The following is a 72,089-nucleotide window of genomic DNA, read 5'->3' as shown; positions in this document are numbered from 1 at the left end:
AAAGAGATGGCAGAAAGATGTGCACGTGAGAGGTAGAAGGAATATGTGCAAACTCTCGAAATGATCTAAATGGACAACTAACCTTCCACTCTTCCCCAAAAGGAATCCACAAAGCTCATTGGGACAGGAACCTGGAAAGCAAACTGCTTGCAACTGCCACAATTATACAAATTCTACTGAGGCCAGAATGGAGTCTACGCCGTGAAAGGAAAACAGCTCAATGTAAGTTAAATCCACCTTAGCTCAGTCCCCAGCCTCCATCCGTTTCTCTGGTGAACAGGACTTGGTCTCTCTAGCTCTGCTTCTTTACTGGAAAGGCAATGAGTGTTTTTAATATCCAAGTTTTATTCATGATTCAGTTATTTAAGCCACTGGTTAAGCGCTTTGGAATTTGTTATTCTGAATTCCATGTTCACTGTTGTATTAAAACTAATCTTTCTGAAATTTGCTCACTGGGTCCGCCAGTGAGACGGAAACTGAAATATTCTGCCACCAACACTACCCTACTTTGAAAGGTTTAGACAGCCCTGTGATGATGATATAATTACACTACAAAGGCTTCTATTGAGTCTCCTGAATACTGAGATCACAGATTAAATCTCATCTGTTTTGACACAAAATATTATTTGGAGATAAAGTACATGTTGAATGCTTCAATCAAGACTATAGTGTAATTTGTCTTGCCAGGCCAACATCAGGTATTGAATTTACAGCTTCTGAAAATACACTGAGATAAGGTCTTGTGGCAGAGTGGTTATATCTCTGTCTCTGGTTCAGAAACCTGGGTTCAAGTCCCACCTGTCCTGGGGGTATGTCATACTATGTCAGAAAAGATCTACTAACTATAAAAATGTGCAGAGTTGATGCTACTCCTGTATATAGAAGCCTGAGGCAATTCTGTGTTGAAACTACCATCCCCAGAGCTCCCACTTCTGTTTTGTTGCTGCTCTCCTATAACCTCTTCCGTGGGGCAGAGGATGCAGAAGCTTGAACACACACACCAACAGGTTCAAACCAGCTTCTTCCCTGCCATTATTAGACTGATGAAAGGAGTCTTTAACTTCAAATAATGTTGATCTTGCTTTGCACACCTCCTGTACAATGTAATCTGTATGCCTCACTCTAGCTAAGCACCCTATGCTCTGTATGTCCTTACTTACTATGGGCTGCCCGTACTGTTTGCAAACAATGCTTTTCACTGCACTTCAGTACATGTGACCACATAAATCAAATCAAATCAATACATAGTGGGCTTTCTGTCAGACACTGCAGATGTCAGATAGGTCGTCCAGAGAGTCAACAGAAGGAAAGGTATGGGATCAGACAGAATCCCCAGATGCACTTAGATCCTGTGCAGAGGTGCACAGCTAGCAGAGGTGCTCTCTGACAGTTTTAAGCTGTCCCTCCTACAAGCCGAAGTCCCTACCTGCTTCAAGAAGTCCACTGTCATCGCTGTACCAAAGAAAGCACACCCAACATGCGTTAGTGACAACTGCCCAGTGCCCCTGACCTCCATACTGAAGTGCTTTGGGAGGCTGGTAATGGCCCATATAAACGTGAGCTTCCCAACCGTCCTTGATCCCTTGCAATTTGCCTACCAATGTAATAGGTCTACTGCAGACACTATTTCCCTAGCCCTGCACTCATCCCTGGAACATCTGGACAACAAGGACACCTACGCCAGGCTCCTATTCATCGACTACAACTCTGCTTTCAACACCATAATCCCCTCCAGGTTGATCTCAAAACTCCGAGACCTTGGTGTCAGCTCGACCCTCTACAACTATATCCATAAGACCAGAAGACATAGGAGTGGAAGTAAGGCCATTCGGCTCATCAAGTCCACTCCACCATTTAAATCATGGCTGATGGGCATTTCAACACCACTTCCCTGCACTCTCCCTGTAGCCCTTGATTCCTTTTGAGATCAAGAATTTGTCGATCTCTGCCTTGAAAACATCCAACATCCCGGCCTCCACTGCACTCTGCGGCAATGAATTCCACAAGCCCACCACTCTCTGGCTGAAGAAATGTCGTCTCATTTCAGTTTTAAATTTACCCCCTCTAATTTTAAGGCTGTGCCCACGGGTCCTAGTCTCCCCGCCTAACGGAAACAACTTCCTAGCATTCACCCCTTCGAAACCACACATTATCTTGTAAGTTTCTATTAGATCTCCCCTCAACCTTCTAAACTCTAATGAGTACAATCCCAGGATCCTTAGCCGTTCATCGTACGCTAAACCTACCATTCCAGGGATCATCCGTGTGAATCTCTGCTGGACACGCTCCAGGGCTAGTATGTCCTTCCTGAGGTGTGGGGCCCAAAATTGGAAACAGTATTCTAAATGGGGCCTAACTAGAGTCTTATAAAGCCTCAGAAGCACATCGCTGCTTTTATATTCCAACCCTCTTGAGATAAACGACAACATTACATTCGCTTTCTTAATTAAGGATCTACCTGCATGCAAGTTAACATAGAACATAGAACATAGAACATAGAACATAGAACATGGAACATGGAACATGGAACATGGAACACAGAACAGTACAGCACAGAACAGGCCCTTCAGCCCACGATGTTGTGCCGACCATTGATCCTCATGTATGCACCCTCAAATTTCTGTGACCATATGCATGTCCAGCAGTCTCTTAAATGTCCCCAGTGACCTTGCTTCCACAACTGCTGCTGGCAACGCACTCCATGCTCTCACAACTCTCTGTGTAAAGAAACCACCTCTGACATCCCCTCTATACTTTCCTCCAACCAGCTTAAAACTATGACCCCTCGTGTTAGCCATTTCTGCCCTGGGAAATAGTCTCTGGCTATCAACTCTATCTATGCCTCTCATTATCTTGTATACCTCAATTAGGTCCCCTCTCCTCCTCCTTTTCTCCATTGAAAAGAGTCCGAGCTCAGTCAACCTCTCTTCATAAGATAAGCCCTCCAGTCCAGGCTGCATCCTGGTAAACCTCCTCTGAACACTCTTCAAAACATCCACATCTTTCCTATAATAGGGCGACCAGAACTGGACACAGTATTCCAAGTGCGGTCTAACCAAAGTTTTATAGAGCTGCAACAAGATCTCACGACTCTTAAACTCAATCCCCCTGTTAACGAAAGCCAAAACACCATATGCTTTCTTAACAACCTTGTCTACTTGGGTGGCCATTTTCAGGGATCTATGTTTCTGCACACCAAGATCCCTCTGTTCCTCCACACTGCCAAGAATCTTATCCTTAATCCTGTACTCAACTTTCAAATTCGACCTTCCAAAATGCATCACTTCGCATTTATTCAGGTTGAACTCCATCTGCCACCTCTCAGCCCATCTCTGCACCCTGTCAATGTCCCGCTGCAGCCTACAACAGCCCTCTATACTGTCAACGACACCTCCAACCTTTGTGTCATCTGCAAACTTGCTGACCCATCCTTCAATCCCCTCATCCAAGTCATTAATAAAAATTACAAACAGTAGAGGCCCAAGGACAGAGCCCTGTGGAACACCACTCACCACTGACTTCCAGGCAGAATATTTTCCTTCTACTACCACTCGCTGTCTTCTGTTGGCCAGCCAATTCTGTATCCAGACAGCTAAGTTCTCCTGTAACCCATTCCTCCTGACCTTCTGAATGAGCCTACCATGGGGAACCTTATCAAATGTCTTGCTGAAGTCCAAATACACCACATCCACAGCTCGACCCTCATCAACTTTTCTAGTCACATCCTCAAAGAACTCGATAAGGTTTGTGAGGCATGACCTGCACCTCACAAAGCCGTGTTGACTGTATTTAATCAAGCCATGCTTTTCCAGATGGTCAAAAAATCCTATCCCTCAGAATCCTTTCTAACACCTTGCAGACGACAGACATGAGACTTACTGGTCTGTAATTGCCGGGGATTTCCCTATTTCCTTTCTTAAAGAGAGGAATTACATTTGCCTCTCTCCAGTCCTCAGGTACGACTCCAGTGGAGAGCGAGGATGCAAAGATCTTCGCAAGTGGCGAAGCAATTGCATTTCTCATTTCCCAAAGCAGCCGAGGACAAATCTGGTCTGGGCCTGGCGACTTGTCAATCTTAATGTTTGACAAAATTTTCAGCACATCAGCTTCCTCTATCTCTATCCATTCCAGCATGCACACCTGCTCTTCAAAGGTTTCATTCACTACAAAGTTCATTTCTTTCGTCAAGACAGAAGCAAAAAACTCATTTAGGGCTTCCCCTACCTCCTCAGACTCCACACACAAGTTCCCTATGCTATTCCTGATCGACACTACTCTTTCTTTAACCATTCTCTTATTCCTCACATAAGTGTAAAATGCCTTTGTGTTCTCCCTAATCCGTTCTGCCAAGCCTTTCTTGTGCTCCCTCTTGGCTCTCCTCAGACCATTTTTGAGCTCTTTCCTCGCCTGCCTGTAATCCTCTAGAGCTGAGCTTGACCCTAGCTTCCTCCACCTTATGTAAGCTACCTTCTTTCTTTTGAAGAGAAGCTCCACTGGTCTTGTCATTCAAAGTTCCTTTATCTTACCCCTTCTTGCCTGTCTCAGAGGGACATATTTATTCATCACTTGCAACAACTGTTCCTTAAACAGTCTCCACATGTCTATAGTGCCTTTACCATGGAACAATTGCTCCCAGTCCATGCTTCCTAATTCATGTCTAATCGCATCATAGTTTCCTCTTCCCCAATTAAATATCCTCCCATTTTGCCTAATCCTCTCCTTCTCCATAGCTATGTAGAATGTGAGGCAGTTATGGTCACTATCACCAAAATGCTCTCCCACCACAAGATCTGATACCTGCCCCGGCTCGTTTCCGAGCACCAAGTCTAGAATGGCCTCTCCCCTTGTCGGCCTGTCAACGTACTGCGTTAGGAAACCCTCCTGAACACACCTTACAAAAACAGCTCCATTCAAATCTTCTGCTCGAAGGAGGCTCCAATCAATATTGGGAAAGTTAAAGTCACCCATTACAACAACCCTACTACGTCCACACTTTTCCAAAATCTGTCGACCTGTGCTTTCTTCAATCTCCCTGCTGCTATTGGGGGGCCTGTAGTAAACCCCTAACGAGGTGACTACTCCCTTGCTGTTCCTAATTTCCACCCACACTGACTCAGTAGGCAGATCTTCCTCGACAATGGAAGCTTCTGTAGCTGTGATACCCTCTCTGATTAGTAGTGCTACACCCCCTCCTCTTTTTCCCCACTCCCTATTCTTTTTAAATGCTCTAAACCCTGGAATATCCAGCAACCATTCCTGCCCCTGAGAAACCCATGTCTCTGTTATGGCCACAACATCATAGCACCAGGTACTGATCCATGCTCTAAGTTCATCACTTTTATTCCTGATACTCCTTGCATTAAAGCAAACACACTTTAACCGATCCCTTGGTTCCTTCCCAGGAAAATCCTTCCCACTAGCTGGTCTACCTCTTGCTACTGCCTCACCTGCATCAACGCTCACCTCTGGTATACAGCTCAGGTTCCCACCCCCCTGCCATACTAGTTTAAACCCTCTCAAACTACTCGAGCAAACCTTCCACCCAGGACATTGGTCCCCTTCCAGTTCAGATGCAACCCGTCCTTCTTGTACAGGTCCCACCTTCCCCAGAAGGCATCCCAATTATCTACATATCTGAAGCCCTCCCTCCTACACCAGCTGCGCAGCCACGTGTTAAGCTGCGCCCGCTCCCTGTTCCTCACCTCGCTATCTCGTGGCACCGGTAGTAAACCAGAGAACACTACTCTGTTCGTCCTGCTTTGCAGCTTCCATCCTAACTCCCTGAAATCACTTTTTATATCCTCAATCCTATTTCTGGCTATATCATTAGTGCCAATATGTAACATGATTTCTGGCTGTTCGCCCTCCCCTTTAGAACCTTATACACCCGAACGGAGACGTCCCGGACCCTGGCATCAGGGAGGCAACATACCTTCCGGGAATCCCGATCCTGACCACAAAATCTCCTGTCAATTCCCCTAACTATCGAGTCCCCTACCACGAGTACTTTTCTATTCTGCCCCCTTCCCTTCTTTGCCACAGTGCCAGGCTCAGTGCCAGAGAACTGACTACTATGGCTTTCCTCTGGTCGCTCATCCCCCCAGCAGTATCCAAAACAGCATACTTATTGCTGAGGGGAATGCCCACAGGGGATCTCTGCACTGTCTGCCTGTCCGCTTTCCTCCCCCTAACTGTAACCCATCTATCCTTGTCCTGAGCCTTAGAGAATCCTGGGCCAACACTCCCAGATCCCTTTGCACTTCTGATTTGCGAATTTTCTCACCGTTTAGAAAATAGTCCATGCCTGTATTCTTTTTTCCAAAGTGCAAAACCTCTCATTTACTCACATTGAATTTCATCAGCCATTTCCTGGACCACTCTCCTAAACTGTCTAAATCTTTCTGCAGCTTCCCCACCTCCTCAGTACTACCTGCCTGCCCACCTATCTTTGTATCATTGGCAAACTTCGCCAGAATGCCCCCAGTCCCTTCATCCAGATCATTAATATATAAGGTGAACAGCTGTGGCCCCAACACTGAACCCTGCGGGGCACTGCTCGTCACCGGTTGCCATTCCAAAAATGAGCCTTTTATCCCAACTTTCTGCCTTCTGTCAGACAGCCAATCCTCAATCCAAGCCAGTAGCTCACCTTGAACATCATGGGCCCTCAACTTTCTATCTCTTTTCTGTATTCTGACTCATCATTATTTGATATCTGTCCTACCACATTGGTCATCAGTAAACTTGTAGATGGCATTCACCCAGTCTCTCACGACTTGCCCCCTCCATCCTGACGCGCTCACAGCGACTTGCCACTGCAGTCCTGACCCGCTCACAGTGACTTGCCCCTGCAGTCCTGACCCACTGCAAAATCACCCATGTCTTCAGCTTCTTGACCCATAGGCCGAAATCAGTGAAAATAGACGACGGCACCTCCTCCACAATTATACTCAACACTGGAGCCACTGTACTCCCTGTACATTCACGACTGTGCAGCAAAATTCTGGATGAATGCCATCTACAAGTTTACTGATGACCAACGTGGTAGGACAGATATCAAATAATGATGAGTCAGAATACAGAAAAGAGATAGAAAGTTTGGAGTCATGGTGCAATGATAGCAACCTCTCTCTCAATTTCAGCAAAACTAAAGAACTGATCATTGACTTCAGAAAGAAAGGGGGAGAACACACCCCCCCATCTACATCAACCAAGCAGAGGTGGAGAGGGTTGAGGGCATCAAGTTCCTTGGAGTGACGATAACCAACAAACTGTCCTGGACTTCACACTTCGGTGCGACAGTCAAGAAGGCACAAAATGCCTCTCCTTCCTCAGTCTGCTTAGGAAATTCAGCATGTCACCAAGGACCCTCACCAACTTTTACAGAGGTACCATTGAACACATACTTTCCAGGTATGGAATGGCCTGGTACAGCAACTGCTCTGTCCAGGACCATGAAAAACTACAGTAGGTTATATACACAACCTGGACCATCTCAGAAGCTGACCTCCCATCCATAGACCCCATTTACTTTTCTCATTACTGCAGAGAGGGCGCCAACATCAAAAACTCCTCCCATTCTGGGAATGCTTTCCTACAACCTCTTCCGTCAGGCAGAAGATACAGAAGATTGAACACATGCACCAACAGGTTGAAGAACAGTTTTTTTTTCCCTTGATGTTATTAGACTGATGAATGGACTCTCTAACTTCAAATAATATTGATTTTGTTAATGTCAATCTTGCTTTGCGCAACTCCTATGTGATATAATCTATCTGCCACATTCTGGCTAAGCACCCGATGCTCTATATGTTCTTGCTTACTATGATATATCTGTACTGCTCACAAACAAAGCTTTTCACTTTACTTAGCTACAAAGGACCAAAGTAAATCAAATCAAATCAAGCACTGCCAAGATCTCTACTGGAGCAGCCATCTCTTTGAACTATCATGCGTGCCAGACCTGGGCGTGTTCCTTCTTACTATAAAAGTGGACCCATCCTAGGCTTTTACTCCTTAGAGTTTTGTTGGGTTGTGGTGGACCTTCAAAGCTTTCTAATGTTCTTCTTCCTATTCCTTGAATTTTTCCCATACCATTTCCCTGTAATCAAAATGTCCCAATGTCTTCTCCCTGCTTTTGGAAGGTTCTGCTTTCCTATTTTACTTTCTTGAAGTTTTCCAAAGTTCTGACTTGTCTTAATATCAGGAATTTTCTCAATTCAATTTTCTTAATGGGCCTCTCTTTTATCTTCACTTTCTCGGTTGGAATTTCCTTTCTCTAGCTGTAAGCCTAATTTATCTTCTTCTGAAGTCAACCTGCTACATTGAGGTTACAGTCTTTGAGCTGTGAGTGTCTTCACAGGCACTGCCCCAATGGATAATTGATCATTACTTCTTTGCAAGACTCTTCGTCCCCTTATGTTCTGTGACATCCCATTGTTTACATCTGTACATCATCGGAGGCAGTCCATCAGAAGCAAGGATAATAATTGTCAGCTAAATGAGCCTTCAGTTAACTGAGAAGCTTAATTCTTGAGCCACAACTTTTCTTTAAAGTCAGCATATTTCAAAATAAAAACATCGATTCAATTACTCAACAGGTAAGATGAAAGGAGGAGGTCATAAAAGAGTTAGGTCACAAGAGGGGCCAATATTTAATTTCAATGCTATAGAGATCTTTGTTCCTTGTAGATTAATTGGAGTTAGCATCCTTATGCAATGTGGCTCCAACACTTCACAATTGTTATCTATTTAAGACAAGAAATGTTTAAAATTATTTTATGTTGCTACAAACACATAACCCACAAGAGGGTCAAGTTCACAAGTTAAATGAAGTATCGATTAGGCTCAATAGCTAGAGTGGCAGATAAAGCAATTAATAAAATTAGGAATGCAGTACTCTATCAGTTCAAGTTTAACAAGGGCACATCGAAGAATATCCCACTGAGGGATTATTTTCATTTAGCGGGCACAGCAAGAGACATAGCTGGTGAGATAATTTAGCTACCATGACATTCATACTCAGGGCAATCAGTGGCAGATCTACAGACCAGTTCCTGACACAGAAAGGTGTGAACAGAAGAGCGTGTGTGTGCATCTTTCTTTCTTTTCTCTTGTACTCTCTCTGAACACAAAAGGATCAGCCTGCAGACATTCTGAGTTTGAAGGGAAGTAGATAGATTTTGCTTTCTCTCTGGCAAGAGAATGACTGTGATTGATTCTATGTCAAATTATGAACACTAGAGGCCGATAACAAGAGAGGTTAATGCCAGCTACCTTTAAGGATGGTTAGTTGCAAAGTGCTTTTAATCTAATGGCAAAGTTAAAGTGGTGTACTTTATTGTTTTCTTTCCAACAAAGACATGAAGCAGATTCTGCTTCATTCATGTAACTTATGAAAAACAGACAAGTTTGTGGTTTACAGTTGGCCTTCGAAAGAATAAGAGGCTCTTGCATGGACTCACCAGTATGAAATAAATGGTTAATTACGTCTTTACTCTAGGAATAGCCACTGAGCAGAAGATAAAGGAACTGTTATATTGACACCACTTTCCATGGAAATGCAGCCTGAGTCTGTCAGGTTGTAGCAGTGCCACGCTTTGTAAATAATTAAAGTTAATAAAGCCTATAACCATTCACGTGTAGAGTTTGAATCCCATATTAAATGTTAACTCACAGAAGGGTGGCGTAGTGGCTCAGTGGTTAGCACTGTCGCTTCACAGTGCCAGAGACCTGGGTTCAATTTCAGCCTTGGGCGACTATCTGTGTGGAGTTTGCACATTCTTCCTGTGGCTACATAGGTTTCCTCTCAGTGCTCCAGTTTCCTCCCAGAATCCAAAGATGTGCAGATTAGTTGGATTGGAAATGTTAAATTGTGCATAGTGCTCAGGAATGTGTTGGTTAGCTGCATCAACAATGGGGAATATAGGGTTAGGAGATGGGCCTTGGTCAGATGGTCTGTGTGGACTTATTGGGCCAAATGGCTTGTTTCCACACTGTAGGAATTCTTTAAGCTTGAGCTTGTCTTCAGCTCTCATTGCTTATGAAAGCCCACAGCTGTGTCTTTGCTATTTTCATGCTGTGCATTATTTAGATTGTCCTGCAAAAATTTCTCATACTCTTTATCCGAATCTATTTTGTCATCTCCACAATGCTGAAATGCTGCAATATTAGCCATGCCCTCTAACTCACGCACAAAACAACCAGAATCTGCATATCTTATGCCTTTATGTTCTCAATCTTAGAAATAATAAGTCATCATTCAGCAATTAAGACCAACTCAAAACTAAGTATAATTGTGTATAATTTCTATATGACTTTTACACATTGATATCAAGATTAGATTTTAAGCTATCTAAAATACTATTTATACTTTTAGTAATATTTACCATTGCACCAAAAAAGAAGATTTTTCACTTGTTGCTATGGACACAGCAAAGAGTAATTCTGAGTTCTACATCCACCAACTCTTTTTTTCCTAGGCTTTTAAAGGTGGAAAAGCACAGTTTTCCTTAAGATATATCCAACAAAAAAAGAAAACAAATACTTCCAGTGTGTCTGAGATCTCCCAGAACACTGATTTAATCAGAGTAGCTTGACTGACAAATGTTGCATTGAAAACATTGTCCAGGGCCAGCCATAATACGCAGAACAGGCCTCACCATTGAAGCTGATTGAATAATTCAAAACCAATGTTTCATTCATCAATAATTAGTATTCATGATACATTTCACACATGGCATTGCTGCAGGGTGTCAAGCTGTGATGGACAAGGGAAGGGCTTAAATCTATGGTCGGCTTGTTTTTCACCTGGGTGGTTTATTTAAATTTCTCAGACTGATAGCATGGGATTTACTATCAGCTTTTCCTTGAAGTTTTCTTTGTAATTAGTGCCTCAAATCTCCCTTCAGTAAAGTAAATTCCAAATTAAAAGCTGCAGTGGAATCTGACAACACCGAAAATGTACCAGTCATCCATGTTGTAATCTGACCACCAAACTATCAAATAGATTTCTAAAAAATAAGTTGCACTTATAGAAACAATCTGACTGCTCTCCCAGAGCTGCCACTTTCAATAGACTTGAACTAAAGGCATTGCAGCATTGCCACTCATCTCCTGCTAGTTTGCGTGTGGGACACTGATGAGAAAATGCAATGGTGAGCTGTGTTGCTCTCACGGACTTAATGAAATGACCGAGACAGATGGGATCAGATGAGCAAGGGGTTTGTTAGCTCAATTATACACGTCAATTAATTTTGTAATTATATTAAGAAAACTAATTAAGAAGCACAGAATGATCACTTTATTAATGCAAGCTGAATGATTCAAAATTGGTGGGGACCTTGACTATCTAACGTCCATTAAAAAAAGTAGGTCAACTGAAGCACATCATAAAAATAAATAATCTATTAAATGGAATAGGAAGAGTAGAGCCATTGTTGTAATGTCAAGAAATGAGGCAATCAGAGATGACAATTTTGAAATCAACTGTACAGAGCATATTTTTGTATCAAAAGATGTTAAAAACAAGTCTGTCAGAAACGATTAACATCCTGCCATTTGGAGGTAAAACCAGACAGATGTAATATTACACTTACATTCACATTTCAATCTGACAAACGCTACCCATAATACCCCTATCATTACATCTCTGGTGATTCTCCTCCCTGCCTTTTTTCCTTAAAATGTTTGCGTTAAAAGTGACAAGAGAATTGCACTGAAGGCCTTTGCATTTTTCATCTGCAAACTCATGTTGTTTTAAAAGCCGTGAAAATGCTGTTTAGATGGCTTTGTAGCACAGCATCTGTTAGCAGAGTCTATGCCAATGGATTTCAATATTTGCAGCCTAAGAAAGGGGGGCTGTGTGACCAAGTGACAAAGTTATGAATTGGTTCTGGAGTTTGATTTCACAGGTGGCATAAATATTGTGAAGCCCTGGGAGGAATTGTGCGCACTATTTCTATTACGTGTGAATTTAATTTTTTCTCGATGAAAATGGTAAAATACACTGGGATTAGCGGGAACTCACTAGCGTCAGCACAGCGTGTAGTTCCTGTTGTTTTATTATATAAATAGCACTTGCTGTGAAATTAGATCACTAGGGTGCAATACATCACAATGTCTATGGTTGTGTGTAATATATTGTAGATTCACGTCACTCCGCAGTACCTTGGCCAAATGACGACTTTTCATGATCTTGAGAGATAATGTATATGTTAGAGGTGGGGGCTGTTCCCAAAAAGTGATACGTATATAAGATTTTCACTAACAAGCACAATGAAGAATTCAGAAAAAAATTCTTCTTTACTTAGAAAGTAATGTGGATGTGGTGTGATGTCAACACAACATGGAGTTATTGAGGTGACTAGAGTAAAATGCATTTAAGTGAAAGCCATGTGTACAAGGGAGAAACGAGTAGAAGGCTATTTTAGGAGATGAGACAAAATATAGATGGGAAAAAATTATTTTCTCAGCATAACATCCCACTTAACCTAGTAAGGTAAGAGGCTGATTTCTATACAGCAGAATTTCCTCTACTTCTACATGCGCTGCCTACGTCGCATAGAATCGGAGCATCCCTGTGATGTGAAAGCAGGCTATTCAGCCCATTGAGTCCACATTGTGCTGCTGAAGAACATCCCACCTAGAACCACACCCCTACAACCCTGCATTTCCCATGGCTGATCAACTGTACATCCTTGGACACTATGGACAATTTATCATGGTCAATCCACCTAACCTGAATATCTTTCGGCTGTGGGAGGAAATCAGAGCAAACGAGTGCAGAATGTGCAAACTCTACATAAACAGTCACCCAAGTTTGGAATTGAACCTGGGTCCAGGGCACTGTGAGGCAGCAGTGCTAACCACTGGGCCACAGTGAGACCGAGTAAGGCCAAGACTAACATAGATCTGGAAAAAGTTGGTGGTTGCCTGGACTATATGGCTTATTATTACAAGAGACAGCACAAATTGTCACTGACACAGAGACAAGGTTATTCTATCTTATATCAGATGCTGTGCAGGATCTAACTCAAGGCAAATAATCGCTCTTTTAAAATGACACAGAAACTCAAGCATTAATAACTGTATTGTCATGTTTCTTAATACAGGCCAAATTTGGAACTAGTTCCTGGTCGCATCACTATGTATAAAAATGGACAACTGTTTGTCTTCTGTAAACTGTTCTTCATAATCATATTTTTCCATGATTCAAGTCCTGCAGTGAAATTGCACAGTGCAATTTGATAAACACCAGTCGCTGGGTTCAGTCAAAAATCCTTCCTTCGTGGCTTAACTAGGACGATAACCAGTATGTAAAACGTGAATTAACCTCTTCATAAAGGGCAAAGGAAATGACTTCAAACAGTCATGATCTATCATTGTAGAATCAAACCTTATTTTAAAGCAAAACAAATGAAATAATTCCTTTAATGGGAGGATTCAAATTTGTATTGACTGTTGGTGATTCACTTGATCATGACTTTTTTAAAAAAATAGTCTTTCTAAAATAACGAAAATTGATTTGTCATCAGCGATAGGAAGATAAGGGATTTAATAAAGCTGTGGACAGCTTTAATCCATGCAGTTGTCCAATTCCCAACTCTTAGATTTACGGTATGTAACAACTTTTCATCCCCACTTCTTGAAGAAAATGCTTTTTTCAGTAATTGAGTAGATGCACACAAAGCATTCTTTTTTAAAAAGTAACGTAACCTAGCCAGCTAAATTAGTAGTCTTTATAAACCTCAAGGTATTTACCCTGGGCTTGACAAAATCCAAAAGCACTTTCTATTATTGGGCTGAGATGGTTTTGTTCAGATGAAATAAGCTGGCAGCTTGTATGATGGATTATCAAAGTATAAAGACAACTCCCTAGGCAAAATATTCTATTTCAAGAATGCACTGTTGCTGAGTACATCTTAATAGAGTTTTTGACACCCTCTGTGCTCTATGCCTAATGGACGTTTTAGTAAAACATGCGTGTAAATTTTTAGCAAGATAATGAATCAAAGACTGCTGAAAATTAACTCTTAGAGAACTATAAATTTTGGTAGCTATAGCTAACGTGACAACAGTTGGACAATTTAAGTGGTTCGGATTTATTTTATTTCTCATTTGGGAAAAATAATTCTTAAAGTTACAGACATTTTGCATTATAGTCTTATTTCAAATTATTCATTCTTCTTAGTGAGAGCTTTGGGTCGAAACACTTGCCACTGGTTCCATTTCATGTCATTACTTTAATGAAATTAAAATTTTCAAAAACAATAGGCTTTTTTTCAGTGATGATTGATAAATGGCCATTTAAACATAATCATTGTGGGATTAATAGTGATCAGCCTGGCCAAACCTAAATTAAACTTCAGTCAGTTCAGCATTTTTGTATTTAGTTGAAGCAAAAAATATTTTGGGTAAGGACACAGCTAGTATTTCCTGCAAGTCAAAAATTCACGATTATATTTTAGTCTTATCTAGTGCAGATTTCTTAACGTGGATGTGTGGCCAGGTCTTCTGATGATTTGGGACCAGAGTGAGGTGGTTAGAACCAAAGGATGTCACAATGCCCATAAATAGTGCTGTTAGTCCAAATGTAACCTCAAAATTTTACACCTCCAGACCAATTTGTCAAAATTTGATTGTCTCTTCTCAACTGCAGAACTAAAATTTTATTGCTATCCCAGCCTATAAATGAATGCTTGTGGTTCTTTTCTGCTTTTGAGAAGCAAAAACTTATTCTGTATGATGGAAATGCTCAGATTTTTAAATCTCTCATCTCTGTCATTGTGTCAAAGGAGAGAGGGATGAGAATTCCTGAGGAATGAAGCAATATGATTTTAAGTTTTGCTTTTTTACCCAAGCCTTTGTCCAAATTTAACTGTTTGACAGAGACTCTAGGCAGAATCTTCAAGCTATTAGAAGGACACAGGGGGGATCTTAGTCCAGCAGATCACTAATACAGTTTGTGGATAACGGATGAAAGTTTGGCTACTAAATTCTCAAAGCTTCACAGGGAATCTACATCTTGTCCTCTTGACTGGATATCTGTTTGTCATTTGTTCACGTGTCATGAATACACATTAATGCCACAGCTCACTGGAATTGCTTTTACAGGCAACTCTTAGTCTCCAAAAATAAGAAATATCTGTAATTGTCAAACCTATGCATATGAGGGATGAACTGTGGTCTTGCGTCTCTACCTCAAAGCTGCGAGACCTGGGTTCAATTCCCACCCACTTCAGAAGTGTGAATAATATCTCTAAACAGGTAAAATTGAAAGGATGAGGCATTTAGCTGGCAGAGTAGGCAGCTCACTCCCGAATCTGGCGAATACAAACTTCTTCGGTTACATGGCTCCTTCAGAAGTAATCATCTCATGGAGATCAACAGCATCTTTGCACATTTTCTTACAGTGTAAGTGGTGAAGCCTCTCTGTGTCATCTAGCTTGTGAAAGTATCAGTCATACATAAACACTGTGATTCCTAAACACTGACAGTGTAAGGGCTGAAGGCTGACTGAGCTCACTGCCGAAGCTGGACAGCCACAGTGACAAATGCAAGCAAACCTGACAGGCATAGTTGACTGTTAGAAAAGTGTTCTGAATTGAAACAGGATCAAATCAGAAAAGGAAACTCAATAAAAAAATCTATAGAAAACAAGGTGTAGAGCTAGATGAACACAGCAAGCCAAGCAGCATCAGACGAGCAGAAAGGCTGATGTTTCGGACCTAGACCCTTCTTCTGAAGAAGGGCCTAGACCCGAAATGTCAGCCTCCCTGCTCCTCTGATGCTGCTTGGCCTGCTGTGTTCATCCAGCTCTACACCATGTTATCTCAGATTCTCTAGCATCCACAGTTCCTGCTATCTCAGGTGTATAGATAGGTGGGTTTAGTGGAAAGGAACAGGAGGAGAATGGAACTTAAAGGGTATGATTTGCAGGGGTATTGGATGGATCATATGGAATGCAGGCAGGAAACTGAGATGTAGAAGTGAGAATGACAATGATAGGGACAAGAGAGAAGCTTAACGCTGGAGAGAATAAAGGAGCCGTGAGGTGTTCTAGGGAGTGAAAACAAGCAGGTGAACTGAGTATGGGAAGTGTAAAGATAATGCCAGGCGTTAGGATCTGGATAGGAGTGGGATCAAAGGGAAGATCAGGGAGGCATTGCAAGGAAGGCAATGTAAGGTCATGGAAGGGGTGTTGAAGCAGGACAAGGGGAACAACAGAAGAAAGAATAAGGACAAAGACAATTTTAAGTGTTCGAGTAGTGGAGACCAGATGGTGAATGAGTTCAAGGAAATGTTTATACAAAAACCTTTCTGTAAATCAGTTTTCAAAATAAAGCTTTTCAGAGGGGACCCCAAGCTGTTTACATGTTGTCCTACACAATGCAAACACACCTAACTGAGGGAAGTGAAAATAGAAATTGAAAAAATAGAGCATGTAATTAAGGGCTCTGGATTGAAGGGAACTACTCACTGCAGAGTATAGATAAATAAAGTCTATCAGCCTCTCAACAATGTCCTGTCATTCGTTGACCTTCGGCAAGAAGGGCAGCTGAGAATCACCACCAGTGCCGATGGTGCTGGACAGCAGGAATCTTTTTTTGCTTAGTCGTGGGATGTGGGTGACTGGCTGGCCAGCATTTCTTGTCCATCCCTTGTTGCCTCTGAGAAGGTGGTAGTGCGCTGCCTTCTGGAACCAATGCAGTCCATTTTGCTGAAAGATGACCCACAATGCCCATTTGAAGAGAATTCCAGGACTTTGACCCAGTGACACTGAAGGGCCAATGATATATCTCCGAGTCCGTAGGGTGAGTGGCTTGGAGGGGAACTTGCAAATATGAGCCTATCCATTGTCGAAAGCAAAAGAAAGGAGGCAGAATGGATTGACTTTGGGAGCCTTGACTGAGTTTGAGGAAGCTTGTTGGTTGCTTCTGTGCCTTGTTTCAGATGCCTTTGGCAGGTGTCCTCCAGTGCTCTGTGGCCAAAGGAACCACAAGCAGCTGTACTCCTTCAGGTAGGAGTAACCACCATGAGTGATCTCATGAAAGCATTTGGACCCCTGGCAGCGAGGAGTAATTCAGGAGGGCACACCTGGAGTCACCTGGCACAACCAGCACTGGGAGCCTGGCAGTTACTATTTCTCCCTAATGGGGCCTCCTTCAGCCCATTCAGAATGAAATGCAGCTGGATGGAAGTCAAAGCTCTACTATCCCTCTCACTGAGCCAGTGAATGAATGTGCCCTTGCTTTGATAATTGGATTGAAGTTTGCCTGCATATCAGCAGACATTAACTATTCTACTAGACTAACAAATCCATAGAGGCAGCTGTCCATGCATATGCTGTCGACATGACATCAGCTAAAACTTGGGCAGAGTCCTCTGCCCAACTCGCCAACCTGTACATTCTGACTGGCACTTCTGCTAAACATTCCCAGTTTTGTTATATATCTCTGTCAGCTCATTAATTGTCAGGTCCACAGGCTCATTATCTGTCCTGGGCTCAGCTCTTCAGTAGCTCTCACTCCCCAAGCCACTGACTGATATTTCCTCCTGTGGCTTTAGGCTGGGGTCATAGCTCTGCTTACTAGAATGTGACTAAACCTACCCATAACAAGTTGTATGTCTCTGATCTGGAGTGAGGACGGAGGCTTTGCAAGTGCATTTCTGTGGCTTGTAACAGACACCCCCTGTGAGGTGTGGCTCAAAGAATTGGTAGAGAGGGGCTTGAAGGCTATATCTGTTCTTCCTTCGATCCTTGCTCAGGAGGGGTATCCTCACGGTGCACAGAAAAGCATAAACATTAGTATTGGGAGCCATCACCTTTATACAAGGCTTTATTAAGATGCGGTTGCTTGATGTGCTGTTGGGAGTAGCTGCTTGTAGGATTTCTCAGCAGATGGCTTCAGACTTCTCATCTCTCCTTCTGCACAGCATGTTCTCCTTGCTCTCCTGCCAGCTCAGCAGCTTGCTCCTTGAATGGGAGCCAAATGTCAGGCATTCCCTCTTGTCTGTGTACCTTCTCACTTACTCTGCTCATTTCTCTCCTGTAAAATGTTACATTCTGACAATAGGTGAGGTTCCTCCATTCACTACAATGCCAGATGATATATCTTAATTTGTTAAATTCCCAGCTGTGCAAGAATGACTCCCTTTCTTTATTCACTCACCCGGCTTGGTAGGTTGTGAAAAGATTCATTTAAGAAGGATCCCTCCCCTTCCAGATTTTTATCTCCCAGGCTCAAATGAACTGATGCTTTAAAAAGAGGCATTTTAAACAGGATTTCTTGAATTAATGAAGATAGTGAGTTTACTCATTACCACACATAAGAAGAACTGATGTAACATGCAGGCACATAGAGTAGAGATAAACAATGAGATGGAAAAAGACAAAGGTGAAACAAAGAGATTGGCCTGCTGTGTTCATCCAGCCTCACATTTTATTATCTTGAGATTGCTCCCTGAGTTGTTTGCGGAGGGCAGGTGGTTGAGTATTGTAGCCATTGCAGTGGAGGTTATCAGGAGTGTTGCCATTGGCAGTTGAAAGCACAATTTTTGAGAACCTTTATTTTATGGCCTGACTGAAGTTTCCTTGTCCTGATTTTTTCCTTCTTGTTTTAACTTGGAGTGAGACAGAGTCTTAACCTGCAACACAGCAGTGATTTGGCGCTCATTCTTCAACGGGAGCCTTCACAGTGCACTACCACTCGAATACAAGCTGGTACACGCAAGAGTGTTCAGTCTCACCAGCTCATTTCAGTAGAGTTGAAACTGGCTTTTTAGCTCCTGTCCTTGTATATTTTTTAAAGCGCAAAACAAAATGTGTCTGCAATTTGGGACATAATCTGTAGGGGTGGCTTGCTGATGATCAGAGGATCATAAACCCGTTGTTACCTCTGTCATCACAAGAGATCATAGTCCAGTCTGTTTCGAATTTCCTCAACATACTCATGTAATACACTGCGTCAACACCACACAACTTTTTTTTATATACTTACATTTTTTGTTCATAAAAGTCCTCTTTTAAAGAGTACATTTTGGAATTAAAGGCTAAAAATGTCTACTGTTTTCAGGGTTTGACCTATGGTGATTACAAGAAGAAGAGAAGCAGAGAGTAGCATGGATCACACCTCTTTACCTGCTTTGACAGAAACAGTTAGAGATGTGAATCCCCAGAGCTGTGATAATCCACTATTAGTAAAGGAATGGTGCACAAGGGACGATAAGAGTTGAAAATTCTGGTTGAAAGGTTGTTCAGTATCATCAAAGACTGAGAGATGATGCATGTTAATACAACATTCGATGCTATGTGTGTGGGAGGGAAGGCAATAGCCTGATGGTATTATTGCTGAACTGTTAATCTAAAGATCCAGGTGACAACCTCGGGACCCAAGTTCAAATCCTGCCATGAGAGCTAGTGGAATTTGAATTCAATAAAAATCTGGAATTAAGGATCTGATGATGACCATGAAACCAGAGTCAATTGTTGAAAAAAAACCACCTGGTTCACAAATGTCCTTTAGGGGAAAAAAAACTACCATCCTCACCTGGTCTGGACTATATGTGACTCCAGACCCACAGCAATGTGGTTGACTGAGATCCGCCCTCTGGGCAATTAGGGGTGGACAGTAAATGCTGGCCTAGCCAGCGATGCCCTCATCCCATGAATATACAAAAGAAAAATTCCTGTGAGATGTTCAACATAAATCAAGTTTTGTGGTGTTGTCCTTGTCCCATGGAAGCTTTGGGTGAAAGTCTATCAAATGTGTGCACTCTCCTCCTTTGTGAAGGAAGGCTGATGATCTGTTGGTGCATGAGTTGTTTAATATTGTCTCACCATTTATGCTTTAAGTGTGAATGCTGGCAGATGTGTAAGAAGCAGTACCAGTGTAATGCATTTAGTGCCAATATTATTACCTCAATGAAGGGACAGGCACTGATTACATGGGGTATCTGATGGAGAAGCCAGACACCCTTCCTTCTGTATGGCAGCCTGCTGGAACTCCAAGCTTACAATGTTAACTCACATTCATAGGTACATGAAGTGTTGCTTATACAGTGATGCATACACTGGTGGAGTGCAACAGGCCATTCATGCTCTCTAGCACTGGAGCCAGGTTCTCTTGAGTCACCCAGATGCTGGCCTCCACAGCCATCTCTTTCTGCTTTGCATTCAAATTCAGGACAACCTCTTTGTGTGATATCCAAAGGTATAAACCCTTCCTTCTCTCCTGGAAATTCTTCAGGAGAGGGTCCAGGAAGGTGTTGATTAGTGGTGCTGCTTTTTGACTGGTGTCTGACATCTGCGCAGATAAGTGGGGATGATGACCAGAGGTTTACTGATGTCCGTAGATTGAACTCAGGATTTGGAGCCCAAAAGACCCCAGCAATGGATAAAATTCCCTGACCACCTGCCCATAAAATTTGATGTTTTAGTCCTGCATGAATACATAATGAACTGAGAAGAAAATTACTGTGTGAGAAATCCACATTCTCTCTTGACAGGAAATATCTTCCACTTTTAAGTCTCTCCCCACAATTAATCACTAAAAAATAACAAGGTTCTGCCCATTGCTTTATGAAATTCATGGCTTTGTCTCTGTTCGAGTTTGGCAGGATAGCATGATCCAAACATTATATAGGTGGAATAAAATACTTGCCATGGCCAGGAAATGTGACTGATGGAGAGTGTTTGTTTTTCTCACCAACACTATTGCCATCCCCTCTGCACCACAAGAGAACTTCCTGGAAGAGTTCAAGACATGAACTTGGATAAAAGCATCTGTTGCAGACAACTTGCAAATGCTGATGTTGTGCTTCACTTTGCTTGTCATCATGATGCTGCCAAAGTCATCTTTGTTTATGAGCAACTAGTTTGACACAAGTGGTTAAGTCTACTCTTGCATTCTCTGGAAGAGAATGGGAGATTCCTCACCTAATTTTCCTCATTTGTCAAGAAGTAAACATTAAAAAAAACTTCCTCAAGGATATACATGTCCTAAACAGGTCTGAACAATCGACCAGTGGGTACTGAGGGGACAAAGAGGAGGCTGGAAGAACACAGCAGGCCAAGCAACATCTGAAGGAAAGGAGCAGTCAACATTTTGGGTATTACCCTTCATCAGGACTGGATATGAAGACCGGGGGAGCTGCAGATAAAGCAGGGGAGGGGAGGAAGCGGAATGGTGGCGATAGGTGGACGATAGGTAGTGGGTGTGACCTGGTTGGTCATTGGGAGAAATGAATCTGGTTGGTGGCTGGAAGGGATGCTCAGAAGGTTGAATGGAAGGGAGAAGCTGGTGCTGGAAAGGGAGCCAGGAGGCGGTGCTGGAAAGGGAGCTGGGAAATGATGAGAGGGTTGTTTGAAATTGGAGAACACAATGTCGGGCTATAGGGTGTCCAGGCGGAAGATAGAGTGTTGTTATTCAAATTTGTGTTCCGAGTCACTGTGACACTGATGGAGGCCTAGGATGGACATGGAGGGGGAGTGGGGCAGGGAATTGAAATGGGCCGTGATCATTTGGGATGTTAGATTGGCTGTTACAGGCCAGGCGAAGATGCTTTGTGAGCATCTGTGGGGAACTGAAGCATGCATTTTTGTGAAATCAAACTTTTTCAATTTGAGCTGAGGTGAGGCTGATCCTTAAGTTTAATAAATGTAAGGGATCTATCTAACTTCCTGTATTGTTTTTAGGTCCAGCAAAGAGTTAATACACATTTTTGGATTGAGGTAAAAAATTAAACAAAATGCAAGGCTATCTTCCTATGTAGGGGTCATCACTCCCAAACTGACTTAACCTGAAAACTAACAAATCAATTATGACCGCATTTACATTAAATGCAGGGAAATTATTAACCAGCGTGCTCAATGATTTCAACATCAGTGCACTTGAATGGAGATTCAGTTAATTACCATACAACTGTTTATTGAAATCATTTTGTTGAAGCACTGCTAATAGTGAATAAGGATGCATTCATTTTTCTGATATATAAGTAAGAGACATAGCAAGCAACACTGGATTATTCAAACTCTGTCTTCTCAGTCAAGTTTAATAAGCAAGAATAACATTATGTCTCCTTTCGCTTAAAAACATTAAAAGTTGCATGTGAATTTGGGTAGTCTCACATTAAATACAGCATATGCAACAAAAAGGCCATTACTGTCGATCAGGATCCAGCCATTCAGACAACAAGTTTTACAGAGATGGATTGAGTTTACAGGATTCAACAATTGCACTCACCATACCAGAAGAGGAAATGGCTTCAGATTGCTCTAAACCTAAACTGAATCTATTAATAGATGTTGAGGTCCCAAAGTACCAAACCGAAGCCTTCCCAAATATGGAGATTTCTTCAGTTTGTGATTGGGGTCTCCTGGATATATTACAAAATCTAATAGCCACAGATCTCTAATCCCTACAGTTCATCATTGATTAAGTCAGGAGATCATGAAAGCAGCGTGATAAGTGAGCAGTAGTACAAGTTCAATAGGGCCAGTGCAGAAGACAAGTGATCTGTTATTGAGTTGAAATACATTCTTGAGAAAATGGAACAGGAACACAAATGTCACAATGTTCTGTTATACTTAATTGATATCTCATATTGTAGGTTACAAATTGGGAAAAAAAACTCCAATTCATTCCTTTTGAACAGAAATGGGCATCAATTTATCACAGTAACAATTTTAACAAAATTCAGAAGTCATGAAAGTGCTCTTTCGTGGTGTGCCATGCAAGTAAAATAGTACAGTTGGGAGGAAAAGTAAAAACTAACTGAAAAGATTAACAGCTTCTGTGTTAATGCCCAAAGTGTGATAAATAGTCCGCTGTAAACTGCAAGAAGAGGTAATCATGCGAACATGATGCAATACTACAGTAATATTTGCCTTAAAAAATGGAAGCTCCAGGCACTAAATATTCTTTGATGCAAGAGATTTATTTTTGTCAAACTGTGAAGACTCCTTGGCTTTACCAAAGTGCCAACAGGATCCCAAAACCAGAAGTCTCACCCGATTTCCAAGAGATCCTAGTTTCTCCAGTAGAAAAATGGCATGGGACCAAACCAAAACTAGCAGGTCCAGATGGATTACAAGCATAATTCACACCAACCCCACTTTTTCTGGAGCAAGAGCCAATGTGTGGCTTATGTTTTTGTTTAAGCAGAGATGTTAATACTTGGAAAAAAATCAGAGCTTTGCAGTTTCAAAAGCTGTTTGTTGACCTAACCCTTAGGGTAATCATTACAGCATTATAACTGCTTGATTGCTTCTACAACCTGTCATTGTAAACAATGGGGAGTGAGGGATGCTGCAAGTTCACAGTTTGATTGATTTTAATTTGTTCTTGGTATGTGGGCATTGCAAACTAGACCAGCGTTTACTGCCAGTAATTATTTGCCCTGGAGAAAGTAATGGTGAGCTACGTTCTTGAACTGTTGTGGTCCTCAGAGGTAGCTGCAGAGCTCCAGAACATAGGCAAAGCAAAAGTGAAGGAACAGTGACATATTTCCAAGTCAGCTTGACATAAAAACTGGATTTGAACTCGCAGATGTTGGTCTTCCCATATACCTGCAGCTTGCCCTTCTAAGTTGGAAAACTTGTTGGTTTTTAACATACTGTTGAAGGGATGTGCTATTGACGTACATCTTGCAGTCAAGATACATGCTGGTGGTGAGGGAAGTCAATGCTGAAGGCAGATAGTGTTCCAGTCAGGTGGGTTGATTTATCTCAGAAGGGAGAATCATAGAATCCCTCCAGGCCAGATAAAGACAAGTCAGCTCATTGAGTCTGCACAAATCCTTTCAAGAGCATCCCACACAGACCCACAACCTATCCCAATAATTCACATTTCACATGGCTAATCTACCTAGCCTTCACATCCCTGGACAATATGGCTCAAGTTAGTACGGCCAATCCACCTAACCTGCACATCGTTGGACTGAGGAAATCCGAGCACCCATTGGAAACCCAGGCAGACATGGGAGCAATGTGCAAAATCTGTGCAGACGGTCTCCCGAGGGTGGAATCAAACCCATGTCCTTCGCGTTGTGAGGCAGTAGTGCTAACCACTGAGGCACCCCTAGTGCCAACCTTCTTAAGTAGAGCTGAATCCAGCCAAGCAAATGGGAAGTATTCCATCACACTCCTGATTTGTGCCTTACGTTTTCAAACAAAAATTGGGTAGATTGTTCCCTGATCTGAACCATGTGGGCTATGGTGAGAAATTTGCAAGAATCCGGTGAAAAATCAGGCAAGGCCTTCTGCTTCACCAAGTCCCAGGCGTTGAGCCAAAATTCTTGCTTTCAAGTGGTGAAAGGTCTATTAATGGCCACTATTACTCACAGCTACCCTCATTTTGACTAATCTTGCCACATTAATATGCAGGCTCCCTACCTACCATGTGGTGGATAGAAACTAGATGTCAAGAATTCCTGGCATGAAAGTCGAAGCAGTTGCCTGGTGACTCCAGGTTTCTGCTTACTCTTCCAGGCTTCCACCTTGGACGCCTGGCAACACATCTCAGGCAATGTTCCATGAGGTGTGACCCCACACAAACCATGATGACAAACACTGGCATCAGAGAAGTGCCAGCTTCCCTGCCCCATCATAGCAGTATCTATTTATACTTAAGTGCAGCATTTTGGGATACATTGACACCTCTCATTGCAATGTTGCTGCAAGGAAAATGTATGCAGCGATGGACACCCAGTTCATGGATTGAAAGGGGCTGCATCTCAGATCCGCTAGTTTTTCCACTGAATGCCCTCTCACTTGAAGTCTGCCTGGATGCTCACAGGCTGCCTGGCTTGTCTCGTGTTGCCTTTTTCTTGCTTTCCTCCCTCAGCCACACTTTAAAGTCTCTCAGTTCCACTGTGTTACCTCGGTTAGGGCAGACACAAAGCGAGTCATGATCAAAGTACAGTGGAAAGCAACAAATTCCCCCTCACACCCTCTTCTATTGTGTTGACCTTTGAGGTCTGTGCATGACAGCAGCTTCCACAAGTGCAAGTCAATACAGTGGACAACTGACCAATGTGCATGGAAACCTCCCAATTGCACTGCACAGATTAGAGACAATATTACTGAGAGGGTTCAGCGAGTAAGGACGGAAGTTGGAGTGGTGTGGGAACATGTGAGAGAACGGGACTGTAGGACTTTCCAAGGAGTGTTAGGTTGAATGAGACATGCAGGGGTCGAGGGGCTGTGACAGCTCACAATATCCAGCATGAACTGAGATAATAAAGTGTGAAGCTGGATGAACACGGCAGGCCAAGCAGCATCTCAGGAGCACAAAAACTGACATTTCGGGCCTAGACCCTTCATCAGAGAGGGGGATGGGGAGAGGGTTCTGGAATAAATGGGGAGAGAGAGGGAGGCGGACTGAAGATGGAGAGAAAAGAAGATAGGTGGAGAGGAGAGTATAGGTGGGGAGGCAGGGAGGGGATAGGTCAGCCCAGGGAAGATGGACAAGTCAAGGAGGTGGGATGAGGTTAGTAGGTAGAAATGGAGGTGCGGCTTGAGGTGGGAGGAAGGGATGGGTGAGAGGAAGAACAGGTTAGGGAAGCGGAGACAGGCTGGTTTAGTGATGTAGTGGGAGAAGGGGAAGAACTGGGCTGGTTTTGGGATGCTGCAGTTCCCATTATCTCTGATCCAGCATGAACTGCATTGTTTTCCATGATTTGTCGATTTTTAGGTGTGACTTGTAAATGGAAAATGGCTGCAACCATGTCTGATGTAGCGAGAATCACTGTCTACTCGATGACCAAAAAATACAAGCTTCATTTCTGTGTGACAGGAGACCCGTCAAGTGATATTTGCATTAATCATGCACCAGCAGAGTACAAGTTGAAATCAGCGGCTATCACATCATTGTGCGTATGAAATGCACACAGTGTAAAAGTGTGTGAGGTACAAATACTGGGCATAAGCAATGTCACTCATGTCATTGGACCTTGCAGTTAACATCTCTGAGAAGCAAAAGTAATCACATGCGCTTACAAGATGCACCTGAGAGCCATGACACCTACAACAAATGCAAGACCTTCCAGACTACAAAGGGACATGAGCCAAATCCCTCTCCACTCGATCTGTAAGTGTAGTGCAAAACACTCTTATATGCATTTATGCCATTCATGGGGGAGAAGAAGGAATCAGTGTTCATTAATTTCTATTTACACATAAATGGTAATTCAGTCATTGCAATAAGCTTCAATGTCAAAATGCTAAGATGAGTTAATACACAGCCCTCCTAGTCGGCATGCTTCTTGTCTCATTGCATGCAGTATTATGTTAAGCCTTCATTTATATGTGCTGTGAATACTGACTGTTCTCACTCAGGCCTTGCTGCGCCTCTTTTGGTCCCTATGCACAATAATTGCAAGCATGGCTAATGGAGCTAACCGTGACAAGTGTTATCACCACCGTGGCAGTGATTCAACAAGAACACAGAGATGGAAGAGGAGGAGTTGTGTCAACAAATCCAGGTACATCACCAACTTCAAGTTGAACTTGAATAGACTTCACTCGAAGAGGCTGTAGCTTAACAGTCTGTCAGGGTATCAGGGTGGCACAGTGGCTCAGTGGTTAGCACTGCTGCCTCACAGGCCAGGGACCCGCGTTTGATTCCAGCCTTGGGTGACTGTCTGTGTGGAGTTTGCACATTTTCCCATGTCAGCATGGATTTCCTCCTGTTTCTCTGGTTTCCTTCCACAGCCCAAAGATATGCAGGCTAGGTGGATTGGCCATGCTAAATTGCCCAGGATGTTTAGGTTAGGTAGACTAGACATGGAAAATGGAGGGGCAGGGGAATCGGCCTGAGTCAGATGCTCTTTGGAGGGGCGGTATGGGCTTGTTGGGCCAAATAAACTGTTTCCACACTGTAGGGATTCTATGATATATAATGAGGGAGCATGTCTTTTTTTCAATTACAATATTTTGCAATCTAGTAAAGGCTGTAGTTGGAATTTTGTTGCATTGCATCTCAGTGTGGTTCCTGAGGTCTGCCCAATGTGGATAAATTGGTTGGTCCAAATGCAAAGGTTGGTGGCTGCAGGAGCATGGTTTGGTGTGATTTGGCAACTAGTTTGGCATTGGAGAACCCATGGGATGAGTGAGGGGAGGCATGATTTGGCAAGGAGGTTATGAAAAGCCATTGGAAGTGAGTGGAAGACATGGTTTTGGCATGGCTGGAAAACAAGGAAGTGGATGTGGGAATGAGGAATGTGAAGGTGAAGGCTATAGCCCTGATTGTGAAATGACACAAGTGGGACAAAATCCCAGAGAATCAAGACAAGCTTTTTGACCAGCCTAATTCAGAACTCAGTAACCTCTGTGCCAACCTCCCCATCTATTTACAGATATGGTGAGACACGCCACCTTCCCATGCAATTGCAGAAGGTCCAACACTTGTCTTTTGACGTCCTCCTTCCCCACCATTCAAGGCATGGCCATATATTCCAGGTGAAGTAGGAATTTACCTGCACTTCATTCAATCCAGTCTGCTGTTTTCACTGTGCACAGTTAGGTTTCCTCCACATTGTAGAGACAAAATAGAAACTGACTAATCCCTTTGTTGAGCACCTACATTCTATTCATAAAAATGAACCATAGCCTCCAGTTGCCATCACTTAACATAGAACATAGAACATAGAACATTACAGCACAGTACAGGCCCTTCGGCCCTCGATGTTGTGCCGACCTGTCATACCGATCTCAAGCCCATCTAACTTACACCATTCTATGTACGTCCATATGCTTGTCCAATGATGACTTAAATGTACTTAAAGTTGGCAAATCTACAACCATTGCAGGCAAAGCATTCCATTCCCTTACTACTCTGCGTAAAGAAACTACCTCTGATATCTGTCCTACATAACACACCTCCACATCCCTATGCCAACATTTCTGACTCAGGCTTGCTGCTGATATCCAGTGAAGCTGGAGGAATAACTCTTCATTTTCTGCTTAGGTATCTTACAACCTTCAGGATTCAACATTAAATTTAATAATTTCAAAATTCCTTCAGAAAACCTAGGTCCTGTTTTGTGCGGATTACTCCTCGCACAGCCAACACACTTTCGCCACTTAGACTTCTTGTTATCACTCTTCACAAGCACTTATTTCACTCTTGGCTTGTCAACAGTAATTTTTTTGTTTACATGTCCCTTTCCATCAACCCATTTCCCTCTCTCCCTCTTAGCACTGTGTCCATATTCATTCCCCCACCCTATTATTAGCAAAAATACCACCTTTTCCCACTATTTTCAGTTCTGATGAAGGGTCACAGGACATAAAATGTTAATTTTGTTTTTCTCTGTATAGATGCTTCCAGAACTATTGAGTTTCACCAACACTTTGTTTTTGTTTGAGATTTCCAGGATGCACAGTTCTTCGTTTTCATTACAGTTTCTATTGCACTACTGGTTGTAATCTATAGCATACCACCTACTGAGAAAGATGTAGACAAGCAAATATCAGAAATTACAAGGCATTGTGAAAAGTATAACATAGCCATAGAAGGTTAATATTAATTATCTTAATGTGGGCAGGAAGATAATAGTGTCAATGACAAAGTGGGGAAGAATTTTTGACATGTTCAGGAGGATTTCTGAATTAGTTTGTGCAATGCAGAAGGATTTGAATCTGGTTGTGCACTTGAGGTCCCTCAGGTGGATTCAATGTCACTAGGGAAGAAAAGGTTTAGGGAACTGATGAACTGGTCTAGCAGAGAGCTAGTGATGGACAGAATTAACTCATCCTGTGTCATAGCCTTCTATCATGCTAGGGCAGCAGAAGAGTTTATATACTGTACCTCACAACCATTTTCCAGTTTTGTTTGATGTTTCAGTAAAGCTTGCCAAATCAGTTGGGCTGCCTTTGATCCCATGAGAAGACTGATGACAGAAGCTGAGAAGGAAATGATAGTGGATTTTCATGGCTCATTAAAATTGAATTTTCTTAGAATCTTACGACATTTGAGCTTGTTTCTGGCATAGATTGCCTTGCAATTGGCTTCCAGTAAAATAGTGATGCTGATGTTAATTGAGAGAAAGAGGATAACACTGGACAATATCTTCAAGAGTCGAATTTTCTTTTTTAAATTTAGAACTTTTCTGATTTAACTATAAAACAGATTATTTACAAAGTGGTGATTCCACCTCCCTCATTACCCATTGTCAGTTTAACTCTGGGAAACTTATAGAAATGCACCAATGCACAACATTTTTTTTTCATTTTGAACTTTCTCCCTAAGAGGAACACATCATTGATTTGAGGTAAGACTTTCAAGAAAAATACATTGACTTGTCAAAAACAGGTGAGACAAGAAGTTGTGGTCTGTAGATACTAAACGTGGGTTTTAAAATAGTGCAATTTTCTGGAGGAAATTAGAGATTTTTTTTATATTTGGTCCATCACTCACCAATCTGATTTCCACAAATATATAAGCCACAGTTATAAATGTTCCAAGCTTCAATCAACTTTCAGTCCCAAACTTGTGGATAGGTCAAACATTGATAATATTCATTTCAATGACTACTAACACAATAAAATAGTCAGTCTCGACTCACAAAATTCTCCAGAAAAAAATATTGGTCTTCATCCAATCTGACTTCGCAGTATTGGACAGATTTGATTTTCATTCTACAATAAATAAGTTTGCAAACTCATCTTCAAACTTTAAAGTTATGAAGAAATCACAGTAGTCAGGCTGAATTAGAAATTCTATCACTGCCAGAAGTATAAATTATAACTGAAAAGTACAATAAGAAGAAGTGTTTAGATCTATCATTACTGCCCAGACCTTTCAAATCTGATAATCTCTCCAATACTGCAAGTAGCCACAAGCATTATTGTCATAGTTAAATTATTTGCATGAGTAATTTAAAATAACCTGAATAATTCTAATTTCGTCAGTTAACCAGCGCCTTAAATTTAAATGCTGCTGACACTTGATATAAATTACAGAATTGGTCCCATGTTAATTTCTACCATGCTTTGTACTTTGCAAGCAACTCATCCTTCTATTATTCAAGGATTCTCTTATAAGACAAGATGATAAGATGACCTTCTTCTCCCACAAAAAAAATTTCCACACCATGTCCCGTCTCACTGAACCTGTCACTCTCACCTCCAAAGAGCTCATCCAGTTTTATAACTGAGATTATCCTTACAATTGTATCTGTTTGTCAATGTATCTCCATTCATCTTCTTTCCTTACTCTCCCAATCTTTCTCTTCCTCTGTTCCTCCATGGCCATCTCCCATCACACCCTTGTTGCTTGTCACATTGTAGTTTTCCAACAATATTAGGGATGCTCACTGACAAGCTTGAAGCTCATATTAGTGGAAGAAATTTCCATACATAAATGTTTTGCAAATGCTGTTCATGTATTTTTACTTTGAAATGAATCAATTTCAATGGATAAGCTCAAAGAAACTAAACAAAAATGAGATAAATAAGGCAGTATTCATGGTCAGGAAGCTGGGAAGGCTTATTTCCCTTGTTGAAACAACAGAATGTCTCACAGTACAACACTTCCCTTGATACTGTACATAGGGTTGTGATCTCGGAATATGTTCTATGTTGCAATTCCTCCAGACCTCTGATTCGAGAGCAAACATGCTAATAACTGAATCAAGCAGCTAAATATTGTGATGACAATGGTGCATGCTTTCATAACATAATTTTACACATCTTTCTCACATATTCAAACTAAAATACAGAAGCATTTTTGAAACTAAGACAACATATTATTAAGTACATACTCTCAGAGGAATTTAAGTTTTCTTCATTAAATACATTGCATTACTTTGCAATTAGTTTATCTGTTTCAAAATGGTTTGGCTGACATGAGAAGCCATCAATAAAATTTACCTCAACACGCAGTCTGAAACTCAGCTTTTATGTATTCAGTTAATAATAAACATATTGCTTCAAGAGGCAGATGAAAAGAGCCTAACAAAAGAGGAGATTGAGAAAATTTCATCCCCCTTTTTATATCATGTGTAACTTTCTCGGTTTTCTTTCAGGAGGCCATTATCTCCGAGCTTCATATGTCACTGGTGCCCTGTCTCCAAAATCCATGCTAACTATAGATAACAAGATTACAATATAAATACTGATAAGGAAAACCATCTGGACTTAACGACCCAGAAGGCGGAAAAACATTCTTCCTCCAATTCTGCTTGACAGTACAGAACCATGTCTTAAGAGGACACAAGCTTTCTCTTCCAATCATCTGAGCGAAAGTCTAATTCTGAAGGTGAATTACATGTTATCAGGAAAACAAAAGTCTGAGAAAGTCCATCTCAATATGAGGACCAATTTGCTGCACCATTATGTATGGAATTACTGCTTGTTAATGAGCTTAGTAACTGAAGATCTTGCTTCATTAATATGCAACTTCCAAACTGTGTACCCATCACAAGTGGACTATATGTTGGCAGTTCTTCACCTGGTAATCAGAGCAGGTGCCTGACAACTTCAAGGCACAGTTAGCTGCAAACAGCTTTCATGTTCCACACCAGGCAAGAGGATCTCAGGCATGAGCCATGGGAAACAATCACATGAATCCATCATCCATAATAAGTTGGAGGTGGAGGCCCTGACCAACTCTGGTTTGTCTTGAGATGAGGCTTCCGAGGAGAGTGTGCATGGTTCCTCCACCAGCTGGGTACCTCCTAACACTTACTCTAGCAATGCAACGAAGATTATTGATCTCCTTGCGACTCTCTGGCTGTTCCCTACGACATGGAGGCTACGCTGACCTGGATCGTCACCTTGTTCCAAGCTGCCAGCATCTGGTGTTGTGACCCCCTCTTCCAGTCCTCTGGGAAAAGGGGATCTCTTGTGCAGAGGACCTTGTATACTTGGACATCCGGGTCACTGACAGAGAATTGTGATGCCGCCTTCTCCTCTCTGACATCCTCTGAACGAATGCCCATCACTCACCAGTGCAGCTTCAGAATTCCAGTCCTCATCTGACTGTACAGCAACCTTTTAAATATAGCTCAGGTTCCAAGGATGCTGGTCTTTTGGACATCTGGTGGGTGTCAAGCTCTTCTTGAAATGACATTTAGTAAGATGTGGCTAGAATGGGATGGGTGCAATGCCATAGGGGCAAGATAAATAGTCAATGATTTGACAAAACAGAAGTTGCTGGCAAAGCTCAGCAGGTCTGACAACATCAGTGAAAAATAATTGATTGTTCTGAGGAAGGTTCACGGGCGCCGAAATGTTAACACTGATCTTTTCTTCACAGATATTACCAGAACTCTCAATTATTCTTCACTAATGTTGTCAGACCTGCTGAGCTCCACCAGCAGTTTTTGTTTTTGTTCCTGATTTACAGCATCTGCAGTTATTTTGGTTTTTAGTTAATGAAGTGAGTTTGGTAAGATAAAGTGCAAAGAGATCAAAATTATGAAATGTGAATAGCAAGACAACCTACCCTACTCTGCTCACTCGACCTCATATGACAAAACCTCTAAAAGAAACTCAACAAAACATTTATCTTAGATAACAGAGTGTGGAGCTGGATGAACACAGCAGGTCAAGCAGCATCTTAAATTAGATTAGATTCCCCACAGTGTGGAAACAGGCCCTTTGGCCCAACAAGTCCGCACTGCCCCTTAAAGCATCCCTCCCAGTCCCATCCCCCTATAGCCCACACACCCCTGAACACTACGGGCAATTTAGCATGGCCAATCCACCTAACCTGCACATCTTTGGACTATGGGAGGAAACCGGAGCACCCGGAGAAAACCCACGCAGACACGTGGAGAATGTGCTAACTCCTCATAGACAGTCGCCCAAGGCGGGAATCGAACCCGAGTCCCTGGACCTGTGAGGCTGCAGTGCTAACCACTGAGCCACCATGCCGCCCATTTTGGGCCTAGATGTCAGCTTTTGTGCTCCTAAGATGCTGCTTGACCTGCCATGTTCACCGAGCTCCACACTTTGTTATCTCAGATTCTCCAGAATCTGCAGTTCCCATTATCTCTAAAACATTTATCTTATTTCTGTTCTTTGGAAACTAGCAAGCTATGGATACACCAACCTATTCCTGTTGCACATTCCCCGCATGTTGAGGGTCAGTTTTCAATTTCCCAAGTAAATGGATTTCTTCCCATCTCAGTGTGAAAAGGTTAACCCCTCATCCCGAAACTGTGCCCCCACCCCATGATCTAGACTTCCTACCCGAGGGAGAGACATCTTAGTATGCACCCTGTCAAATATCGTCAGGATTTTGTATGTTTCAATGAGATCATAGTTCATTCATTAGTATGAGTGAGAAGATAAAGAGCAACTTCTGAGCAGTCAGACCTGCCTGGCCTTCATTGATAGATGCTTCCCTGAAGAAAATTTCAACCCAATTAAAAAGACTTATTATCTTTCACTTCTGTTGACAAGTTCAATTCAAGTTCTTTTACCATTTATGAGGCCTTACAAACTCTTGATGTATGTTTTCCTCCTGGATCCATCTCAATTCTCTGGCAAGTTCCTTTTTTTTGTGGCCTACATTCTTTATAAGTTGCTTGGTGTTCTCATTCCTCTGGGCAAGTGAGTCTTTCGCCTTGAAGGAATTAATATTGATGACTATACGGTGAGCTATAGTATTTTACAATCTCTTCCATCAGGCAGAAGATAAAGAAGTTTAAACACATGTACCAATAGATGCAAGAACAGCTTCATCCTTGCTTTTAATAGACTGCTGAATAGACCCCCCCAATTTCAAATCGAATGTTGATTTTGCTTTGTGCACCTCCTGTGCAACCTTGTATGTCTACTCTGTCTATACAGCCTACAATCTGTTTCTTCTTGTATGCTGTGATCTGCCTGTACTGCTCATAAAACAAAGCTTTTCACTCGTGATTGGAATAATAGATATGACTTACCAAAGGTAATCTAAAAATGTTACATCTTTTGGGGTTGAGGGGTACAAGAGGTGGTTTATAAATTTTCCAATTAATGTGTACACTTCAATCATGGCAATATACGAATTTAAAACAAAAAAAATACTATTTTCATTTCAAAATAAAAATACAAAAATGCAAAACTGCAACAAAGGCCTCAATCTGAAACTGAAGACTAAATGTTAAAATTAATCCTGTACCTTCTGAGACATTTTAAGTCCCACTTGGAATGGTACTGCATATATTTTATGTAAAAATAAAACTTTTCATGTATTCAAGTAAATGTAGTTAAAAGAAGTTCTTTTAGCAGCAAAAGAAATGACAGTAAGCTCTGGTGACAGCAGTACTTTGTAATAAATGGGAGCTGCAAACTGCTGGCTGGATAATATTTCTGATGTCATTTGCACTCTGCTCAGAAGAATAATTTATCTCATTATCCCAGCAATAACTTTAAACAGGAGAATGCTTCTCACCAGAGGCAATCAATTTTTGAAAATGTTAAGATTTATTTTTGGCTAACCCACGACATAGTTTTGTGGGTGGAAGATCTTAACCTAAAATGGATTCCTAAACGAAGAAAATCTTCATATGACACAAACACAACAGTGACACTCCCTCTATGTTACAATAAGGTGGAGAGATGATGGGGTAAATCAACGTATTTGGTTTTTATGAGGTCTGTGGATTATAGAGAATAGAAAGGAACTAAGGAGTGTGATAGCTACAAACCTTTGTGAAAGAATGAATCAAAATAGCACATCTCATTCTCGACACAATGGGGGTTAAGAGTGTACATAAATTTGGATGCATTTGTATTTAGCATATATAACATACGACATTGTTTTGTCCCACTTTTTGAAAGAATATTCACATCTTGTGCTTTGGAGACTATGATCTGTAATGTTACTAACAAATGTCAAAGTCTTCATAATGGATTTATTTTTTGAACAAAGAAAGAAGACTTCTCAAAAGTCAACTGTTTGACACCATGAATAAGTAGAATGTAGTTGAGGGACAAAGTTTAAAGCAAGGGAGCCCTGTCTATGATGCTGATTATTTCTCCTACTACAGAATGATACAAGTATGGAGGAGACCACCAGTCCACTGTTGCTGTGCTAGCTCTTTAGTGGGACTATGTATCTAGTTCCACACCCCAGAATCTTTTCCTTTCACGTATTTATCCTCTTTACGTTTTGAAAGTTACCGCCGAACCAACTTCCGCCAAACCCTTTAGGTAATAGGTCTGGATCTTTAGAAGTCACCATGTAAAAACCGTTACTGTGTGTTGTCTCTTGTTCTTTTGCCAACTACCTTAAATCTAGCTGTACCATTTGGCTCCTGGCTCTTCTGCCGTGAGACATAATTTCACCTTATGTATTCTACCAACATCCTGAATAATTTTGAATACCACTCTTAAGTCTCCTCATATCCTGCTCTGCTCAAATAAGTCAAATGTAATACTGGGCTCAGTAATAACCATTTGAATTCTCTGAATGGGGAAGAATGTTATCTGTCATAATAACTTGGCTTGCTATAAAGTGCTTTCTATCAATTCCCTTATCCTGGATATAAAATTGTTAGGGAGTGTACAATCATCCTCAATATAATGATATCGTTTCTTTGGCTGCTGGCTACTTACATTTAGTATCTTCTTACACTGTCAGCTTTTTTTAAACTTGTCATTATAAGCTGTACTTCCCACATCTCCCAATGGAACAGCATGGATTTACAGCTGTAATCCTGGGCATTCATTGACATAGTCCATTTCAATTACGTCTCTGCAGTCACAAGTGAGACAGAATGTCATGTGAAACTGCTAGCATTGCCTTTCACATCATTCATTCTTTGCTTCAAGCCTGTGTGGGACACCTCTGTCATGAGTAGCAAAGGGTTCCCAATTTGACCAAGAGATCTCTGTTCTTCACAATGCATTGAAAATTACTTAGGGAGTTTCTACCACCCACTGTCTGTCTCTTCTCTTCACCAGAACATAGCATAAGTTCCAGTAAGAAAACCCGCGACCCCAAATCCCAGAGGAGAAAGGAGACCTAATATTAAAGTTCCTGTCAGCCGCACTTCACCAATTAGCACAGTGTCACAGTGCTGATGATGGTAACACTTCTGCTACAATTCTTCCTTTTACAACTCCCAAGAAGTAAAATGCAAATCCAAATAAAAGCAAAGTAGTGGATTCTGGAAATGTGAACTAAAAACAGAACATGCTAAATATACTTAGTAGATCTGGCATCATCCGTTGAGAGAAATAAAGCAGAATTAAGAAGGCCAATGCCTTGAAATGTTGGTTGGAATCATGCTCTCCCAAGGCAAGGTGAGGGCAGTGACAAGAAGGGAACATCGTCAAGCAGGTTTGCATCAGGAAGATACTGCTCATCTTCATTTCACCTGAAGAATTAGGTTCTAGACCAAGGCACCAAAATTCAGTCTCTAACCCATTGCCAATTAAATCCCATAAGTTGTCAATTAATTATCGTCCATGGGCCTCTGCATGCCACTGCCACAACTTAGCCAACTCCCAACAGGCGAGAGCAGTGTCAGCCTTCCTGCCTGGGGGAAATGGCATAGCCTGCTTTTCAAGATGAATAGTGAGGGCCTTTGATCCAATCCAAATCTGATGTTGAATATATGAAAATGGCCACTGAAAATTACTTCTATAACCCTTGTGTCTAAATGACAACACCGCCCCATCCAGCTTCTAACACCACCCCACCACCATAAAGTAACCTATCTTGTCCTCTGCTCTGAAACGTAAATGTTGCTGTGCCACCAGTAACTTAAGTCTCAGAAAAATGCTGCTGCTCATCATGGCTGCTAGCCTCTAAGCCCAACAACTGCAGGAGGGCAAAAAATCACTGTTCTAGAAGTAATGCACTGACAAGCTCATTTATGTACTTGGTAGAAGCATTCAGCATGGAAACAGGGCCTTCAGCCCAACTGATCCATGCCAACCAAGTTTCCTAAACTGAATAGATCCATTTGCTTGCATTTGGCCCATATCCCTCTAAACCTTTCCTATCTGTGTTCCTGTCTGAATCTCTTTCAAATGTTGTAACTATACTCTTCTCTACCACTTACTCCGGCAGCTCATTCCATATATGCACCGCTCTCTGTGTGAAAAAGTCGGCTCTCAGGTCCCTTTTAAATCTTTCCCTTCTAACCTTAAACCTATATCCTCTAGTTTTGGACTCCCTTGCCCTGGGGGAAAGAAACCTTAGCTATTCACCTTAGCTATGGCCCTCATGATTTTATAAACCTCTACAAGGTTACCCCTCAGCGTCCTACGCTCCAGGGAAAACATCCCTGCCTTTCCAGCCTATCCTTATAGTGAAAGCCTTCCAGTGTTGTAAATCTTGTTTTGTACCATTTTCAGTTTAATAACATCCTGTCTATTGCAGGGTGACCAGAATTGTATGCAATGCTCCAGATGTGACCTTATGAATATTTTGTACAGCTGTAACATGACGTCCCAACTCCTGTATTCAACACTTTGACTGATGAAGGCAAGCATGCCAAATGTCTTCTCCACCAATTTTAAGGGACAATGTACCTGCATCATTCTGTTTTACAACACTCCCTTGGGCCCTACAACTAACTGTCTCACTCCTGCCCTGATTTCTTTTAACAAAATATTACATGTCATTTTTATCTGAATTAAACTCCATCTGCCATGTCTCAGCCCACTGGCCCAGTTGATCATAAACATTAAATCCAGCAGACTTTCCTGTCTGTGGTAGTGAGGGTTGTCACTATGTTATTGTGGCACCCACTAGTGCACAGATAAAAAAAAATCAGTAAATTCTGGCCATTAACTCTGTTTCTCCCTCCACAGATGCTGCCAGACCTGCTTCCCCCCAGCTGTTATGTGTTTTTATATAAATAGAATGGTGATTTTCCATTGAAGCAACATAGACATTGATTAGCTCCACAACAAAGCAAATTCAAATGCTCTTTGCGATGAGGTTACACAGTGCAAGCATTTGGAATTCCTTTCTCCTCAGCTGAATAGATACGTTATCACATTTAAAATCAGTATGTTATTATTAGCTAAAATAGTGGGAATCAAATTTCCAAACTCTTCTTTTATTAGTATGCATCATTCGTAAACTGCTCTTATTATCATGATTATGACCACTGTGAAGTTACTACAATTAGCAAGCCAAGTTCTAGATGCAACATGGGAGCACGTGGTATCAAATGTTCTAGGGGCTAATCTGGATAACGCGGTCTCAAACAAATGAGCACAGGTTGACTACTGAGCCATTTATTTCAACATAGGCAGCTCTGCGGACTCCATTTATTTACAAGATAGTAGCATTCAGCTCAACACCAGGCACATTATTGACCCCACCTGGGCAAAGAGATCAAAATTATGAAAGGTCAATCGCAACAAAACCTACCGAATCCTACTCAAAGCCAGCACACCTTACATGGGAGGTACGTATCAAGTGCAGAAGATGCTGCAAGTTATTCTAAGAGTGAGACTGAGGTAGAGAATTCAAAACATCAGCAGAACATGGTGAAGAATGGCTACTAAGCTGTTAAAAGTAACATAGAGACCTTGGTGCAGGAAGTAGAGAGAAGGAGGGAGAGCTGAAAACCAAACCCCAGATCAATAATGTAAGGTCCAGTGAAGTCTCCTTTAGCAGCCCGTTCCCAAACTGGCATCTGACCATGCAGTGCGGAGGCTTGGTTACTGACACAGTTCATGTTACAAACGTAGCAGAGAGGTGGAACTTGCATGGGATAAGATACTGAACATGAGTGGCCTGCAACTAAGACATTGAGAAAAAGATAAAACAGCTAATTAATTAGCTCTGTTGCAGTGGACTCAGACAAATGCTGTATCATACAAGAAGCCTGAAAGATATATGCAATAAAATGCTTTCTGCATTGTTAGGGTCTGCCATAAAAATCTGCAGTCACTGACAAGTGTCACGGAGTAACGTGACACTAACTTTGTACCATGCTTTTCTCAGAGCTAGGACCAAATGTTTTCTTTAACCTTTCAGTGATGCCCCAAACCTAAAATCCCTACATAGGCCATGATCCTTCTAAACTAAAATGAAGAACTGTAGATGTTGGAGATCTTGAAACAAAAACAGAATTTGCTGGGGAAACTCAGCAGGTCTGGCAGCATCTGTGGAAAGAGAGCTAATGTTTTGAGTCGAGAGACTCTTTATCATCAGTTCTGAAGAAAGGTCTTGAGCACTGCAATCTGCCTCTTTAATCAGCTGCTCCTTTTCTTCACCCTATCCCTGATGATAAGGGGTGCACCCAAGTGATGCTGACGTTGCGCAAGATAAAGCTGAGTGCAGAAGATTATTATACATATTCTGGAGAATACTGCAAGGCTCCTACAGTGTGATTCATGCAGGTGTTGCATTGCTCATGTATTCCAGAAGTCTGCTCAATGACATATTTGTGAGGCAATGTGCCTCCCATTATAAACATTCTAAGTGCACATGGATGAAGCATCACGTGATTAGTAAATAGTTCTTATCATTCAGCAGCCATCTAAAGGGCCAGTAGGCTAGTTGAGAATAAGGACATCATAGCTGCTGCCAGGTTATTGAACATGGTCAACCACTATGGTATACGAGCAGGCAATGACGACAACCTCTCTGTCAATGTCGACAGAACTAAAGAACTGATCATTAACTTCAGAAACACAGGAGGACAACAAGCCCCCATCTACATCAACTGAGCATAGATCAAGAGGGTTGAGAATGCCAAGTTCCGAGGAGTGATTTTAACTAATAGCCTGTCCTCAAGTTTGCATGTGGATGCGACAGTCAAGAAGGCACAACACCTCCCCTTGCTCGAGAAGCTTAGGAAATTCAGCATGTACATGTGGACTCTCACCAACTTATTTGGATGCACCACTGAAAGCATACTATCCAGGTGCATAATGACTTGGTATGGCAACTGCTCCGCTGAGGACTGTAAGAAACTACAGGAGGTTGTGTGCACAGTGCAGACCATCATGGAAGCCAACCTTCCCTCCATGGACTCTATTTACAGTTCTTGTTGCTGCAGAAAGGCTGCCAGCATCACCAAAGCCACCTTCCACCTGAGTAATGCTCTCCTACAACTTTTTCTGTTAGGCAGAAGATACAGAAGCTTGAACACACGTACCAACAAGTTCAAGAACAGCTTCTTCCCTGATGTTATTAGACTGATAGATGGGCTCTCTAACTTCTTGTTCATGTTGATCTTGCCTCGTGCACCTCCCATGCAGTGTAACCTGTATGCCTCACTGTGTCCACACACCCTACGATCTGTATGTCCTTGCTTGCTATAATCTGCCTGTATTGCTTGCAAACAAAGCTTTTCACTTTACTGAGGTGCACGTGACAACAACAAATCAAATCATATCAAAGGACACTGAGTGAAACCATTTGTTAATGCAGGCCACCTCTATAGTTACACATGGGGTACAGTCATTAGAACCTTACTGCATGGGAAAACCTGATATTCCAGAAGAATGTCACCCATGCTTCTCCAACTTCTTCCTGCAAAGGGAGAAGCTCAGGTTAGCCCCCCTCTTGGTTTTCATACAAAGCATAAGTTTACCTCCTTTGTGGAATAGTGTATGGCAAAGTGTAGAATACTGATGTTATCTGTCTAGCCTGGAAAATGTCAGAAGACAAAACAAAATGTAGTCATGATCATCTTTTTAGCCCATTGGCAATGGTGGTCTTGCCCTGCTCTGGGCTGCATGTACCTGCAGGCTTCAGAGCTAAGTAGAAGAAGATTCTTCTGAAGTATGCCAAAGGGATAGCAGTCCCTGCTAAATACATGTCTGAATTTGTGAAGTAAAGAAATAGCGCTAGTTGGAGTATGAAAATTGAAAATGCCACCAGTCGATTGAAATCAGTGTTGTACACTTGTGATTGGAATGAGGGACTTGGTGGATCTCATTGAGCGTGACATCTTTGATTGCGGCTATTAACCTGGGCCAATCAGGGAGCCCTGGCTGTCAGATATAAACAGGAGATTCAGAGTCTATAAAACCAGCTGTGAGCAAGTTGGTCAGAGTCTATGTACTGCACACATGTAAATAAAAACTAACTTGGTGATGGGATACTGGCTTCTGTGCAGTTATTTCACACACTAACAGATACTATCATCAATTCTGTTTGCTTCCGCACTGTCTACATTTTTCAGCCCAAAACGTCAGAGTGCACATCTGGTGAGCACAGTCAGGAACTGTAACCATTGTGCTCAGAATACTGATGTTATTCAACCAAATTTTGCAGCCTCTGTTTTTAGATGTTATCCCTAGATGTGTTTTAGAGCACTGCACAATTTTGATGGAGAATCTTGACTACACATGGTGAGTGTTGGATCAGGGAGTATCACTGATCTTATGGTGGTACACATTGTGCAGTAGGACAGATTGTCGGTGATTAAATGTCCTTTAGCATAGCGATATGCAAGAAGCTCAGTGGAGATCTACCTAGAGAAACATGCAGCTGTTATCAAGTTAGCGCACAGTCATTATTTTTGTAAGAATTCCTTTGTGTTACATTTGAATCTAAATAGCCATGGCAACTTTGACTCTTACTTCTTGCCTTAACTTGTTTTCAATTCCAACGCCAGATGAGCGTCTAAAAGCAAGGCTATACAGTGTTGTCACTTTGCCATTTTGGGGTCTTGTGGCACTGTGGTCGTGTCCTGACCTTTAAGCCAGAAGATGCAAGTTCATAGATAATGGGAACTGCAGATGCTGGAGAATCCAAGATAATAAAATGTGAGGCTGGATGAACACAGCAGGCCAAGCAGCATCATAGGAGCACAAAAGCTGACGTTTCGGGCCTAGACCCTTCATCAGGAAAGGGGGATGGGGAAAAGATTCTGAAATATATAGGGAGAGAGGGGGAGGCGGACTGAAGATGGATAGAGGAGAAGATAGGTGGAGAGGAGAGTATGGGTGTGGAGAAAGCGGGGGGGATAGGTCAGTCCGGGGAGGACGGACAGGTCAAGGGGGCGGGATGAGGTTAGTCAGTAGGAAATGGAGGTGCGGCTTAAGGTGGGATGAGGGGATAGGTGAGAGGAAGAACAGGTTAGGGAGGCGGGGACGAGCTGGGCTGGCTTTGGGATGCAGTGGGTGCAGGGGACATTTTGAAGCTGGTGAAATCCACATTGATGCCATTGGGCTGCAGGGTTCCCAAGCGGAATATGAGTTGCTGTTCCTGCAACCTTCGGGTGGCATCATTATGGCACTGCAGGAGGCCCGGGATGGACATGTCATCTAAGGAATGGGAAGGGGAGTTGAAGTGGTTCGCGACTGGGAGGTGCAGTTGTTTACTGCGAACTGAGCATAGGTGTTCTGCAAAGCGGTCCTCAAACCTCCGCTTGCTTTCCCCAATGTAGAGGAAGCCACAGCGGATGCAGTATACCACATTGGTGGATGTGCAGGTGAACATCTGCTTGATGTGGAAAGTCATCTTGGGGCCTGGGATATGGGTGAGGGAGGAGGTGTGGGGGCAGGTGTAGCACTTCCTGCAGTTGCAGGGGAAAGTGCTGGGTGTGGAGGGGTTGGAGGGGAGTGTGGAGCGGACAAGGGATTCACAGAGAGAGTGGTCTCTCTGAAAGGCAGGCAAGGGTGGGGATGGGAAATTGCCTTGGGTGGTGGGGTCAGATTGTAGATGGCGGAAGTGTCGGAGGATGATGCATTGTATCCGGAGGTTGGTGGGGTGGTATGTGAGGACGAGGGGGGTTTCTCTTTTGGCAGTTATTTCGGGGGCGGGGTGTGAGGGATGAGGTGTGGGAAATGCGGGAGACATGGTCGACTGCATTCTCGACCATTGCGTGAGGGACGTTGCAGCCCTTGAAGAATGAGGGCATCTGGGATATGCGGGAGTGAAATGCCTCATCCTGGGAGCAGATGTGGCGGCGGCAAAGGAATTGGGATTAGGGGATGGAATTTTTGCAGGAAGGTGGGTGGGAGGAGGTGTATTCCAGGTAGCTGTGGGAGACGGTGGGCTTGAAATGGACATCGGTTTGTATGTTGTTGCCTGAGATGGAGGCAGAAAGGTCCAGGAAGGTAAGGGATGTGTTGGAGATGGTCCAGGTGAACTTGAGGTTGGGGTGGAAGGTGTTGGTGAAATGAATGAACTGTTCGAGCTCCTCTTGGGAGCATGAGGTGGCGCCGATACAGTCATCAACGTAATGGAGGAAGAGGTGGGGTTTGGGGCCTGTGTAGGTGCGAAAGAGGGACTGTTCCACGTAACCGAAAAAGAGGCAGGCATAGCTTGGGCCCATGTGGGTACCCATGGCCACCCCCTTAGTCTGTTGGAAGTGGGCGGAATTGAGTTGTTGAGGGTAAGGATGAGTTCAACTAGGCGGATGAGGGTGTTGGTGGAGGGAGACTGGTCATGTCTGCGGGACAGGAACAAGTGGAGGGCCTTTAGGCCATCTGCAGGGGGAATGCAGGTGTATAGGGACTGGACGTCCATGGTGATAATGAAGTGTTGGGGACCAGGGAATTAGAAGTTCTGGAGGAGGTGGAGGGCGTGGGTGGTGTTACGGACGTAGGTAGGGAGTTCCTGGTTGCCCAACTAACTTGGAGTTGTGTCACATCAAGTGTAAACAGATTAGTAATAACAATAGTGTTCTAGCAACTGAAAATTAAATGTAATTGTTATCTTGAAGAAGGGACCGCAAGGTCAAAATTATCTAAATATCTCAAGTTCATTTGTTTTTGTTTTGCCCTTTCTAACCCCAGTTTAATTCACCTAATTAAATGATTTTTGTCTTAATTCTTCACTGTTTCCTGAGATACAAGTTTCCTTCACAATCTTGGTACTATGCACTCTAGACTTTGGTCTATTGCCCAGCTTTCTCAATTAAAAGAGAAATTAAAGGCTGGAAATAACTTAATTAAAAGTAATAGATGTAATTAGGCTAGTTTTTACATTCACTTGCATGATACTAATTAGAAGTGTAGCACTCTAATTTGGAAGATTATGATCAGTTTGCGTAACCAAATGATCACTTGGCTTAGGCACTTCTGGGTTGAAGAACTAAAATGGCCACTTAATTGATGATAAATCAACTAACGAAACTGTGATTAATCCCACTGGCAGATAATTCCATTATTGAAGGATTTGCATTTCAGTGCAGACTGACATATTGGCCTGCTGTGGCAGTTGCATTTATTCAGGATATAACGTTGACACCTCTGTAGCAGGCAACCTTATTGAGATAAAAACAAAATACTGCAGAAGTTAGAAATCTGAGATAAACACAGAAAACCATGGAGAAACTCAGCAGGTCTGTTAGCATCTGCAAAGAGAGAGAGAGTTACTGAGTTAACGTCCTGAGTCCAATATGACTCTTTTTAACAACTGAAAGGTCTTGGGAAATGGTGATTTTTTTTTCTTATATCCATTCAACAGAGGTGGAGGAAAAATGAGGGGAACAGATGGTCTAGAGGCTCAATGCAAAAGACATAGGTGTTGCTAATTGTAGTGAAAGAGAACTAGATATGTAAAATGGGTGTAAAATGGATCCATAAATGCTGTCAGTCCTCCTGAGATTCTCCAGCAATTTGTATTTGACCGTATTGATAATTTCACAAGTGTATGGTCAAACGAGCTGAAAAAAAACGTATAAACATTTAATCTCTGGTTTCTACAGTTAAGATGAATCATTCATGCATAAAGGAAGATTGTTCAAGAACCTGCAGGACATCATGACAGGAGTTCCTCAGGTTAATGTCGTCAGCTCAGCTTTCTTCAACTGCTTCTCCAATAACTTACTCTCCAACATTAGGTCAGAAGTGAGGAACCCTGATGTTGATTATAGTTCCTCACAAGTAATCTTGCTTGAGTGCAGCAAGACTTGAACAACTTCCAGGTAGGGACTCATGAGTAGCAAGTAACATCCTTCATACACACATGCTCTGACCATACCTGATAAAGGATTGACCCGCAAATGCCATCACCAAATTCATACAGTGTCCAAATTTAAAGTAGAATCTAAGCAATATGACCTTTAGAAATATTGGCAGTAAGTTCTCAGATAGTATTGCATTGTGCACAGAAAGAGGTTTAAAATAGTCTTACTAATGTTGCAACAAGAAATGGAAATTGCTGGAGAAACTCAGCAACTCTGGCAGCATCTGTGGGCAAAGAGCAGAGCTCTGAGGAAAGGTTGTTGGACTCGAAAGGTGAACTTTACTTTCTCTCCACAACTGCTGCCGGTCCTGCTGATTTCTTCAGCAATTTGTGTTCATTTCAGATTTCAGCGCCTTTTTAATATTTTAGAGCTTATGAAACCAGGAAGTTCATTTATTCCTAACATCTTTTGAACAAGAGGAATGTTACAAACATCATCTGCAGTTCCCATTATCTCTCTCTTACAAACATCAAGAGTTCATTTTTGCTCTAAGATTTGATAATGAACAATAACAAATTGGTTTTAGTGGGCTACAGAAAACATTTCTTACTGTTAAGTAAAACAGTAGAGGCATTGACATGACCCCCTCCTTTTGATGTTCAATATTATAGCGACTAAATCTTTCACCATTAGTGTCTTGTGGATCACCTTTAGCAAGACATTTAACTGGATACATAAATACTGTGGAGATAGAGGAGGAAGCCAGGGGTTAACATTCCATTGCAAATAACTAACTTTGTGATTCTCCAGACAACTTACAAGATACAAGTCAAGTACATAAAGGAATTCTCTCACTCGCCTGGATGGATGCAACTCCAATGACACTCATGAAGTTACACCATTCAGGGCAATGCAGGCCACTTAGCCAGTGCACTTGTGGAATGTGGGTACAGTGTGCATCTGTGCAAATTACATTAGAGCAGATTGACAAGGTTCCTTCAACTGAATCCTCACCACCCCCAAAACATGATCTCTTCCACCCCAAAAGGACATGGGACAAAAGTTGGTGAGTGGATGGGAATTCCAACATTGGTAGGTTCCCCTCCAAGGCATGGACTGTCCTGACTAGAAAATATATTGCTATTTCTTCATGATCACTGCAGCAAGATACTACAGGTGCCTCTCTATCAGAACGATTTATGGTATTTACCAACACATGGATTATAACTCTTCACCTGTTACATCACAAACATCTGAAGGATAATCAGAGATGGGCAATGAATACCAATCTTATGAACCATGCCTATATTGCATGAATGAGTAGAAAATGCACAACAACATTTTTCCATAGTTACACACCAGTAATTTTATATTAATATTGAATCAAAACTTCTTTCAATAGCTGTAAAATAACCTTTCCTGAAAATTTAATGGAATTAATAAAGTTCTTCAATATCGGCATGTTATTATTACTTATCCCTTGTAAGATGGCTGCTGAGGCTGATTTACACATGTTATGGCACATAACGCATTTGCTGTCATGAGGCTTGCCTGTTTCTGTATTACCAGTTTAACTCATGGCTTGTTCTTTTTGTTATTTCTGTTTTTTCTCTTCAATCTTTCATAATTGGGTCTCAAATTGATGGGACCTTTTTGCAGACTTTACCTCCAGCTGCTCTAGTCAGGGTGTTGGTTTTCTGGGAGTTTAGGTTAGATTAGATTCCCTATAGTGTGGAAACAGGCCCTTCAGCCCAACAAGTCCACACCGCCCCTTGAAGCATCTCACCCAGACCCATCCCCCTATAGCCCACACACCTCTGAATACTATGGGCAATTTAGCATCGCCAATCCACCTAACCTGCACATCTTTGGACTGTGGGAGGAAACCGGAGCACCCGGAAGAAACCCACGCAGACACAGGGAGAATGTGCTAACTCCACACAGTCAGTCGCCCAAGGCAGGAATCGAACCCGGATCCCTGGTTTAAGTCAATGTTGCATATCCTCATGTTGGCTTTTCACAGATGGCCAACCACAAAGCATTCACCTGACATAACGAGGCAGTGAGAGAGCATTGGATATTATAAAATTGTCACCTAGACTTATAATTACAATAAATACAACCATGTCATTTTGATTCTAAGAACTCCACCTGTCCTGAAATTTTTATTACTGCCCTGTCACCAATTCTACTGAACAAAATTATTGTTTTGCTGTAATATTCACAGTAGTAACATAAATTATTCATAGCTCACGCTGCAAAAGGTCTTTTTGATTTTACATATAGTAGCTCTTGAATAAAAGAATCTGCAAAGGTGATTGCAGTCACCATTATAACTGTATCAGTGTTTCCTGCACTTGCCTTGTTTTATCTCAACTAGATTCAATGGAAGTAGACCTTTTCAGAATCTAGAACCACAAAGAAGCTGCTTCACTCAAATAGGTTTCTTGCTTGAACAGAGATTTCAGTACACCTCAGCGGGGGTGGGGGTGGGGGTGGGGGTGGTACCTGTCCATAACTGTCTCACATTTCCTGCTACTCTCCTGTGACAGACACCAAGTAATCCAAAATTTCCTCAACTGATCATTGGGAAGATTTCAAACCTCAATACTACAAACTCTGCATCCTCTCCAGTAATCCCACTCACCCCTACTCATCACTGTCATGACACTGCACCAAAGTGTTTCCAAACAGAGAATCTTCTTTGACAGACTTTGAGCTTCTGATCTACATGTCACCAATTCAGATATGCTTCATTGCGCTCCCTAGCAAACTGTGGTATGACCAATAACTTAACAACATCAATCTAAAAAATGTGCAGAGTACAATGCTACAGTCAACTGTGTCAACCAAGAAAGGCTACTTCTTCAACACTGCTTCAAAACTTGCAATGTAAAGAGAAGCTCAGAATATGTAGAGAATATTAGGATGATTCAGACAACTAAGCGCTGGTCAGAAAGTGGCAGAAGTCTTAACTGAAGGAAGATTTTGCAACTTGATTCCTGATTTTCTTCAATATAGAATAAATCCAACAGAAAATACCTTCTATCTAGGACTGCTGCAGTCCCTGTGTAAGTGTAAGCTGTGAGTGCATCAGTGTTCCCTGTGAGAATCGCTACAGGAAGTGAAATCTGCCAGCAGGAACTTCAGAACAGTGGGTTGTTACATTTCCTGTATTTCAGTTGTAGCTATATATGTGGGACAGCAGAGTGGTTTAAAATTGGAAACAGCATACATCCTGAAACAACTGAGATTGTACTTGATGTTGGCATAGAACAAGGAGGGGGCTGATTAACAAGCTGACAGCTTTTCCAACTATAAGCCAGGAGCACACATAATATTTCTGTCGATCCCAGACATCTGATCGCAGTTGCTGGTTTACCTCCTTTGAAATAGTGTTGTGAATGATGGGTTGTCATCAACAATATCTCCTTATATTAATGATTGGCATGTAGTTTGAATCACTTTAAAGCTTTTGAGACCTTGGGAGAGTTCTGGCTCCATAGTGCAATGAGTCTTATTTTTGTAATCTAACGATTTGCACAGTAAATATGGATCATCTTACTCTGTCATTCTAAATTAGATTAGGGTAATTCGGGCTAGGAATTCCACTTGCTAGTGGATTGAGAAAGAATTGTTGCTATGTTATAAAATGAACATAAAAATCACCAAATTATAACATAAATTAATTGATTAGTCCTTAATTTTCTTTAGCTTCTTCCTTCACTTTTTTTTCCAATCACAGCTAATTCAACCAGTCAGGTTGGTCTATGGACAGCTCCTCTCCACCTAAATAGAAAGCTACAGTCAAATATCCCAAGCATACTCTCGGCCATTCAGTCACTCAGAGGAGTAGGATTTCCTCCACTGTAATATGGCACTTCAGCAATGATTTAAAACAAATTAACCATTGTTTGTAAAAACTGAAAGAACTGCAGATGCTGTAAATCAGGAATAAAAACAGAAGTTGCTGGGAAAGGTCAGCAGGTCTGGCAGCTTCTGTGAAAGGAAATCAAAGTTGGCATTTCAGATAAGCGTCACTGGGCTGAAAACGTTAATTCTGATTTCTGTTCACAGATGCTGCCAGATCTGCTGAGCTTTTCCAGCAACTTCGGGTTTTGTAACTATTGATGGTATTGAACTCAAATCTGGTCTAACTAATGCAGAAACTGAGAACCTGAGTGAACGAAGAATGCAGGAAGTGACAAAGTGCCGCAGAGACCAAAAAAATAAGCTTTTCTTTGCTGGAAATAGTGTACATTATGGGGAGGCAATGGCCTGGTGATATAGTCACTACGCTGTAGATCCAGAAACCCAGATCATGTTCTGGGGACCTAGGTTCAAATCTCACCACAGTAGATGATGGAATTTGAATTCAATTAAAAAAAAATCTGGAATTATGAATCTAATGATGACCATGAATCCATTGTTGATTTTCAGGGAAAACCATTGGGCACACTAATGTCTTTTAGGGAAGGAAACTGCCATCCTTACCTGGCCTGGCCTACATGTGTCTCCAGATCCACAGCAATGTGGTTGACTTTGAACTGCCCTCATTGGCAATTAGGGATGGGCAGTAAATGCTGCCGAGCCAGCGATGTCCTCATCCAGTGAATGAATAAAGGATATTAATCACACTACAGAAATTGAAGACCATACAAGCAAATTACTTCTTTCTTAAATAGTTCCAGTCCAACCCACAAAAGATTGAGACACAGATGTCAATTCAGTGAATCAGATCAGGTGAGTTTCTGATAAAGAAACACTTATGAGTTTAAAATCGGTACCTTCCTCTTTCTAAGCCATGGCACATTTTTACAATGGCAAAAGTACAGCTTGTGCCCCTTTATACAGACAGGCATCTTTTTCCTCTTCTCTTGCTTACTAACCTTGAGAGTCTGACCTTTTATTTTTCTGTCTTAAGCAAGGAAGCAACTGCTTTGAGAGTGAGGTGCTCATGGATGCCACACCAGTATATGTTGTCTTCACCATCAGCATCTAAGGGAGTGCCAGCTGAGTGATCACTTGGTCAACAGCAGAGACCCCGCAGGGATTCAACATGGGCCTTAACTTTCCCAAGTCTCTTCCCCAGGCATATCAAGAGTGAGTCTTCCTAGTAGGTAGAAACAGTTGCTTGGTGCTTCAGCAATCTCTTCGAGAAAAGTCAGCCCTGGTTCCACAGTTACAAACTGCCCAGCAACCTCCCAAAGCAGAAATAGACAAAATAATATGTTTTTAGGCAGATGAGTTTAGCGTATGGAGAGTTTTTGGCCTTCAGTACATGACCCTGAGAGCAATGTAGCGCTCTTGGAATGATGTCATGGCTCAACATTGTGGTCAATACCTAGGAATTTTTTGCACATTAACTGCATGCACCAGCCAGCCAGATGAACACGGCTAGTTAATGAATACAAAAACAAAATGTCATAGTTACTGGAAGTCTGAAAGCCAAAAAAAAAACATGAAAATACTCAGTAGGTCAAGCAATGTTTGTGGACAGAGAAATAGTATTAATGACTTAGATTTTCATAAAGTTGCGGAGAATCTCTGGCACAACTAACATGGTAATGGACCTAAAATCTAGAAGCCTGACACTCATTTCCAGCAGAACCATTTTTGCCAGGGAGGGGGATTTGCAAACAGTGGAGGTGCATGGCTCCAACATTTCGAAACCTAAATAAAAATTATGTATTTCTAAAAATTAAGGACGTGTCATTTCTGCAAAGATAGAACAGTGCAAATGGCCACAAATATAAGTAAACAATAGACCGAGAACAAAAACAAAGTTGCTGGAAAAGCTCAGCAGGTCTGGCAGTATCTGTGAAGGAGAAAACAGAGTTAATGTTTCGTGTCTGGTGACCCTTCCTCAGAACTGTTTTCTCCTTCACAGATGCTGCCAGACCTCCTGAGCTTTTCCAGCAACTTTGTTTTTGTTCCTGATTTACAGCATCTGCAGTTCTTTGGGTTTTTAACAGACTGAGAAGATTGATTCAGCTCTGGTGTGAACAAATCTTTTCAAGTACAAGCTTCATTGAAAGCCAAGTTGGGGATGATGAAACTTTACATGCTTTTTGAAATAGAAACAACCGTGCACAATCCAAATATCTATCAAATGACCCCCCAAAGAAATCCAGCAACAAAAATTAACGTAGGAATTGTTTTTGCATTTAATAAAAGTTTATTAAATATCTTGTTTTTTTCAGACTGTTATTAACATTATACTTGCAAGAGAGCAAGGCTAGAGAGGCGATGACCAAGTGTATTATTGTAAATATAATAATCCAGTATTCCAGGGGACCTGGTTTTGAATACCACTGTGGTAGTTGATGGAATTGGAATTCAGCAAAAATCTGGAATTACAGGTCTAATGATGGCCATGAAACTATTGTTGATTGTTGGAAAAAACCCACCTGGTTCACTAATGTCATTTAGAGAAGGACACTGTCATCGTTACCTGGGCTACATGTGACTCCAGATCCACAACAATGTGGTTGACTCTTAACCAGCCTCTGGGTAATCAGGGATGGGCAATAAATGCTGGCCTCACCTGCAACATCCACATCCTTTGAATGAATTACAAAGAACACATTCAATATGGATCTTGTAGTTCAAATGTTGTTGCAAATCAAAAAATTTCTTTCCTTGATATTGATATATGTATATTTTAGAATTAATTACGTCATGTGCATGAAGATTCGGAGATGTGCCCCTGTCTTGATTTTGTTTTTATTAACCAAGCCTTATAATAGTGCTTATCTGACTTATCTTTTAGAAATGTTGTCATCTTTTCATTAAAGTTTCTGATCATTGCCTTAAGCATTAGTTGTGCCAGAGTCTATGACATAATAGTAGGCATGGCTATTCCAACTGTAGTGATATCTGTTGCTCACTGCCATGATTTATTTGATCTCCTTTATCTGTAAGATTTTAAATCTATTTTCGTGCATGTTGGAGACAGCCTCACATTTTGTGGACCTGCTGAATGCACAAGAGTTGGCAGCTTAAATAGCTTCAGGACATTCCTCCTCATTTTGCAAAAATGTTTCTAGTTTTATGTATTAGGAGTATATATTTAATTTAGGTACATGTAGATAGGCTCTTGCTTATTTCTTCCAATATCCTCATCACCTTTTCTGAAAGCAATAAAGTTCTGTCACTATTTCTCAAATGTATCACCGAAAGGGGTTTTCTTCAGCAGAATCTCAGGAATCAATAATAGCAAGCTTTCCACCTTGGGGCATCACAGATACACAAAAGTACACATACGCACAATGTTTCAGCAGTAGTTGTTAGGCAGTGAGCTGAAACCATTACTTATTCCCCAAGCCCCAGTTCCAACCCAACCTTTAGCCTTTCCAGGCAATGAAGCCAACTGTCACAGACACACTTGCAGTGCAGCTCTGAGAGTCTGAACCTGTTCACGACCTGTTCAACCTAGACCATTCAACATATTAATCAACAAAGCCATTAGATATACTATGCGCTGCCTTTCTGAGAATTCTGTCAATTGTGCCTTGTTGCTCTTGGACATGCAGGCAGGTTTCAACAAAATGAATCCTCTTTGCTCATCTGCTGTTTGCAGATGAGATTAACCTGCCATCTACAGGTGGGATAGGTTATGTACAGTGAAGCTGCACCTTAAGCAGGAGATAACAAAGCACTCGAACCAGTGGAATGTTACATTTCGATCACAATGGGAGCAAAATGATTTTGCTATGTGCAGTTAAGGAACCTTTTGTCTCCTTGGCCTCATTACTGGATCTGTGTCTGTAGTGTGCTGTCATACAGGAGCCAGGCCAATATTAATGCGATACTGCCAAGATAATAAATTGAGGGGGGACCACAGACCTTGAGAATCAATGGATCACTGGTTTCAGTAATAGCCTTAGTGGCACATTCTGCTGTTTCCTGGGAGGGAGCATCTCTTAGCAATGACACAGCAAATGGCCTTGTTAATCTTCCAAAACAGCATGAGCCCATAACGTCTTCTGTTCCAGTTAGGTAATCTTGATGTGCCAATAGAAAAGAGCTCAAATCAGGCACTGTTAATTGGGGAAAGTAAGACTGCACCATTAAATAGATTCAAGATTTCCAATCAGAGCAGCACACATAATTATAGCCTGCATTCTGAGTGACAAAAGGGTGCTGAATAAAAATATAAAACTTTACTCTGTCTGTGGGTGCAATTTTAAACCCTGTTCTCAGGGATGTGTTTTTCTCAGCATTAATAGTACCTCTGTCCTCAGCCTGGGACAGTACTTGCTCGATTGTTATGTCCTAAACTACTGTCCAGGGTAGCATGGTCTGAACAGTTCAATTATACTTAGATGGAATTTAATTCGCACTGAAACACCTAAATTAGCAAGGGACAAGTTTTAAAAAATATATATACAGTGAATCATTCATGCATATATTTTCGCTTTTTTAAATTATATTTTCTCACTTGTAGCTTGAAGAGTAAAGATTTTTCTATTGAATTCTCTTCTAGAAGGGGAATTTATTTGATCACTTTTGGCTACATCAACCCATGAAACAGACTTGCAGTGCAAACTGATAATATTAATATATATATCACCAAAACCTCTAGTTAGCAGTGGTCTCTCATTTATAAATGTAACCCTTCAACCTACCTTGTTGAAGAGGGAAGTATTTACCAAAACCTGTATATGCTTATTAGTTAATCAAAATCACATAAAACATATCAAAGGATGAAATTCCACGAGATATGAATATATTCCTTGCTCACAGTATTCTGTCAGGGAGGAATTTAGTGTTTAAATGTAACCCCCTGATAAATTATATTTCTAAATCAAAATGACACACACATTTTAACTTACTATAAACCAATCATCTCCTTCCTTAACTACATATTTATTCAAGCACTCTGTCATATATCAATTGCACAAATCCCGCATTCATTCGACACAAGGTCATGCAACCTTTGGAGTGACAAAACCCTCTTGCATATGTGTGCCTAGGGTGGAACAGAGATGCTTTGTTTCCTCAGCAAATGGAAAAAGTCATTAATTCAAAGTATTTCCCTGTTTCAGAGCAGATTAATATGACGGCTAGTACCATGACTTGAAGGATTAGGTTACTGCAGTACAGTAGACAAGGCACTGTTTCAGCAAATTCTATTCTATCCCTAATCATATTCAGTGTGTAGAGCAAACATTTTGTCATTCATAAGAAATAAGGAGTTCCATTTGTCCTGTCAGAGACAAATGGTGTTTACCCAGGGCAAAAATGTTGTTTATGCCTGAGGCATGTACTGTTAAGGGTCGATTTTGACTTTTGGATGAATGATCTATGTTGTGCGCCTATGCCTGGGACAAGGAGGTTATTCCAGGGTGTAACTCATTCACCTTGGACCAGTGAATTATGGGAGGTAACATGGCCTCCCAACATTAGTCATTCACTTGAAGCATTCCAAAATAATGTAACCCCATTTGCTAGCAAAGTAAGTATGTACCTGAGTTCAGAATCTGGTTGTAATTGCACACAGTTAGACTCACACAATGGCTGCCTCTGCAAACTTAACTTACCTTTGCTGAGTCTTTTCACCTCCTATAACCCAAATTGGCATATAAACAAGCGCCAAGCCTCCAAGACTCTAAGTCCTTTGGGCACGCTGCCAAAAGCCACTTCCATAATGTAGAATGTTGATATGGTTCTTTAACAATGCAATCGCTTTGTTCTTTTCCCAGCTTGCAGGTCCTGCTGTTCGACATGCTATCGTGTATCATAGCTTCAGCTGTTTGGTGCCTTATTTCTGATACTAGTGATGATGCTTCTGCAATACTTTTCCACGTTTCTCACTGAACCAGAGCTGATTTCCTAGCTTAATAGGAATGGTAGACCGAGAGAAATGGTGGACCATGAGGTCACAGATTGCAGTGGAACACAATTCTGTCATTGATGATCCACAGCCCTACATTGTTTAAAGACTCATTCATTAAATGCGAGCTTCGTTGGCAAGGCCTGTGTTTCTTGCCCTTAATTGCCTTTAAAGGGCTGTCTTTATGAATTACTGTATTCTATCTCGTATGAGAACTTATTGTAGTGTTGTTTGTGGTTGGGTGAGGGAAAAGTTTAGTCTTAGGATTTTGATGCAGTGACAGCCAACAAGTGCTGTGATATTTTGCAGGCAGGATGATTTGCGGCATGGAAAGAAACATGCAGGTAATGTTCCTATACATTTGCTGCTCTTGTGTTTCCAGGCATTAAAGGTCTTGGACTTGAAAAAATGTTATAGAATGAGCTTTGGTTACTTGGTACACTGCATCTTGTAAATAGCACACAATGCTGCAACTGTGCGCTGGTGGCAGAGGGAGTGAGTATTGAAGGTGGTGAGCATGGTGCCACTCAAGTGTACTACCTTGTCCTGGATAGTATGAGACTTCTTAAAAAAATGTTGGGACCTGCACTAATCCCAGAACTGGAGATAATTCAATCATACTCCTGATTTGTGCTTTGTAGATGGTAGACAGGGTTAATGGAGTCAAAGGTGAGCCACTTTCCTCAGAATTCCAAGTCGCTGTCCTTTCTTGTGGTCTCAAATTAGTCATGAGTGCCGTAAACCAAATGTTAGTGTGAATAAAAACATTCAGGAAATCAGTGGTCTAAGTGGACATTATGAGAGGCAGATAAGCAGCCAGTCATTGGAGGTAGCAGCAGGATTCCATACCAGAGAGATATAGACACAACTTTCACCAGAAGGGAGACCCACAGATGTTATTGCGTGACCAGCACTGTGGTCCAGGCTGTAATAAGCCTGAAAACCATCTTCAGTTTTACAAAGTAACTGAGACCTCATGAGGCCATGAAATCAGCCGCATCTATCTCGGAAATTTTACACTCAATAGTAAGGCCCTGACATAGGGAGACAGAATCTTTGCCATTTTCTAGATCATTTCTACCAACTTTTTCAGACAAGTTATTAATTATGTCTGGAGCAGATGGGACATGAATTCAGGCCTTTTGGCCAAAGGTAGGACACTACCATTGCACTACAACAGCCCCCAAATTAGAAGGAATCATATTTTTTACACATTTTTTTCAAATTTCAGCATTTCTCATGGTGCGATTTGAGTCGATATCCTTGAAACCTTAGCTTGGAGATCTGGGCTGTTAATCCAGTAACTATAATCATATAGATTTTCTTCTTACATGATGCAAACATTGTCCCTAATTGTTCAGCCACTTGGCTGTCCACTAATTTGTTCATTTGGCAAAATGATTCTCGGGTAACTGTTTCCACAAGCAGTGAGCCCCATTTGATCCATAAACCACAATCATGGCTAAATTTTCTGGTCAGTAACCTTACAGCTGATGAAGGGTTATTAACTTGACCTGCTGTGTATTTTCCAGGATTTTCTGCTTAAACAGTTGTCCCCAGATTCTCCAAATAATCAGAGATATGCTAATTCTGTTCCCATTTCTCAATTTCATTCTGTGGTTTTGTATCTGGTATACATGTGAATGTAAACCATAGGTTCAATTGCTTCTGACTCTGCCCTGCTATCTTAGTGATAAGGTTCTTACTGCCAAGACTTGACATATTAGGAGGAAAACAGAACACGGCCTTTGAAATTTAGATATTCCTGCTGTGTGAAATAACAGTGAAAATATTATTTTTCCTCTTAATGTTCACTAACCGTTGACTTCTTCAATTCATGAATACGAAAAGGATTTGTTCAAAGTGTTTACTGAGCAAGGTGTGAGGTTTCAATCAGATATGTGAGCTTTCAGAAATCTCAAGACAACTTTTTGTAAAAATACTAAATGAGAATTCGCTGAATATCTTATAGCCAACCGGACAAAGTAACATGCTAGTGAGCTGAATTTGCCAAGTAAAACTTCAATTTACTGCTTGTTTTGAACAACTCACTGAATACAGAAGGACAAAATATTAGAGATAATGGGAACGGCAGATGCTGGAGAATCCAAGATAACAAAGTGTGGAGCTGGATGAACACAGCAGGCCCAGCAGCACCTCAGCAGCACAAAAGCTGACGTTGTCCAGGGCTGAGACCCTTTCTGATGAAGGGTCTAGGACAAAATATTAGACAGGATTAACTCCACGGTGCGGATTCTTGTCATGAAAACATTTTTTTTTATGTCAAGTAATTTTTCATTTTTTAATTTTTTAATCCAACAGCTGGAAACATAAATTTAACATTTAAAAGCACACTTGTTTGAAATACAGAAACTAAAAAATTATTCAAGCTTACAGCTAGAATTGATTACTCCAACTTGCGTTATTCTATATTTCAATGGGTTGGAATGTGGACTGGAGATAACATATCTGCAAAACTGACCCAAAACTATGATCTCCCAGGACAGGGCTCTTGTAGTGCAGTGGTCGTGCCCCTACCTCTGAGCCAGTAGTCCTGTGTTTGAGTACCACCTGCTCCTGAGGTGTGTTAAAACATCTCTGAATAGGCTGATGAGGAGAAACTGATGAAATACGGGGGGAATGTGAAGGAACTATATCCCTGTCCCAGTAGCAAGGTATTGGGACAAGCATCGGAGGCATTCAACTATTGTAGAGGAACCACTAAATCTATCCACTTAAAAAATGAAACCCTGGTGAAGAGTGCTTTCTCGACCTGATCTAATCAACTTACCTTTGGAATACGTGAGCAGTTACCTTACTTGGACTCTCGGAGGGAAGGTCGCACGACAAGCCAAACTTTTGAATGATTTAAGCTCGTGTTTTTGCTGTAGAACTGTAGCAGCAGAAATGCTAATAGTGAAAACACATCATGATTCCTGCCCTTCCTTTATCTCAAATCCTTCTGTTAAGGTGCTATGACTCTAAACATCCAGGCAGGCCTCTGTTGCAGACAAAGGTTCCTTAAAATAATTTACTCCAGCACTATATTTTCCAGAAGAGCAACTGAATTAGCCTTTCACATCTCTAAATGGGAAGCATCAGAGCTACTAAAGGAAAATTGCAAGACCATCGAATAGCGAGTTTTGAGAAGATTTGTAGCTCAGATTGAGGTTCTGGATGTGAGTTTGCTCGCTGAGCTGGAAGGTTAGTTTTCAGACGTTTTGTCACCATTCTAGGTAACATCATCAGTGAGCCTCCGACGAAGCGCTGGTGTTATGTCTGCTTTCTATTTATCTGGTTAGACCATCGAATCTAAATGAGAATTCACTGAATATCCCGCGAAATGACAATCATGGCTAAATTTTCTGGTGAGTAACCATACAGCCTTGATCTGCTGTGTATTTTCCAGGATTTTCTGCTTAAACAATTGTACCCAATTCTCCAAATAATCAGAGACATGCTAATTACGTTACCATTTCTAACACGAGATGAGTCACCAAACTGCAAATATGTATTACTTCTTGATTTTAAATTTGGACAAACTATTCTCTGCACCCTGTGTGTGAAAGGTACAAAGGAAAGAAAATTGTATCACATTTTATTCTTTCACTGAAACATTAACACAACGAAGTCTGTTAAACTTAGCATATCCAATTTACTACTTTACAAATACAATAACTATTCAATAAAAGATAACAAAGTGTGGAGCTGGATGAACACAGCAGGCCAAGCAGCATCTCAGGAGCACAGAAGCTGATGTTTTGGGCCTAGACCCTTCGTCAGAGAGGGGGATGGGGAGAGGGAACTGGAATAATTAGGGAGAGAGGGGGAGGCGGACCGAAGATGGAGAGAAAACAAGATAGGTGGAGAGGAGAGTATAGGTGGGGAGGTAGGAAGGGGATAGGTCAGTCCAGGGAAGATGGACAGGTTAAGGAGGCAGGATGAGGTGGTAGGTAGGAAATGGAGGTGCGGCTTGAGATGGGAGGAAGGGATGGGTGAGAGGAAGAACAGGTTAGGGAAGCAGAGACAGGCTGGGCTGGTTTTGGGATGCAGTGGCGGGGGTGGAGGCGAGCTGGGCTGGTTTTGTGATGCAGTGGGGGAAGGGGAAGAACTGGGCAGTTTTGGGATGCAGTAGGGGAAAGGGAGATTTTGAAGCTTGTGGAGTCCACATTGATACCATTGGGCTGCAGGGTTCCCAAGTGGAATAGGAGTTGCTGTTCCTGCAACCTTCGGGTGGCATCATTGTGGCACTGCAGGAGGCCCATGATGGACATGTCGTCTGAGGAATGGGAGGGGGAGTTGAAATGGTTCGCGACTGGGAGGTGCAGTTGTTTATTGCGAACCGAGAGGAGGTGTTCTGCAAAGCACTCCCCAAGCCTCCGCTTGGTTTCCCCACTGTAGAGGAAGCCACACCGGGTGCAATGGATACAATATACCACATTGGCAGATGTGCAGGTGAACATCTGTTTGATATGGAAGCTAATCCTGGGGCCTGGGATGGGGGTGAGGGAGGAGGTGGGGGGGCAAGTGTAGCACTTCCTGCGGTTGCAGTGGAAGGTGCTGGGTCTGGTAGGGTTGGAGGGGAGTGTGGAGCGGACAAGGGAGTCGTGGAGAGAGTGGTCTCTCCGGAAGGCAGACAAGGGTGGGGATGGAAAAATGGCATGGGAGGTGGGGTCAGATTGTACATGGCGGAAGTGTCGGAGGATGATACATTGTATCCGGGGGTTGGTGGGGTGGTATGTGAGAATGAGGGGAATCCTCTGGCAGCTGTTGTGGCAGGGACAGGGTGTGAGGGATGTGTTGCGGGAAATGCGGGAGACACGGTCAAGGGCGTTCTCGACCACTGCGGGGGGAAATTTGCAGTCCTTGATGAACGTGGACATCTGGGATGTGCGGCAGTGGAATGCCTCATCCTGGGAGCAGATGCGGCAGAGGCGGAGGAATTGGGAATAGGGGATGGAATTTTTGCAGGAGGGTGGGTGTATTCTAGGTAGCTGTGGGAGTCAGTGGGCTTGAAATGGGCATCAGTTTATTGCTGATTACCTGAGATGGAGACTGAGAGGTCCAGGAAGGTGAGGGATGTGTTGGAGATGGCCCAGGTGAACTTGAGGTTGAAGTGGAAGGTTTTGGTAAAGTAGATGAACTGTTCGAGCTCCTCTGGGGAGCAAGAGGCGGCGCCGATACAGTCATCAATGTAACGGAGGAAGAGGTGGGGTTTGGGGCCTGTGTAGGTGTGGAAGAGGGACTGTTCCACGCAGCCTACAAAGAGGCAGACTCTCCGATGAAGGGTCTAGGCCTGAAACGTCAGCTTTTGTGCTCCTGAGATGCTGCTTGGCCTGCTGTGTTCATCCAGCTCCACACTTTGTTATCTTGGATTCTCCAACATCTGCAGTTCCCATTATCACTGATACTACTATTCAATAAATTTGCAAGTGCATCAGCTTCTAAACAAAACAAAAACTGTAGTCAGATAAGTAGTTGAAAAGAAAAGGTGTCATTCAACCACTAGTCATCTGGTTGTAGTAGTCTCGATGCATTGTATCATCATTAAGTAGTGATTTACACCAGATGTCTAGAATTTACATATAGAGATGGATGCTTTCTTTAACATAGGGTCATGTTGCAGAAATATTGGCAATGGCAGTACTTTTGTCTTCAGTCCAATTCATTGCTGACCCTAGAAGCTGACTCTTTAGCTCCATGAGTCGGTCCATTCATGTGATTTTTTTTAAAGAGTTCAAATTGTGTGGGGACAAATGTATATTGAAATCTTTCGAAGAATAAAATTTATACTTCTACTATCTTTGCTTGAGTGATGATAATTTAGACAGCTCTAAATTTCCAGTGTGTCCAGTTTCATTAAAACACTTCCCAGGAGGCTATTTTAATCACATAACATTGTTTCCAACACCTAACTGGGGTAGAAAATTCATTAAGGAAAGCAGGTACAGCTAAGAATTTGTACCTAGGTTCCTTTGTACCTGAGATGGTACTGTGAATGGCGACTTGTCACTGTACTCATATACTTCTGCACTTGAGTACACATGACAATAAATCTAATTCTAACAGTTTTGGAACACAATGCGGAATGCCTTTAGAATTGGTTACATTTATACTGGAATGGGATCCATGCTTTTCATAATTCATAGAAATTAAACAGACTTGGATGTGCAGAGGATATTTTAAATATGTGGATGACACAAAACTTGGGGCAATTGCAAGCTGTAATGAGGTCAGTTTAGAACTTCAAAAGGACATAGATATGTTGATGGAGTGGGCCAATAGGTGGAAAACGTGTTCAATGTGGAGAAGTGTGACTTTTTGGTACAAAGACCGTAGAGAGGCATTACAAAATAAACGGGAGAGTTCACAGGACAAGAGAGATCAGCGTGTATAGGTGCATAGGCTGTTAAGTTTGGCAGAATCAATAAAGACAGCGATAATAAAGCATACAGAAATTTAGAGATAGAAAGAAGTGCCGATGCTAGATTCGGAGATTACACAGTGTGGAGCTGGAGGAACACAGCAGGCCGGGCAGCATCAGAAGAGCAGGAAAGTTGACATTTTGGGTCAGCACCCTTCTTCAGAAATGTCGACTTTCATACTCCTCTGATGCTGCCCGGCCTACTGTGTTCCACCAGCTCCACACTGGGTTATACAGTAATCTAGGCTTCATTAATAGTTGCATAGAATGCAAGAGCATAAGGTTATGATGAAGTTGAAAAGTACACTGGTCATACCTCAGCTGAAATGTTGTTCACAGTCCTGAGCACCACACTTCAGGAAGGATATGAATAGATTGGAAAGAGTTCATAAACAGTTTACGAAAATGGTTCCAGAAGCAAGATGCATCCATTATAACAATAGACTGGAGGAGTTATCCCTAGAGAGGAGAGGGCTGACGGGAGATTTGAGACGTTTTCAAAATCATAAGGAGTCTGGACAGTGTAGGTAAGGAGAAGCTGTTCCCATTTAAAAGAGGCTTGGGAGCCAGACAACAGAGTTTTAAAGTATTTTGCAAAAGAATAAAACCAAAACAATCTTCTTCATAAAGTGAGTAGATCTGCATTGCAGATCCTAACTACTGACTGGAAATGTGGGGGAGCAGGTTCAATTCAGGCATTTAAGAGAGCATTGGATGATTATTCAAATAAGAACAATATGCAGGGTTTTGAGGAAAAGCAGAATTTTGACACTGAGCCAAAATGCTCAGACAACTGATGTAGACTCAACAGGCCAAATGGTTTTCTTCTGTGTTGTAATAATTTTGTGATTCTATGTGTCTGTAAATTGTCTGGTCACATACTCAGGAGTAAAAGTCCTAGTCTGAACTCACCGCTGTTACCTTCATGTTCTTGCCCTCATGGACTTGGCCTATCCTAAGGTCTGCACATTGGGTGTCTGTTCTATTTTACTCTTGAGGCAGAGTCTCAAGTTTCTTCTTCCAAGTTTCTTTTAATATCTTGTTGACATAATTTTGACAATTTCTTTGAATTATTTTCATTATCACCACACACACACGCGCACACACACACATGCACGCACACACACACACCCATCCCTCTCCACTTCGAACTCCAAACTTTAGAGGCCAAGTCTTCGTGGAGCTTTCACTGCTCTCCCTGCCTGACACACATGAACACTGAATGAGGATGACAATACTCCATCATTTTTCTAACCCATGTCCTATTTTGTGAATTTATTGATGTAATTCTGTTCCCGTTGTCCTACATTCTTATGGCAGGTGTACGAACCACTTTGTTGCTTTGAGTAAAATCAATGCCCTGTTCTTCCTGAATGTTCCTTCACATCGTCAAACAATGTAAGATTGTCGTTGTTCTGCTTGGCTACCTGTGGTTTTGAAAAAAAACCCAATCCAACTGTTTGGCCTATACTAATGCTTTCAAGTTTTTGTCCTGTGCCTAGAATTGTACCACTTTTCTTGCAAACTCTTATGATGATTCTCTACTTCTCTGACAATCTCTTAAACTTGAGATTTTTGGTCTGAGGTTATTAAGTAGAAAGGGCATTTCTGCTTTTTGTATTTTTTCCCGTAAAAAAGGGTCAACAGTCAAAATCAGTTACTCAGAAGAATTGATTTATGACTTAATAACATTAAACCCCAATCTGTATTTCCGATCGTTAGTGACTTCACAGTTTTTAACCACTCTCTCTGCCTCCCCATTTCCTTGTGAATGAAGTGGAGAACTTGTGACCTGAATGACACCCACATCTGTTGGGAACCTCTTGGACTCTTTATTCACAAATTATGGAACATTGTCTGAAACCATCTCATCTGCGAAACTATGCTTAGAACAGATGCTGATCAGCACTTTAAATCACTGACTCAACAATGGTTGTTCGAACTCAAAAAGGTGCTCTCTGCTTGGAATAGTAATGCACCAGTATCAAGTGTGCTGTCCTTAAAAGCCAAATCATTCTAATCCCAAATTTTGCCTAGTCTTATCTGGGAGATATGTCTCAGCTGCCACCTGACTATTGATGGTAAATGGCAAGATGATATGAAATTTTCCATTCTTTTCAAAATGTCTGGATGCTGTACAGTCTGTTTGTTGTACTAGTGCTCTACACTTAGAGACTCCTAACTGCCTTATGAGAATTCTTAGAATTTCATCTTTCAGGAGTTTCAATATTCCAAGTCTGTGATCAAACACTGGTGGATAATCATCTTTAATTAAGTGTTGCTTCTGCTTATTGTGCTCTTTTAGAAGCTAGTTTGCTCAATTGTAAGTAAAACAAAATGTCGAGTTGAACCTGTTTAATTTTGGTAAATTCTTCATTTGTTTTGCGATCTTCTTTCTCTTTTGCCATTTTGGCAGATTTTGGGGAAGCTGACAAGACGTCTGGTAGCCTCCCCATCTTTCCAATTCAATTAAAACCTCATTCTTTCTGGAGATAATTGGCCAACTCTGACCTCTGACCTCAGGCTGCATCTTATACCGAATGCCTTGCTCCAAAGTCAACTCCTCAATTAACTGCTGAAAGTTGGATCATTCCTCAAAATAGTTGTGCACGACTACTCAATCTCTTATGAGTGTAACTTATTGGTTGTAGTATCCACAACATCTGTAAACTGGTAAAGCTTGGTAAGAGAGAACTCAATCAATTAATTTTGTCTCAGAGACCTTTGATTAAACATTATCCACTCCATGAATAGGTTCTGCTTCTGGTTAAATTATGCATTGAATGCCTTGAGAATGGATTCAAAATTGGTAGTATTGTCTTCTATAGCTTGATTCATGAGGAAATCGCCAGCTTTAGGAAGACTGTATGCTGAAATGTACTATCCTGCTGCTTCTGCTGTTTGACACATAAACCGGATTCTGCTCAGGATGGTCAGAACTGTAGCTTCTACAACTGTTACCTGTGATAACAAAGTGTGGAGCTGGATGAACACAGCAGGCCAAGCAGCATCTCAGGAGCACAAAAGCGGACGTTTCAGGCCTGGACCCTTCATCAGAGGCTGGGCTAGGGAGAGGGTTCTGAAATAAATAGGGAGAGAGGGGGAGGCAGACCGAAGATGGATAGAGGAGAAGATAGGTGGAGAGGAGGGTATAGGTGGGGAGATGGGGAGGGGATAGATCAGTCCGGGGAGGACGGACAAGTCAAGGAGGCAGGAAATGGATGTGCGGCTTGAGGTGGGAGGAGGGGATAGGTGAGAGGAAGAACAGGTTAGGGAGGCGGGGACGAGCTGGGCTGGTTTTGTGATGCAGTGGGGGGAGGGGAAGAACTGGGCTGGTTTTGGGATGCAGTGGGGGAAGGGGAGATTTTGAAGCTTGTGAAGTGCACTTTGGTACCATTGGGCTGCAGGGTTCCCAAGCGGAGTATGAGTTGCTGTTCCTGCAAACTTCGGGTGGCGTCATTGTGGCACTGCAGGAGGCCCAGGATGGACTGTCGTCTGAGGAATGGGAGGGGGGAGTTATCTCTGATCACAACTGTTATCTGTCATCTTTTAGTGCACCGTCTGCATTCTTGAACATCCACATTAACGGCAGTTACTCCAATTCCTTCAGGTTCCAGTTTATGACTGACGTAGTTTGGCCTTCCAAACATTTTTTTTTCCTGCTGTGTTAAAATCCGTTGACTTTTTCTTTGATTTGTTTGCATTTTTCTTCTTTGTGTCTCCTCGTGGACTTTGAGCTGTAACTTCAAGTCACAATAGCATTGAAAACTTCCTTGCTGCCATTGAGTGCAGTGCCATTATCTGTATAGATTGTGATGCTTCTATGAATACCCTGCCTTCACAGATTTGAGCTAAAATGGGCTGTAGACACTGAGGGATTTGTATTCCACGCAAACAATTCTGCTATGTAGCTAATTGTCCCTTCTCAGATTCTGCTGAATCACTATCTTTACCTAACTAAGAGCAATGGTTGTCTGACTCTCAGGAGTTCCAATGGACTCTTTATTTACATTTTAATATGCATAATAGTCATTACAGGTCTCTTGTAGAGTTCTTACATTTCCCTCAGAGTCCCAGTGTAACTGTTAATGTTGGAGCTGCATCATCATTAAAATATTCATTGCCATTACTCCACAAACCCCAGGCATTCAAATACAGACTGCTGATTTTAGTCAAGGAGTCAGAAGTCATGAGTAGGAGGTAGATATAACACAGTGTGGAGCTGGAGGAACACAGCAGGCCAGGCAACATCAGAGGAGCAGGAAAGTTTCAGGCCAGGACACTTATTCAGAAATTGGGGGAGGGGGAAGGGAGCTCAGAAATAAATAGAGAGAGGAAAGGTGGGGCTGGAGAAGGTAGGTGGGATGGTGATAGGTGAGTGCAGGTAGGGAGTGGTGGGGATTGGTCAGTGGGATGTGTGGGGGAGATAGGTGGGAGAGAAGTTGGACAGGTTGTGTCAGGCCAAGGAGGTGGGGATGAGCGGGAGGGTTGGTCATGGACTGAGGCCAGGGTGTGGGAAGGTTTTGAAACTGGTAAAATCCACGTTTAGGCCATTGGCCTGCAGGCCCTCGAGGTGGAACGTGAGGTGCTGATCCTCCAGTTTCCAGGTGGCATCATTGTGACACTGGAGGAGGCCGAGAATGGACGTGTCGCCCAGGAGTGGGTCGCCTCTTCCACCCCTCAAGTCCTCAACCCTACCCAGGGCCTCCTCCACAATGTGCCTGGAGCCATTGACATTTGGTCACCATCACCTCACCCGCTGACGCCACCGATCTCGTCACGTCCCCCTACATCGGTCACGTCACTTCCGATGCCACAAGTCATGCCACGGCTGCTGCCACCTGCACCATGGACACTGCCACTTCCAAACCAACACCAATAGCACTACCAATGCTGCCTATATTAAGGACGCCTCTGCTGATGCCCACTTCAAGGGTAACATCACTTGCACCGACATCGCCGCTCACATACTCCGACAGCACCCCACCCACTGCCAACGTTGCCCCCCCCACCGCCAACTTTGATGACAATGTTACTAACTCCACCCCCACACCCAGATCCAACCCAGCCTCAGCCCAAGCCCTGTGGGTCTTCACCGTCCTCCCCGGACCTCCCCCTCACTGAGGACGAGTGGTCAGTCCTCAGAAAGGACCCACCCTCATTCCTCTCCACCCGACTATCAATGAATACCGCTCACACTTCGATGTTGAACAGTTTTTCTGCCATCTCCCCCTCCATGCCTATTTCTTTAACCGTGAGTCTGATCCAACCACCACAGGCCCCTTTTCCCACCTCTGGCACACTCCATCCTTCTGGACACCACCCCAAGGCCTCCTACCCTCCTTTGACCTCTTCACCTCCAACTGCTGTCATGACATCGATCATCTCAACATCTCCATCCCTTTCACTCACTCTAACCTCTCCCCATGGAATGTGCAGCCCTCCGCTCCCTCCATTCCAATCCTAACTTCACCATTAAACCTGCAGAGAAGGGAGGTGCAGTAGTTATATGACGCACTGACTTTACATCGCTGAGGCCAGGTACCAACTCTCTGACACCTCCTCCTACCGCCTCCTTGATCACGACCCCACCCTTGACTACCAAACCATCATCCCTCAGACCATCCATAACCTCATGACCTAAGGTGACCTCCCACCCACAGCCTCCAATCTTATCATTCCCCAACCCCACACTGTCTGTTTCTATCTCTTCCCCAAAATCCATAAACCTGACTGCCCTGGCCGACCCATTGTCCCTGCCTGCTCCTGCCTCACTGAACTCATCTTGACTCTATTTTGCACCACCCCACACCCAGTTCAGGAACTCCCCATCTACATCTGGAACACCATGCATACCCTCCACCTCCTCCAACAATTCCAATTCCCTAGCTCCCAACACCTGATCTTCACTATGTGCACCCAATCTTATACACTTGTATCCCCCACACAGATTGCCTAAAAGTCTGCTCCTGCAGGCCCAACCGGTCCCCCTCCACCACATCCTCATCCGTTTAACAGAACTCATCTTTACACTCAACAACTTCTCCCCCAACTCCTCTCACTTCCTACAGTCTAAGGGGGTGGCCATGGGAACGTGCATTGGCCCAAGCTATGCCTGTCTCTTCATAGGATACTGGAACAGCCCCTCTTCCGCTGTTAAACTGGCACTCTCCTCCACCTCTTCCTCTGTTACATCGATGACTGTATCGGTGCTGCCTCGAGCTCCCACAAGGAAATTGAACAGTTCATCAACTTTACTAGCACCCTTCACCCCAACCTCAAATTCACCTGGATCATTTCGGATACCTCCCTCTCCTTCCTGGGCCTCTCTGTCTCTATCTCTGGAGACTGCCTCAAAACTGGCACCTATTTCAAGCCCACCGACTTACACAGCTACATGGGCTACACCTCCTCTCACCCACCTTTCTGCAAGAATGCAATCCCCAACTGCCAATTCCTCCAACTCCGCTATATCTGCTCCCAATATGGAACGTTCCACTCCTGCACATCCCAGATGTCCTCCTATGTCAAGGACTGCAAATTTCCTCCTTTGGTGGTCGAAAATGCTCTGAACTGCATCTCATCCACTTCCCGCACCTCTGCCTGCAGACCCCCTCCTCACAACAATAATAAAGACAGAATCCCCCTTGTCCTCACATATCATCCCACCAACCTCCCTATTCAATGTATCATTCTCCGCCACTCCTGCCAACAACAGTCCGACCCCACAACCAAGGATATATTTCCCTCACCGCACCTATCTGCCTTTCATCGGGACCGCTTTCTCCATGACTGCCTCGTTTGCTCCAAACACCCCATTAGCCCCACGGCCCTTCCCTGCAACTGCAAGAAGTGCAAGACCTCTCCCCTCACCTCCATTCAAGGTACCAAACAAACCTTTCACATCAGACAGGGGTTCATCTGCACATCAGTCAACGTGGTCAATTGCATCCGCTTCTCCTGATGTGGTCACCTCTACATCGCTGAGACCAAGCATAGACTCGGAGACCGCTTTGTAGGTATCTGTGCTCTGTTTGCGATAAATGACAACATCTTCCAGTCACGAACCATTTCAACTTCCCCTCCCGCTCCCTGGGTGATATGTCCATCCTGAGCGTCCTCCTATGTCACATCACCCACAAACTGGAGGAGAAGCATTTCATTTTTCATCTCTGGAGCCTACAACCCCAATGGCCTTATTGTGGATTTTGCCAGTTTCAAAATCTCCACACTCCCTGCCTCATCCCATGACCAAACCTCACTCTCATGCCAGCCTCCCTGACCTGACACAACCTGTCCACCTTCTTTGACACCTACCCGCTCCTCCTACCTCACTGACTAGTCCAACCACTCCCTCCCTGCCCTCACCTATCACCATCCCATTTACCTTCCCCAGCCCTACCCCTCCCCGCTCTATTTATTTCTGAGCTCCCTTCCCTGCATCCTCATCTCTGAAGAAGGGTCCTGACCCGAAATGTCAACTTTTCTGCTCCACTGATGCTGCCTGGCCTGCTGTATTCCTTCAGCTACACACTACATTATCTCTGACTGCAACATCTGCAGTTCTTACTATCTCTGAACGAGTAGGAGGTCTTTGGGCAGAGTTCAATGGTATTCATCACAATCAAGTGAGCCACGTTGTAACTAAGCATTGTGAACCTATAATAAGACCAAGGTTATGGCTGACTACAATATTCCCACCTCTTTTGGTACTCACTTCTTGGTTGATGCATAAAAACGTGACCATTTTGCAAAGATGCAGAAATCTTCCTCATTAAATCTGTCCTCAAATGAAGGGAGAATGGACCACATCTACAGCTCTCACCTGTTATTAAGGATCCTCCTCTACCACAACCTCAAGACAAAAGTTTCAAAGAAGAAGCTTATAACAAAGGAAGATTATATGGCAAGCCACAATGTGCAACCTCTATCGAATTTATAACTATTATCACTATTAGTGATATAATTTAGTACTGCATCATTTGGTTTTTCTGAATAACTGCAATCACAGTTTGTGTCTGAATGCCCACATCATCGGTTCCCCACATACAATGCCGTGTGTTTTTCTGCAAACCTTTAATGCTACAATTCTTCACCCTCATTTAGACAAGGGGAAATTGCACCCCACAATTACAGCATCATTGGAATTTTCTTATGTTTCGAACAAAAAATAAATGTGTATATAGAACATAGAACATAGAACATTACAGCAAAGTACAGGCCCTTCAGCCCTCGATGTTGTGCCGACCTGTCATACCAATCTGAAGCCCATCTAACCTACACTATTCCATGTACTCTCATATGCTTGTCCATAGAGTCAATATGAATTAATAACATTGACCATTATGAACTTGCATACCTGATTCCAACCTCATGGTGAAAAATGAAGACACTCCATTGATTCTATTTTACACACTGCAACCTGGCAATGAAATATCAGCTCAAGTTGATCAGCTGGAAAACCAAAGGAAATAGGCTATAATTTAAGCCCTTAACTGAAAATGCAATTGCTTTTAACAATCTTGATGTTACCTTAGGCAGAAGTGTATGCATAGAAAATGGTGCACTTCTAGCATCCTGCTGTGTACAAATGGATCTAACAGTTATAAAAATGCTGGTTTCTCAGCAGGTCTTTGCACTAGGTCTAATAAAACACAACGTTTCAATTGTGAGATTGCCAAGTTGTCCTCAACTTAATGTTAAATGGAAGTGAAATGACCTCTTCTGAAATCAGACAGCAACCCTTACTGGTTCAGTTGCTAGAGGTAAAAGTGCCCAAACATACCTTCCAGGTGAAGCAACACTTTACCTGCACTTTCCAGAATCTAGTCTACTGCATTCCCTGCTGACAATGTGGTCTTCTCTAAATTGGGGAAACGAAGTATTGACTGGGTGCCAGCTTTGCAGAACATCTACGTTCTGCTTGCAAAAAAGACCCTGAGCTACCTATTCCCTGCCACTTTAATACACCATCCTGTTCCTAGGCCAACATCTCTGCCTCTGGCTTGCTGCAGTGTTCCAATGAAGCTCAACGCAAGCTGGAAGAACAACACCTCATTTTCCGCTTGGGGACGCTGCAGCCCTCCAGACTCAATATCGAGTTCAATAATTTTAGGGCCTAAACTCTTCCATGTCCCAGCACCCCCACTGCACACACCAGGCTTTGTTATCACATAGCCTGCCATTCCACACTACCTGTTGTTCGTCACTAACAGTATCCATTAACAACTATTCACACTCCCAGTCTGATCGTTATCAACTCCTCTGTCTGTCCAACTGTTCTTCTCTCTTGTTGGGTTCTATCCTATGGTTTATTCCCTACCCAACCCCCTCCCTATTTTCTGCTTTGAAATTAATGTTTTATCAGCTATCATGCGTTCTGAGGAAGGGTCACCGGTCCCGAAACGTTAACTCTGATTGTTTCTTCACAGATGCTGCCAGGCCTGCTGGGTTTTTCCAGCAACTTCTGTTTTTGTGAAAGCGGCCCAGGTTGTAACACTGTGAAGAAGGTGTCAGATTGTACCTATAGATAATGGCAGGAGCTTGTGGTGCTAGCAGTGGACAGGGTACTGGTCTGCACATTTCCAGAAAATTGTTCAGGACGTCAGCTTATAAATAGTTGCTTTTTAAATAGTCCGTTAACTTCCAAGATAAGGGAGAGATGGGTTCTCAAGGACAGCTACTCCATATTTCTACCTGTATTCACATTGCCACAAATGAATTTTGAGTCTGAAAAGGTTTTTAAAATATCCCTAAAATATCCAGCTGGAGACAGCAGCTACAAGTAACAAGATGCAATGGTTTATTGTGTAAGAGTGCAAGAGGGAGCTGGCATTTAGATTGAAAAGACTGAGTTCATGAAGAATTAATATGAGAATAGGCATTTTGCCTTGCCAGCAAGAGAAGAATCTCTGGGGCAAAAACGTCAATGTGAAAAACAATTCTACAATTCAAATTACTCAGGCTGAGTATGGAAAAATAAAGGACTAGAAGTACATCTTCAGGAGAATTTAATATTTTTGTGAAGGACAGTATAAAGTAAACCTATGAAATTGTCTGTGATTGTGCTTAAAGGAATAGAAAAGCATTCTATTATCTGGTTTAGAATGTAAAGTATCCACAAAAAAAGTGTTAAGTCAATAGCACTTTTAATCTTTTCTTAAAGTAAAAGTCTTAAAATGTGAAATCTCGTGCCATCTTTTCAGCTGATAACTGGAAATGCAAGTTGCTTTTTAAAGCTAACTGTCGATAAAGAGATTCGGTCAGCAGTGATATCCCGAGATAAAATAGTGGAGGCAGACTTTAAAAGGAAACATTTATCAGATATATAGAAAATAGGAAGAGGAGTAGGTGATTCAGCCCTTCTAAAATGCCCAATCTTTTGATTCACTCATGTCTGATCATCTACTGCAGTACAACACTTCCACTTTCCCTTTACAATTATATCTAATTTCTTTTTGCAAACTTTCATTGTTTTGGCCTCAACCACTTTCTACAGCAGAGAATTTCACATGTTTAGCACTGGCATTCTCTTTCATTTTCTTTCTGACTCCGCAAGCTTCCCAAGTCTGTGTTTTGCAGTGACTCACTGATCACCCCACATGGAACGTTGGAACAGTTGTGTTTCCACGCAGGTTTGGAGGGAACATTGCTTACCACTCTCTCAGTGCAGAAATTTCTCCTCATCCCAGCCCTAAATGGTCTATCCAATATGTTTAAATTGTGATCCCTGGTTCTGGACTCCTGGGCATTGAGAACATCTTTCATGCATTTACCCTGTCTAGTCCTGTTAGGGTTTTATAGGTTTCTTTGAGATCCCCATTCATTCTTATAAACTCCAGTGATTGTATTCGAACCAATCCGGTGTTTCCTCATACATCGGTTCTGCCATCACTGGAATCACTATGATAAACCTTTGTTGCATTTCAATAATTCTTAAGCAAAATACTGTGGATGCTGGAAGTCCAAGAGAAGAAAAGAAACAAAAATACTCAACAGATTAAGCAATATTTGTTGCAGAGAGAAACAGAATTATTTCAGATGATTATT

Source organism: Stegostoma tigrinum, chromosome 14 (genome assembly GCF_030684315.1).
Source record: "Stegostoma tigrinum isolate sSteTig4 chromosome 14, sSteTig4.hap1, whole genome shotgun sequence".
NCBI lineage: Eukaryota > Metazoa > Chordata > Chondrichthyes > Orectolobiformes > Stegostomatidae > Stegostoma > Stegostoma tigrinum.
Note: the sequence above shows the minus strand (reverse complement) of the source record.